General features: G+C 33.2%; 1 protein-coding gene and 1 pseudogene across 1 annotated transcript; both read right to left on the bottom strand.

Annotated features, from left to right (window-relative positions):
* Window positions 1–26,894: 26,894 nt before the first annotated feature.
* On the bottom strand, window positions 26,895–28,651 carry LOC139898394 (pentatricopeptide repeat-containing protein At5g06540-like). Its single transcript, XM_071881122.1, has one exon. The coding sequence runs from the start codon at window positions 28,516–28,518 to the stop codon at window positions 26,926–26,928; it is 1,593 nt and encodes a 530-aa protein (XP_071737223.1). The 5' UTR covers window positions 28,519–28,651; the 3' UTR covers window positions 26,895–26,925.
* On the bottom strand, window positions 28,605–50,944 carry LOC139901953 (2-alkenal reductase (NADP(+)-dependent)-like; annotated as a pseudogene).
* Between the last annotated feature and the right edge of the window lie 21,145 nt (window positions 50,945–72,089).

The raw sequence follows: 72,089 nt of genomic DNA, 5'->3' as shown, positions 1-72,089 counted from the left end.
TCACCAACATTTTTGTTGACGTTTAAAGCATGTTTATTCTCAGGTGAATATTAAGAGCTTCCGCTGTTGCATACTAAAATAAGGACAAGATTTGGAGTCCATGTTTGTATGATATTGTGTAAAAACTGCATTCAAGAAACTGATTTCGATGTAACATATTTGTATTGTAAACCATTATGTAATGGTCGTGTGTAAACAGGATATTTTAGATTATCATTATTTGATAATCTACGTAAAGCTTTTTAAACCTTTATTTATGAAATAAAGGTTATGGTTTGTTTTAAAAATGAATGCAGTCTTTGAAAAACGTCTCATATAGAGGTCAAAACCTCGCAACGAAATCAATTAATATGGAACGTTTTTAATCAATAAGAACGGGACATTTCAGTTTCGGACACTCACGAGCGTATGACCCGGTTGCCCACAATTGTAGCACGTATAAGAAAACCCACCGGTAGTGCCCTTCTTTACACTATTGACACTTTCGGCCCCCCTCTTGCTCTTGCTCTTCTTGCTTGAGGCGTTAGAGTAACTAAAACCTTCAAACTTTCTTTTGGAAAACATGAAATCACTCTTTCTTGGAACCTCCGGCTCAAAACCCCGAGCCAACTCAAACAATTCATCAAAAGTCTTAGCCATACCCCGACTAATCTTCCCCTTGTACTCATCATTCAAAGTACGGTAGAAATCCTTCATGAGCTTATGATCATCACCAACATATTCCGGGCAAAAACGAGTCTTTACCAAGAATGTAGACTTGAGGGTAACCAAATCCATGGAACCTTGTTGCAAATGGTGCAACTCGTCCCGGATTCTATCGAGGTCGGAAGAAGTTCGGTATTCTTTGAAAAACTCTTTCTTGAAGTCTTCCCAAGTCAAACCCATACATTGTTCTTCACTGTAGCAAATCACTGTAGCAAAGTCGTTTTCACTGTAGCACTGTAGTAAAATACGGTTTCACTGTAGCAAAGTCATTTTTACTGTAGCAATTAATGTTTTACTGTAGGAAAGTCATTTTTACTTGTACATCTTATAATATATATATATATATACATATATGTATATTTACATAATATTAAATCATAAAGAGAATTGGTTTAAATTAGTCGAAATTTTTCGGGTCATCACACATACTTCCAATTCTAATTACCTAGCCTTAAGGGCATGAACAAGAGCTGAATAGATGTTGATTTGACATGTATATACCAATAGTAAATACATCTAGAAAATGGGTATGATACCGGTACATATACCCTAGGTATACGTATAGAAATCTTTGTGAAAACGGAACGAGGATTCAAATATAGCTATCTTTTGTAAATATACTTATATTGTTTTATGTATGTAAGCCCTTTAAAAGTGATTAAATACATATCTATATGATGCATGTATAAGTATTATAGATTATAAGTATTTATGTCAAAGAACGTTACGTATAGTTATCGTTTTGAAAACTTAAGTTAGTAGTTTCAAAATATACCTACAACTCATTGTTATTAGTACACAATGAGATGTTAAACATCCTTAGATCATGTTAAATATATATAGATACATATATATACCCAGACGTATAATTATCGTATGTTATATAGTTCGTGATATCATCGGTCAAATTGGACGGTCAAACGTTGTGTAAAACTCTTTTCAAAAACATAAATCTCAACAATTTAGATTGCTTATCATGTTGGTAAGGTTTAATTTATGTAAATATTAATCTTATATGCAATAAACGATCGGAAAAATCCGGGTCGTTACACTTTGGCTTCTCCCTTTAAAGTCCAGGGAAATAACATGAGATATATCTGTTCATCCTCAACTTCTCTTATTTTAAATAGTGTGCAGATCCTATTAAAGGTACGAAGATGTTCATTTGGATCTTCCTTCGGCGCACCACTAAATTGGCATTGATTAGTCACCATGTGTAGAATTTGTCCTTTGATTTCATAATCTGGCGCATTAATGTCAGGATGAGTAATTGCGTGACCTTGGTCGGTGCGTTTAGCTCGCATTCGGTCTTCCATACTTAAAGGTTCCAGATTTTCCAAGATTGAATTTGTTGAATCTGAATCACTAGAGGATTATGATTTAATGGTTCGTTCCTCAACAATCTCTGTTTGAATGATTGGTGGTTCCGGAGGAAAAATTAATGGTTCAGGATTTATGAATCGTCCCTGAATATTCTCCGGATTCTCAATTGTGAGGTTGGGTTCAAAAAATGGATTATCGGAAATTTGAATTGGAGTACTTGGTCGACTGGATGACGATTCTAAAGAAAAATCAACGGCGACAATATTTGCTAGATGTTTTGATCTGGTTACAGGTGGTGAACGTACAAAAGGTGGTGAACGTCTTGCTCGGTGTATTCACTGAATATCCTATTAGTTTTTAAAAGGAAAGAAAAATTATATAAGTTATCCAATTAATAGACTTTTCTGATTTTGCCCACGTTTCGAATAGCCAAAAGATACAGCAGAGGGGCAGGATTCGTTTGGTCTCAATATAATTGAGTACTGTTTGGCTCCAATAACCCGGTCCACGTACAAATCCAACTATTACTACGAACCAGAAATTTTTGATGTCTATCAATTTAACCACTTAAAATAAATTTTCGTAATTTAAAGAAATTTATAGAAGAAATAGAATAAAAATCTATGTCCTAAAACTAGAATGTCGAGAAATAAGAAAGAAAAAGAGCGCGTCGAAAAAGCTCGAAAAAGAAAAGGGTTGAAAAATAAAAGGCGTCGAAAAATAAGAAAGAAAAAGAGTGACTATAAAACTTTAAAACACTCGACTAACCCAACCTTATTATTATTACTAACTTAAAATTAAAATTGCAAATTGAGATTACTAATTGGAGTGATAATTGATACATAGGTAAAAGGCGTCGAAAAATAAAAATAAGAAAGTAGCGCGTTGAAACTTAAAAAGGAACTAAAAACTAAAAAAATAAAAGTTGCGTCTAAAAATATTAAAACTTACAAGTAAAACTATATCCCAAATGGCAATATCTTAAAAAGGTACTAAAATATAAAAATGGCGTCGCAAAATTCTAAAGCACCTAAATCTTAGTTTAAAGAAAAAGCACTTAAGGGATTTTACGGCAAAGCCTAAAAATCTATAAAAATAACTAAGGCAAAAAACTATGACTTAGAACTAAAAAAAAAGAGCGAAAAATACAAATATTACGCTAAAACAATTAAAAGGAACAAAATATAAAAATAAACTAAAAGTTGTAAAAATTACAATTTTTATAAAAATATTATTTTTATATTATTTATTTTATAAAACTATTAAGTTTATATAAATTAAATAACTAATTAAAACTAAATAATACAAAATAATAATAATAACTAAATTAAAAATTAAATTAAAACACTAACCTAATTAGGATTATAATTAAAAAATAATAATAATAATTACTCCGTATTAAATGCAGTTTAGGGTTTCTGTGTGACCTGTCTGGGCGGCTCCGCGAGTCGCGGTGAACCCAGTTCAAAACCCCCTCAAGTCGCGGAGATTGCAGGTTCAACGTGTACCAGGTTCAAATTTGACAGGTTCAGTTTTTATTATATTTTTTTTATATTTTTCTGTTTTATATTTTCTGTTTTAATAATTAAATAAAATATTTATATAAATTAAATAAAAACTTATGTTTTAAAAACTAAAATAAAAATAGAAATACTTTATAATTTTATAAAAATCTTAAAAATAGATTTATATATATATATTTTTTCGGTTTTTTTTTATATTTAAAAAAAATGTATTTTTACAAAAACTAAATAAAACTTAATAATTTTTTTTTTTCGTGTGTGTGGCGTTTCGCTTCGGCGTTCCCCGGCAGCGGCGCCAAAAATACTTGATGTTATGCGAGGTGTATATGAAATAGCTTTATTTTTACAACTAAATACTATTAAATACGATACAATTTTACACAAGATATTTATTTATTTATAGAATGGATATACTTAAACCTTGCTACAACACTTATAGGCAGTGTACCTAATCGTACAATAGTGTAGTTTTTAGTAAGTCCGGTTCGTTTCACAGGGAATCTTTTAAACAAAGCTTAACGCTATATTAGTTTTAATTTATAAAAATACAAATATATATATAAGTAATATTATTATTATAAAGGGGGGGTTTTACCGTTTAATGACCGGTTTGTCGATTTTTAAAACTTTAGTCGCAGTTAAAACCTAATGTAAAATATTAAAAATAAATACAAGACTTAATTTAAAGCGTAAAGTAAATAACGATAATGAAATTGCGATAAATAAAAGTGCGATAAAATAAAATTGCGATAATTAAAAAGTACGATAATTAAAAGTGCAATTAAATACAATAACAATAAATAAAAAGTACGATAATTAGAAGTGCAATTAAATATAAAATAAAGGAAATTAAATATGAAATAAAAGAATTATGCTTATTTAAACTTCCGTAATCATGATGTTTGACGTGTTGATTTTAGTTTTATGCCCATGGCTTAATTGTCTTTTGTCCTGGATTATTTAATATGTCCGTCTGGTTTTTGTCCATAACAGTCCATCAGTCATAAATATAAAGTGCGAGTATCCTCGTCAAATTATCCTTATACCCGAAGTCAAATATTCCAACTAATTGGGGACTTAAACTGTAACAAGATTTTAATACTTTATTTAATAATTACACCAGGTTATCGACTGCGTGTAACCCAAGGTTTTAATACTTTGTTATCAATTATGCCAAGTGTCCTTGTACATAATTTCACCCCTGTTTTAATAATTCTAGTGACTATTAATCCATTCCCGTGTCCGGTTAAATGAACGATTATTCGTACATATAAATTCCCCGCCCATCGTGTCCGATCGAGTGTATATGGTTATTTATAGGGACGTCCAATTGTAAATCTTTATATTAAAATTAACAAACTATCATTTAGTTAAACAAATATAAAGCCCATTAATAGCCCATAGTCTAATTTCCACAAGTGTCGTTCTTTTGTCCAAACCCCAATTATGGTACAAAGCCCAATTATCCAATTTTAGTATTTTTAGCCCAACATCATTATTACTTCAGATTAAATTAGCATAATAATAATTTAGCTACGAGACATTAATGTAAAAAGGTTGAACATAACTTACAATGAGTAAAAATAGCGTAGCGTTACACGGACAGAATTTCGACTTACACTCTTACAACATTCGCTAACATACCCTTATTATTAGAATTTAAAATTAAAATTAAAATTAAAATATAAATATATATATATACGTTTACATATAGATAGAGAGATGGATGGATTTAGGATATATAAAACGTTCAGAATGCGCGAGCTTTTATAGGCATTTTTGTCCAGGACAGCTCCGCGAGTTGCGGCATTTTTGCACTACAAACTCCGCGAGTCGCGGAGTTCGTAAATCCAGCTCACACAAGTTTGGATCCTAGTCTGCCGACGGTTTTAATATATAAATATAATATATATATAATTTATATAATTAATTATATATTATATTATATTATATTATATTTATATACATAGTTAACTTGTAATTTTTAGTCCGTTGAGTCGAGCGTTGAGAGTTGACTCTGGTCCCGGTTCCGGATTTTTGAACGTCCTTGCGTACAAATTAATATCTTGTACTTTGCGTTTTGAATCTTGTACTCTTGTAATTTTGAGACGTTTCTTATCAATAATTGGAACCTCTTTGATTGTATTTTGTACTTTTGAGCTTTTTGGTCGTTTGCGTCTTCAATTCGTCGAATCTATCTTATTGATTTCACCTTTTATTATTTAACCGAATATCACTTGTAAATAGGACAATTGCAAATAAAAGCTTGTCTTTCTTGAGGAATAATGCTATGAAATATATGTTCGTTTTTAGCATTATCACATATATTCATACATTTACACGTAAGCTAATGAGTTATAAACGTACAAATGATTAAGTATGTACCTTTCAATACGTACGGGAAAAACGGGATGTTACAACTCTCCCCCACTTGAATCGGAGCGCGTCCTCGCGTTCCAAGCCGCATGACAAGCCGGAAGATAGACCAAGACAAACTCTTCGGATTCCCATGTAAACTCGGAACCCTTTCGATGTCGCCATTGCACCTTGAAAGTTCTAATTTCCTTGTTTCGCAACATCTTAACCTTCTCATCAAGGATTGCAACCGGTTCTTCCACATACTCTAGCTTGTTATTCAACGTAATCTCATCTAAAGGCACCCAAGTCGAGTCATCCGCAAGACACTTACGAAGATGGGAAACATGAAATGTGTTATGAATTCCCGCAAGTTCTTCGGGTAACTCTAGTCGATAAGCAACCTCACCAACACGTACCAAAACCTTGAAAGGACCAATAAACCGAGGAGCTAACTTTCCTCGCTTTCGAAACCGAATAACACCCTTCCATGGAGAAATCTTAAGCATCACCATGTCACCTTCTTGAAACTCAATCGTTCTCCTACCTTTATCGGCATAAGACTTTTATCTATCTTGTGCCGCTTTAAGTCGAGCCCGAATCATTTCAATCTTACAATTCGTCTCCAAGACCAAATCGGAACTCCCGATCTCTCTTTGACCCACTTCTCCCCAACAAATGGGAGTTCGACACCTACGCCCATAAAGCATCTCATACGGTGGCATTCCAATACTAGTGTGGTAACTATTATTGTACGAGAATTCCACCAATGGCAAGTGCTCATCCCAACTTCCACCAAAATCAATAATACACGCCCTTAACATATCCTCCAACGTTTGGTTCGTACGCTCGGTTTGACCGTCCGTTTGAGGATGATACGCCGTGCTCATTTTCAATTGAGTACCCATATCTTCATGAAACTTGTTCCAAAACCGGGATGTAAAACGAGTATCTCGATCCGAAACAATAGATATAAGAACCCCATGTCTCGATATCACTTCCTTGATAAACAACTTGGATAAAGTCTCCGATGATATCATTTCCCGAATGGGAAGAAACAAAGCACTTTTCGTCAATCGATCAACTATCACCCAAATCGTATCATATTGGGTTCTCGCCGTCTTCGGTAACTTAGTAATGAAGTCCATGGTAATGTGCTCCCATTTCCATTTCGGGACTTCCAAGGGTTGTAATTTACCGTACGGCTTTTGGTGTTCGGCTTTAACTTGCAAACACGTGACGCATTGTTCAACATACTTAACCACATCACGTTTCATACCGGGCCACCAATATTCTTTCTTCAAGTCATAGTACATCTTTGTTGCACCCGGATGAATGGAATACCTTGACTTATGTGCTTCGTCTAGTAGCACTTGTCGGTTACCACCCATCTTAGGTACCCACACTCTTCCTTGAAACGACAACAAACCACGCGAGCCCATAGTAATGAACTCTGTTTGCCCCACAATCCGCTCTTCATGCTTGTTGTGAACATATGCTTCTATTTGAATCTCACCAAGCTTTACAAGGAAATCGTTAGTAATAATAATGCGTAACGATCCTACTCGTATCGCCGGATGTTGACTCTTTCGACTCAACGCATCCGCGACCACGTTCGCCTTTCCCGGATGGTAAAGTATCTCACAATCATAATCCTTTACCACATCCATCCACCTACGTTGACGATAATTCAAATCTCGTTGAGTAAAGAGATGTTTCAAACTCTTATGGTCCGAATAAATCGTACACTTGACACCATACAAGTAGTGGCGCCAAATTTTCAACGCATGAACCACCACCGCCAATTCAAGATCGTGAGTCGGGTATCTCTTTTCGTGTTCCTTTAATTGTCGAGAGGCGTAAGCGATGACTTTACCTCTTTGCATCAAAACACACCCGAGCCCATTTAAAGAAGCATCACAATAAACCGTCATGTCTTCTACCCGTTTCGGCAACACTAACACCGGAGCTTGACACAACTTCTCTTTCAACAATTGAAAAGCAATTTCTTGCTCGTTTTCCCAATTAAACCTTACATTCTTCCTCGTTAACTTCGTTAAAGGAGAAGCAATCTTAGAAAAGTCTTGGATAAACCGACGATAATAACCGGCCAATCCGAGAAAACTTCGGATCTCCGTAGGCGTAGTCGGTTGTCCCCAACTCTTCACCGTTTCTGTCTTCCCCGGATCTACTTGAATACCTTCTTGATTCACAATATGGCCAAGGAATTGGACTTCCCTTAGCCAAAATTCACATTTGGAGAATTTTGCATACAACTTCTCCTTCCGCAATGTCTTCAACACTTCACGCAAATGTTGCTCATGTTCCTTCATACTCTTAGAATAAACAAGTATGTCGTCGATGAACACAATTACCGACTTGTCCAACATAGGTTGGCACACTCGGTTCATAAGATCCATGAATGCCGCCGGTGCATTCGTAAGACCAAAAGGCATAACTACAAACTCAAAATGCCCATAACGCGTTCGAAAAGCCGTTTTCTCTATGTCTTCCTCACGGACCCGCACTTGATGATAGCCAGACTGCAAGTCAGTCTTAGAAAAATACGTTGCACCTTGGAGTTGGTCAAACAAATCGTCGATCCTAGGTAATGGATAACGATTCTTGATCGTCACTTTGTTCAACTCCCGATAATCGATGCATATCCGCATACTTCCATCTTTCTTTTTCACGAACAAGATCGGAGCACCCCATGGCGAGGAGCTCGGTCGAATGAAACCCTTTTCAAGCAACTCTTGGGTTTGATTTAACAACTCTTGCATTTCCATCGGCGCTAAACGATAAGGAGTTTTAGCAATGGGAGTAGCTCCCGGAACCAACTCAATGCGAAATTCTACTTGTCTTTCCGTCGGAACACCCGGTAACTCATCCGGAAAAACGTCTTCAAACTCATTAACCACCGGAATTTTACGAATGGGTGGTGGCTCATCACGAGTATCAACTACATGAGCGAGATAACATACACCACCACTCTTGAGAAAACGTCATGCCCGTGCATAAGTGCATAATGGTACGAGTCTTCTTCGTTTATCACCATGAATAATCAACTCTCCCCCACTTGGGGTCCTCACAAAAATGAACTTATCATGGCATGCAATATCGGCTCTATAACGATAGAGCCAATCCATGCCAACAACAATATCAAACTCACCCAAAGTCATCGGAATGAGATCGATTTTAAACGTTTCGGTACCAAACACAACATTACAATCTTTACACACATCAACCCCTAGCACCGTCTTACCATCCACTATTTCAACTTCTACCAGATGACTTAACTTAGCTAGCGATTTGTTAAGCTTAGACACAAATCGAGGCGATACAAAAGACAAATTAGCACCGCTATCAAATAATATCTTTGCCGGATTAGAGTTAACCATGAAAGTACCTGAGACAACTTCATTGGAATGCCTGGCCTCATCATTGGTCATCAAATAATTTCGCCCCGTAGCCGTGCCCGCCGCCTTCTCGAACCTCTTAACATGATCACCCCGCAAGTCGGGACACTCCGGCCTCTTATGCCCTTCTTTACCGCAATTAAAACAAGTGAGCTTGGTTGTGGTTGATTGTTTCGGGCACTCACGAGCCATGTGCCCCCTTTGCCCACAATTGTAGCAAGCATAAGTAAAATCACCGAAAGCACCCTTCTTAACACTACCAACACTCTCGGAGCCCTTCTTGTGCTTCTTGTTAGAAAAGTTCGAATGACTAATAGCTTCAAACTTCTTTTTGCCGAAGGTAAAGCCACTCTTTCTCAAGATGAGCGACTCAAACCCTTTGGCCATATCAAACAACTCATCAAAACTCTTCACCACGTTCACACTAATCTTTTATTGATAATTATCATTCAAGATTCGGTAAAAGTCTTCCTTCAAAATTTTATCATTCCCGACATACTCCGGGCAAAATTGAGTTTTTGACAAGTAAACGGATTTAAGAGTATTCAAATCCATCGACCCTTGCCTTAAGGAACACAACTCGTCCTTAAGCCTAGTAAGATCGGCCGAAGTTCGGTACTCTTGGAAGAACTCCGTTTTGAATTCATCCCAAGTAAAATCCATGCATTGTTCCTCACCATAAACTTGGATTTTTGCATCCCACCATAGCTTCGCATCACCTCTTAGCATGCTACAACCATACCTTGTCTTTTTATCAATCGGGCATTCACAAGTTCGAAAGGCCCCCTCCATATCGGAGATCCACCGAGCACTCTTTAACGGGTCTCTTTCGCCTAAAAAATAGGTGGTTGAGCATCCTTGAAATTCTTATAGAAAAAGTCACGTCTTCCCACATTATCTTCATGTAGGATGGCCTTAACTTGTTCTCTTACCACACCGACTAATTGTTCGCCGATTGAATCCAAGAACATCTTCTTGATATCCACAAGGTATTCCGCCTTTTGACGTTGAAAAATGGCCTCAACCTTGGCCGTGAATTCGGGGTCCTCACTAGTGCCCCCATTTTCGGTGTCGTGTCCGTTTCTCATCTTCATTCTATAAAACGGAAAAGGTTAAACAACGAACGAAACAAAGGACATAACACGTATGCATATACGTATACCCCACACTACTCCGTCTTACTCAACAATCATCGTACATTACTCGTTTGACACGATTTGCACCCGTAACAATGGTAGCTAATCATTGTTACACGAGCACGTCGCATTAACTTGCTAGTACAACGTCCATCTCGCTTGATGATTGCTAAACACAACACAAATCAATTAGCACGAGGTTAGTTCACATAACCAAAGCACTAACAATTCCCGATTAGAACCAAAGTCCTACAAGTCCCGCATAAAAGCGCATGCACAATAAAGTCTAAGTCTAGGCACCTATCTCAAGTCGCCTAAATCCCTTAGACCATGCTCTGATACCACTTGAAACAACCCAACCCGTATTCCATACGATAATTTTTTTTTTTAAAAATGATACACATTTACGCGCCAATTAAACGTGTAAACCAAATCACAAGTTCCATTTAAACATACAACAATTTAAACGTTTTACAAAGGCACCAAGGCCGTTAACGAATGTGATACAAGTTTGACCAACTACAAATGATAGTTTATAATCCAAACGACCCTTCGAGCATGGTTTGGGACTAAACTACCCAAAACGTAGGCCAACTTCCAAAAGCTTCAACATAACATCAACAAGGACACCTAGTGCCCAACAACCCCCTTGCCCTTGTCCACACCTGCATCTAAAAAGATAAACAACGAGAGGGGTAAGCTAATGCTTAGTGAGTGCAACAATTATACATTTACATATACAACCTACTTACTTGCAATCACTTACGCATTTACCGCATACATGCTAGCATTATAAGTAATCATACCATCACAAGTATAACACTAAACCTTCCACCATGCGAGCTAGCATAACAATAGCATATAGTTTAACAATATAATATGCTATAATCCACACACACACAACCATGGTTAACCAAACGAATGAGGGAACGATGTTTAAAGACCGTCGGAGTTCATAACAACCATTAGTGCACTTAACACTTCGCACACTAACCCCACGGGTGGCATCTTAACACGTCGATACTTCACCCCGGGTGGTGCCTTAACACTTCGACACTTCACCCCGAGTGGTGTCTTAGCACATCGACACTTCACTCGTTACATCTCTCGGAGTGGCATCTTAACACATCGATACTTCACTCCCTAGTGGTGTCTTAACATATCGACACTTCACTCGCCACGTGAGGAGTGGTGTCTTAACACGTTGACACTTCACAACTCAACTACACAAATAAATACATCATATATGCACGCATATAATTATTCCACTCACCTTAACACTTCGGTGATGATTATGCACTTTCGAAACTTCAAGGCAACATACCTAATACATAAGTACACATTTAATTACACAACTAGTGGAACTTACCACACTACATATCACTTGAGCATTTAATGACCCATTTGCATTAAATAGCTCACCTACCTCAAAACCGCCCATAAATGGCCAAGACTCATATTAAATCACTAAAGCTAGTGATTTAAGTCTACTAACATTAACTAACACAAACTTATGGCATTTCATACCCATTTCACCCAATGAAATGTCCCGTTCATATTGATTATAAACGTTCCATATTAACTGATTTCGTTGCGAGGTTTTGACCTCTATATGAGACGTTTTTCAAAGACTGCATTCATTTTTAAAACAACCATAACCTTTATTTTATCAATAAAGGTTTCAAAAGCATTACGTAGATTATCAAATAATGATAATATAAAATATACTGTTTACACACGACCATTACATAATGGTTTACAATAGAAATATATTACATCGACATATGTTTCTTGAATGCAGTTTTTACATAATATCATACAAACATGGACTCCAAATCTTGTCCTTATTTTAGTATGCAACAGCGGAAGCTCTTAATATTCACCTGAGAATAAACATGCTTTAAACGTCAACAAAAATGTTGGTGAGTTATAGGTTTAACCTATATATATCAAATCGTAACAATAGACCACAAGATTTCATATTTCAATATACATCCCATACATAGAGATAAAAATCATTCATATGGTGAACACCTGGTAACCGACATTAACAAGATGCATATATAAGAATATCCCCATCATTCCGGGATCCTCCTTCGGACATGATATAAATTTCGAAGTACTAAAGCACCTGGTACTTTGGATGGGGCTTGTTAGGCCCGATAGATCTATCTTTAGAATTCGCGTCAATTAGGGTGTCTGTTCCCTAATTCTTAGATTACCAGACTTAATAAAAGGGGCATATTCGATTTCGATAATTCAACCATAGAATGTAATTTCACGTACTTGTGTCTATTTTGTAAATCATTTATAAAACCTGCATGTATTCTCATCCCAAAAATATTAGATTTTAAAAGTGGGACTATAACTCAATTTCACAGATTTTTACTTCGTCGGGAAGTAAGACTTGGCCACTGGTCGATTCACGAACCTATAACAAATATGTACATATATATCAAAGTATATTCAAAATATATTTACAACACTTTTAATACATTTTGATGTTTTAAGTTTATTAAGTCAGTTGTCCTCGTTAGTAACCTACAACTAGTTGTCCAACGTTAAATGTACAGAAAAAAAAAATTGATATATATTATCTTGAATCAATCCACTACCCAGTGTATACACGTCTTAGGCTAGATCACAACTCAAAGTATATATATTTTTGGAATCAACCTCAACCCTGTATAGCCAACTCCCTCATTACTGCATATAGAGTGTCTATAGTTGTTCCAAATAATATATACACATGGGTCGATATGATATGTCAAACATTTGCATACGTGTCTATGGTATCCCAAGATTACATAATATATTAGAATATATGTATAATACAATATAAGTTAGCTAGGATATGATTAATATAGATTTGTTACCAATTTTCACGTTGCTACAACAAGAAAAATTATCCAATCTTGTTTTACCCATAACTTCTTCATTTTAAATCCGTTTTAAGTGAATCAAATTGCTATGGTTTCATATTGAACTCTATTTTATGAATCTAAACATAAAAAGTATAGGTTTATAGTCAGAAATATAAGTTACAAGTCATTTTTGTAAAGGTAGTCATTTCAGTCGAAAGAACGACGTCTAGATGACCATTTTAGAAAACATACATCCACTTTGAGTTTAACCATGATTTTTGGATATAGTTTCACGTTCATAAGAAAAATTATTTTCCCAGAAGAACAACTTTTAAATCAAAGTTTATCATAGTTTTTAATTAACTAACCCAAAACAGCCCGCGGTGTTACTACGACGGCGTATGTCCGGTTTTACAGTGTTCTTCGTGTTTTCGGGTTTTAAATCATTAAGTTAGCATATCATATAGATATAGAACATGTGTTTAGTTGATTTTAAAAGTCAAGTTAGAAGGATTAACTTTTGTTTGCGAACAAGTTTAGAATTAACTAAACTATATTCTAGTGATTTCAAGTTTAAACCTTCGAATAAGATAGCTTTATATGTATGAATCGAATGATGTTATGAACATCATTACTACCTCAAGTTTTGTTAATAAACCTACTGGAAAAGAGACAAATGGATCTAGCTTTAAAGGATCTTGGATGGCTTGAAAGTTCTTGAAGTAGAATCATGACACGAAAACAAGTTCAAGTAAGATTTCCACTCGAAATAAGATTGCTATAGTTATAGAAATTGAATTAAAGTTTGAATATGAGTATTACCTTGTATTAGAAAGATATATTACTGTAAATAAGAAAGATTTCTTGACGTTGGATGATCACTCTACAAGATTGGAAGTAAGCTAGCAAACTTGGAAGTATTCTTGATTTTATGAAACTAGAACTTGTAGAATTTATGAAGAACACTTAGAACTTGAAGATAGAACTTGAGAGAGATCAATTATATGAAGAAAATTGAAGAATGAAAGTGTTTGTAGGTGTTTTTGGTCGTTGGTGTATGGATTAGATATAAAGGATATGTAATTTTGTTTTCATGTAAATAAGTCATGAATGATTACTCATATTTTTGTAATTTTATGAGATATTTCATGCTAGTTGCCAAATGATGGTTCCCACATGTGTTAGGTGACTCACTGTAGCGACCCCGACAAATCGTCAAGTGACGGCGTCGGCTACGTGGGTCCCATTACCTGATTATAAGTCTTTAAGATAACGTTTGACCAAAATATGTCGCCTTCATTTCAAAATAAAGATTGTTTCAAAGTTTACAAGAATTGTTCAACCAAAAGTTAAGTTACAACGTTATAAGTACGATTGAAATCTAGGCGACACGGTTTAAAGTAAAGTCAAAAGACGCTCCATGAAATGCATGTATACTCGACATCGGATGCAAGTATCAAATAGTAAGCGGAAGCATGTTTCACATATCGTGCAAGACCTGAGAAAAACATAGAAATCTGTCAATGAAAACGTTGGTGAAATCATAGGTTTAAGTAAGTAAGTACAAGTGAACCACAAGATTTGCATCAAAGAAATAATAGTAATACATTCCAAAAGTTTGTTTCACGAGCACCCAATTATCAAAGCTTAACATTCCATCCATTGTATACCCCATCCATAGTGCTAGAACAAACACTGATTCTCGAAAATATATTTCATCCGTAGACGGTAGCGAACCGTCAGAGATGAGGGTTGTCAACCCATATGGCCATATAACATAAGTTCTCGCTTACACCCGGCAAGTGTAACTAATGATAATCGAATTGAGGATTTTTGTTCTAAACTCGTATGTAGAATGTTTGTTTTCCCGTTCTTGTGTTCACTTAGTTCAAAAGAATCGTTTATGTTTTCTCATCCCAAATATAAGTTCAAAAAGAGTAAAAGTGGGACTATGATCTCACCTTTGATTGCAAGAGTAAGTAAGTACTTCGACAAGTAACGTGTGCAAAGAACAATGCTAGTCTTGACCTAAACATATAGGTTGTATCAATAACGGTACACACAAACGGTCAAAGATGTTCAATTAGTCCTATGGCTCAATACGACTCGATTATGTAGCATGTGCAATCAAATTGTCAAGTTTCATGCAAGGTACAAGTATAGAATCATGTTAGAAAGATTGCATAAGTATTTGGTTAAGTTTGACAAAAAGTCAAACTTGGTCGGGTCAAAGTCAACGAAAAAGTCAACATGTTCGGGTCGGGTCCCGGACTATTTTTCTATGCTAATTATTCATATACAAGTATATTAGAACAAGTTTCATGTGAATCGGAGGTCGGTAACTAGTCAAACATTTCGCGTGAATTGGGACCAAGAGGTCAGAATCTGACCAGGCCAATCCGCGCGCCGCGCGGGGATGGGGCGCGCCGCGCCACCATCTGGGCAGAGAATTCTGGTCAGTTTTTCAAAGTATGCACGAACCAAAACCTTTTCCAACCCAACTCTTGACCCGCAAACACTTATAATGCCTATCATATATCGTTGGAAAGGTATTTTGACGAGGAATACAACTAAGCACTTATGGTCCAACAATAACATCATTTACAATAGCCGAAATCTCATCAAGCGAACAATAAAAGTCCATTTCCTAAGTTTCAAGTTCATCAATTGCATTTGGAGTTTTGGGAAACCAATTCACACATATGATATGCCGTTTTGAAGGTAATGAAGCATACATTACTACTAAACACTAACAATTAACATTCCATGGCATTCAAGCATCCAAAAATTCATGTCAAGAACTATCAAACCCTAGTCAAACATCTCAAAATCAATAATCATGTTTTTGGAGTTTCCTTAATCAACCTATACATCAAAACGAAGCTAATGATACTAGTAACACAATTAAAACATGAACTTTAACAATCAAACAACGTTTAATCTTCCAAAATGCAAGATTAAGCAAACCCATTTCAAATGTTCAAACTAGTTACTCAAAACAACAAATCGAGCAAGTAAATCATATATTCATGCTAGACACGAGCCATAGACACTAACTAACACCATTTCAAATCAAAAACACGAATTTAGAGAAATCTAGAGTTTTAGAAATGTTACCCAAACGAGATGAAGTTGGTATCAAATTGTAGAGGATGAAGAGAGGATTCCAAATATGTAATTTGTTTTGTTGTAAGCCTCCTAGATCGAATTTAGATGATGAATGATTGAATTGGGTGTTTGTGTGTGTGTTCTTGCTAGAGAGAAAGAGAGAGAGATGGAGGTGATTGAATGGTGGTGATTGGGGTGGACTAGTTGACCTAGTCAACTAGTTTGCCCCGTGTCAATTTTAGTCCCTCGAGTTTAGAAGCGGGTGCGGGATTTAACCGATCGAATATTTTTAAAACGCAAGTTAACGAGAGGTGTTATAATTAAATGACGGAATTATTATGAACGTTAGTCAGCGGAAACTACGAATTTAAATAACGAAAGGTATTATTTAAAAAAAAAAGACGGGCGTTAAAATAATTTAACAGAAAAATGCGGGATGTTACATTATCCACACCTCAAAAGAAATTTCGTCCCGAAATTTAGTTGGAAGTAGTAGTCGATATCTCTTACTCGAGACTTAGAGTAGTAACTCTACGAATGAGTGAAGGTACTTTCTTGGACATTCCACGAATCCGGATAGTCGGGGTGTTACGTTGTATTGAGGTTCGATTTCACGATCCATGATTTCAACCAGTTTTCCCATGAAGAGGAGTTTGTCATCAATAGTTGGTGCATCTAGAAGGATTGCACATTCCTGTTCCGCATGGCACGTTTCTAAGTTTGTTACACGAAATGTAGGATAAACGGAAACTTAATTGAGTCGGAAGTTCTAAACGGTAGAAAGCGGTTCCAATACGCCCCAAGGTTTCAAAAGGTTCAATATTGCGGTTATAACCTTCCTCGATTTCCCAAAATGGATTACACCTTTCCAAGGTGCGGGTTCTCAATATTACGCGGTTACACACTGGGATTTTGTGAGGTTTTCATCTAAGTTTGGTATAACTCTTCTGGCGACTACGGGTCATCTTGAGTGAACGATCTTAAATGTTGTTTCTTGATGGAGTTCAGATTCGGTGATTTGCTTTGGTTAAATGAACAGGGGTATGACATTTGCGGTTATATAGGGTTTCGGAAAGTGCGCGTGAACACACAAGTGGTAACTACTGTTGTAAGAGTGATCTACTAAAGGTGACAATACGAGTTTGTGACATGTCTTTCCAAGACGTAAATCGTTCGTTTGCTCGGTTCATCAGTTTGTGGGTGGTACGCGGTACTCATGTCTAAGCGGGTTCCCAAGGTTCCTTGTAAAACTAGAAGTGAAACGAGTATTTCGATACGGAATAATTGACAAAGATACACCGTGTTGGAATAGAATCTCTTAAGATACGTTTGAACAAGTTAGTTAGGGTTCGAAAAATGTTCGTTAGGACTATTCACCCTCGTGGCGAATACTAATGTAATATAAGGAGTTTCTCTATCCATGGAGAAATGTTACAAGGAGTTTCCTTAAATGGAAATGCGAGCGATAAAGATAGGAGTGAAATGAGGACCTAGAATAGGATGAGCTTACATCTCGAGGTTGCCATAACGTGCCTCTAGTTGTCAAAAGTTGAAGTCTGAAAGAGAAACGAGGTAGTACACGTAGTTGTTTAGTTCGGGGTTGAACAATAGTTGACCGATTATCAGAAACACAAGGGCGTTAGTCAAAGAAGAGTGAAGTATCGTTGGATTGTGTGTTATCTTAAATTCCAGTAATATCAGACGGTAACGGTGAAATAACAGAGGTATGTAGTGTGGTACGTGATGACGAGAATATTGATCGGATCCACAATTTAGTATTCGAATTCTTCGTGCAAAATAACGAATTTTAGTTACGTTGATTTTTGAGTCGAGAGAGTATGCCTTTCGGCGTTCAAGTAGAAATATTTTCATGTTTGAGTTCCATCTGTTGCTATACGATTTTAACTAGAAATGTTGGTGTGAAGAATCACGCTCAAGGTTCGAACACGGAGAGGTTTAAAGTTTTCCCTTAGTGAGTTAACGAGTTTAAAAGTCGGGTAACACGAGAAAAGTCAGAAATGAATCTTCGGTGATAACAGGCGAGATCTAAGATTTTACGAATACAAGTCTGAGTTGAGAGAGTTTCATGATTACGTGTGGCTTGATTTCGAGATTGATTGTAATGCCTTGACCATTAACATCATGGTCTAGAAAATTTGACTTCGTTTAACAGAAATTCTCACTCGGAGAATTTGGTATAGAGTTGCTCTTTTCTCAAAGTTCGAGCGTAAGATGATGATGTTGTTCGTTTGCCTTCTTTACTTGAATAAGTTAAGATGTCATCTATAAATATGATAACAGATTTGTCTAGATAAGTTGCATACGTGGTTTAGGAGGTTCATGAATACGGACGGAGTCCTAAATAAATCAAACGGTACTAAGAGGGATTTACAACTAACGTTGCGAGCTCGGAAAATGGCTTAGGAGACATCGTCTCCCTTAACCCCCAATTGATGATAACCGGAACGGAGGTCGATTTGGAACATACGGGATTCGTGCAATTAATCATGAGGTCATGGATGCGAGGGAGAGGGTTTCGGTTTCCAACCGAAAATTTCTTAGTTCACAATAATCTATACATAAATGTAGGGCAACAATTTCTCCTTAATGAATAGGTTTTGAGTTCCTTAGTTCTATAGGTGTCGAGTCCAATTCTTAACGCATATCCTCCGATAAAATTTATAGGCACACAATATTTTCCGTCGGTCACTTAAATCGTCTAAGTAGTATCTGGGGGGAAAGAGGTGGAATATAAAGAGCACGAGTCAAATCCTTGGTTATAAAACGTCTAACGGTACTCGAATCGAATAAGTATGAAATATACGGTTTGTTGTGAAGAAACGTACCCGTGACTAGTCCATCATCGTCTCGGGCATCCTAGGTGTCGATGTTGTAAGTTCAATGGCGTGCGTTGGGGTTGATTTTCTTATTTGGGCACACATTCCTAAAATGACCCAGTTGGCCACATTCGAAGCAAGCACCCGTTCTGTGTGCGTTGGGCATCTTTCGAGCAACGGGTCCTTGGCGCCGGTGGCGAAACCTGCCACATCCTTCAAAGTGATGCTTGTGGCATTCGTTACAAAAAGGTAGTTTTCCGGTATAGCCTTTCTTGTCGTTGGAGGTAAAAGGCTTCTTGGCGGGGTTGTTGTTATTGTTGTGGTTGCTTGATTGAGAGGCTTCCCATGTTCTTTTGTTGTTACTCGGGTGGTTCTCGACCATTGGTGCCGGTGCTTCCATTTCATTCACCGTTTCTAAGGCTTGGCGGGCCATTGTTAAAGTCTCTTGTAGGTTAGTGGGTTGAGATGTCATTACCTTGTGTTGAATGCTCTTAGGGAGGCCATCCATGTAAAGTTCGACTCTTAGGGATTCGGGAGTCATGAGATTTGGACACATCGAGACTAGTTCGGTAAACCGTTGATTATAAGCTTCGAGGTCATTTCCGACCGTTTTTAAATTCCTTAGACCCTGTTCGAGCCTTCGAGTTTCGTCGCGCGGGAAGTATTCGGTGATCATTCTTTCTCTTAATTCGGTCCAAGAGAGTGTGTGGGCTTCATCGCTTCCCACCAATTGTACATACGTGTTCCACCACGAGAGAGCAATGCCGGTGAAAGTGAGGGTGGAAAACTTGACCTTATCTTGGTCCTGACAACCGCTTATGCTAAAAACGGATTCTGTTTGTTCAAACCATCGGGTGAGAGTAACCGGTCCCCCGGTTCCATCGAAAGTGGGAGGATTGTACTTCATGAAGTTCTTGTAGGAGCAACCTTCGATTGAATTACCGGCTCCATGATTGTTGTTGTTAGAAAAGTGATTGGCCACGGCCGTACCCACGGCGGTGGTTATCATTCGTTGAAGAGCTTGTTCTAGAGTTTCGAGAGGAGTGTTGTGTTGACCTTGGTGAGCCATTGTTCCTTCATGAGACAAGAATATCGTTGGTTAGTATTTTCAACAATACTAACCGTGGCATGGAATAAGGATAGAGAGAAAATTTTCCTTGACTCGCCTTAAATTCTCTATGTCATAATGTCGGAACGTCCATGTGAATCACCGTAATATAATCCCGGAAATTATATTACCCTGATTCTCATGTGCATTTAACATTACTTCATAAAGTCAAGGTGGCGCATCAACAAAATTTATCAACGTAAGATCAAGATCGAATACGAGTTAGATATGATAGAAGAGTTCGAGTATAAATGCACAATTAGTCAAATAATTCCTACTTCAGTCTATATGCCGGTTGTAGTCTAGATTCACCTATGTACCCTATGACTCGGGGTGGACACAAATGAACTCTAAATCCCTACAACCAAGGCTCTGATACCACTTGTAGCGACCCCGACAAATCGTCAAGTGACGGCGTCGGCTACGTGGGTCCCATTACCTGATTATAAGTCTTTAAGATAACGTTTGACCAAAATATGTCGCTTTCATTTCAAAATAAAGATTGTTTCAAAGTTTACAAGAATTGTTCAACCAAAAGTTAAGTTACAACGTTATAAGTACGATTGAAATCTAGGCGACACGGTTTAAAGTAAAGTCAAAAGACGCTCCATGAAATGCATGTATACTCGACATCGGATGCAAGTATCAAATAGTAAGCGGAAGCATGTTTCACATATCGTGCAAGACCTGAGAAAAACATAGAAATCTGTCAACGAAAACGTTGGTGAAATCATAGGTTTAAGTAAGTAAGTACAAGTGAACCACAAGATTTGCATCAAAGAAATAATAGTAATACATTCCAAAAGTTTGTTTCACGAGCACCCAATTATCAAAGCTTAACATTCCATCCATTGTATACCCCATCCATAGTGCTAGAACAAACACTGATTCTCGAAAATATATTTCATCCGTAGACGGTAGCGAACCGTCAGAGATGAGGGTTGTCAACCCATATGGCCATATAACATAAGTTCTCGCTTACACCCGGCAAGTGTAACTAATGATAATCGAATTGAGGATTTTTGTTCTAAACTCGTATGTAGAATGTTTGTTTTCCCGTTCTTGTGTTCACTTAGTTCAAAAGAATCGTTTATGTTTTCTCATCCCAAATATAAGTTCAAAAAGAGTAAAAGTGGGACTATGATCTCACCTTTGATTGCAAGAGTAAGTAAGTACTTCGACAAGTAACGTGTGCAAAGAACAATGCTAGTCTTGACCTAAACATATAGGTTGTATCAATAACGGTACACACAAACGGTCAAAGATGTTCAATTAGTCCTATGGCTCAATACGACTCGATTATGTAGCATGTGCAATCAAATTGTCAAGTTTCATGCAAGGTACAAGTATAGAATCATGTTAGAAAGATTGCATAAGTATTTGGTTAAGTTTGACAAAAAGTCAAACTTGGTCGGGTCAAAGTCAACGAAAAAGTCAACATGTTCGGGTCGGGTCCCGGACTATTTTTCTATGCTAATTATTCATATACAAGTATATTAGAACAAGTTTCATGTGAATCGGAGGTCGGTAACTAGTCAAACATTTCGCGTGAATTGGGACCAAGAGGTCAGAATCTGACCAGGCCAATCCGCGCGCCGCGCGGGGATGGGGCGCGCCGCGCCACCATCTGGGCAGAGAATTCTGGTCAGTTTTTCAAAGTATGCATGAACCAAAACCTTTTCCAACCCAACTCTTGACCCGCAAACACTTATAATGCCTATCATATATCGTTGGAAAGGTATTTTGACGAGGAATACAACTAAGCACTTATGGTCCAACAATAACATCATTTACAATAGCCGAAATCTCATCAAGCGAACAATAAAAGTCCATTTCCTAAGTTTCAAGTTCATCAATTGCATTTGGAGTTTCGGGAAACCAATTCACACATATGATATGCCGTTTTGAAGGTAATGAAGCATACATTACTACTAAACACTAACAATTAACATTCCATGGCATTCAAGCATCCAAAAATTCATGTCAAGAACTATCAAACCCTAGTCAAACATCTCAAAATCAATAATCATGTTTTTGGAGTTTCCTTAATCAACCTATACATCAAAACGAAGCTAATGATACTAGTAACACAATTAAAACATGAACTTTAACAATCAAACAACATTTAATCTTCCAAAATGCAAGATTAAGCAAACCCATTTCAAATGTTCAAACTAGTTACTCAAAACAACAAATCGAGCAAGTAAATCATATATTCATGCTAGACACGAGCCATAGACACTAACTAACACCATTTCAAATCAAAAACACGAATTTAGAGAAATCTAGAGTTTTAGAAATGTTACCCAAACGAGATGAAGTTGGTATCAAATTGTAGAGGATGAAGAGAGGATTCCAAATATGTAATTTGTTTTGTTGTAAGCCTCCTAGATCGAATTTAGATGATGAATGATTGAATTGGGTGTTTGTGTGTGTGTTCTTGCTAGAGAGAAAGAGAGAGAGATGGAGGTGATTGAATGGTGGTGATTGGGGTGGACTAGTTGACCTAGTCAACTAGTTTGCCCCGTGTCAATTTTAGTCCCTCGAGTTTAGAAGCGGGTGCGGGATTTAACCGATCGAATATTTTTAAAACGCAAGTTAACGAGAGGTGTTATAATTAAATGACGGAATTATTATGAACGTTAGTCAGCGGAAACTACGAATTTAAATAACGAAAGGTATTATTTAAAAAAAAAAAGACGGGCGTTAAAATAATTTAACGGAAAAATGCGGGATGTTACACTCACATGGGCTGCTAAGAGCTGATCATTGGAGTGTATATACCAATAGTACATACATCTAAAAGCTGTGTATTGTACGAGTACGAATACGGGTGCATACGAGTAGAATTGTTGATGAAACTGAACGAGGATGTAATTGTAAGCATTTTTGTTAAGTAGAAGTATTTTGATAAGTGTCTTGAAGTATTTCAAAAGTGTATGAATACATATTAAAACACTACATGTATATACATTTTAACTGAGTCGTTAAGTCATCGTTAGTCGTTACATGTAAGTGTTGTTTTGAAATCTTTAGGTTAACGATCTTGTTAAATATTGTTAACCCAATATTTATAATATCAAATGAGATTTTAAATTATTATATTATCTTGATAATATGATGTATTAATATCTATTAATATGATATATATACATTAAATGTCGTTACAACGATAATCGTTACATATATGTCTCGTTTCAAAATCATTAAGTTAGTAGTCTTGCTTTTACATATGTAGTTCATTGTTAATATACTTAATGATATGTTTACTTATCATAATATCATGTTAACTATATATATATCCATATATATGTCATCATATAGTTTTTACAAGTTTTAACGTTCGTGAATCACCGGTCAACTTGGGTGGTCAATTGTCTATATGAAACCTATTTCAATTAATCAAGTCTTAACAAGTTTGATTGCTTAACATGTTAGAAACACTTAATCATGTAAATAACAATTTCATTTAATATATATATAAACATGGAAAAGTTCGGGTCACTACACCCAATTAGGTCAACTAGTACATTTTTGACCCATTTTAATTACTTAGACTCACAATCAAGTCAAACTCACCCATTAACACTTCTTTCATTAATCTAAAAGTGTATTAATGACTAACAACACCATTTGACACTTACAACCTCACATCACAAGACCAAAACCCTAGATTGTGGCTAGTAGGGTTTCATTACAACAACATAACCCAAATTCACCCATTTTACCCTCAAATGGGTCATAAAAGTCTTTAGTAACCAAAACCCTAGCCATTAACCAATTAAAACTTAAAACATAAAGTTAGAACTTACCAAGACTATCAACGGGTAGCTAGAGACAAAAGGAAAAACTTTAATTCTTGCTTCAAAGATCAACCCTCAATCCTTCACTCTCAAATCTCACTTTTAATTCAATTGGATTTTAAGTTTTGGGAGAGAAAATAGAAAGAAAAGGGAAAAGAAATTGAATTAAATGAACAAGTGGATGAGATTTAATGCTCCTATCAGATTTATACGCCAAATTACCAATTTGCCCCTTAAATTCATTTAATTTGAGCTAAAACCGGATTCTGTCCAGCAGGACTGCCGCGGCGCGGCATAATTCGTCGCGGCGCGACATACAACGGGAAAATCAACCCTCCTTAACTCACTTTCTGATCCAGATTTGCTTGCTATGCTGCGGCGCGGACCCATTTGTCGCGGCGCGGCCTAAGGCTGCATCTGAACAGTTCGACCATCTTAAACAAGTTTTGACTTAATTTAATTTGTACATTCCAAACCCGCTTCCTATTTTCACCTAGCCTTCAACAATAGTCTCACAAGACTTAACGCTAACAAAATCCACATATAGACTTGCTTATGCACACATTATCAAGTATACATTTATATATATCTATACATATATTCATACATTTACGCGTAAGGTAACGAGTTATAAACGTACAAATGATTAAGTATGTACCTTTCAATACGTATGGGAAAAACGGGATGTTACACATATGTTCCATATGCTAGTGCTGTGGGTAGCATCATGTATGCCATGGTATGTACTAGCCCTGATATTGCACAGGCGGTAAGCTTGGTGAGTAGATATATGGATTGTCCAGGGAAAGCTCATTGGAAAGCGGGGCAATGGATTCTTCGGTACCTCAGAGGGACAGCTGATATTGGCTTAGTATTTGATAGCGATGGTAATACTAATGTTATCGGATACGTTGATTCAGACTATGCTGGTGATTTGGATCGGAGAAGGTCTCATACCGGGTATGTTTTTACTCTCGGAAGATGTGCTATTAGTTGGAAAGCAACATTACAATCGACTGTTGCTTTGTCGACAACTGAAGCCGAATACATGGCTATGACTGAGGGTGTGAAAGAAGCAAAGTGGCTGAGGGGTTTGGTTGGTGATCTGGATTTGCAACAGGATGAAACTGTGGTGCATTGTGATAGTCAGAGTGCCATACATTTGACTAAAAATCAAATGTATCATGAGAGAACCAAACACATTGATGTACGGTATCACTTTTTTCATGAAGTCATATCAAAAGGAGTTATAATTGTCAAGAAGATTGGCACGCGAGATAATCCAGCAGATATGTTGACTAAGCCAGTTACTACAAACAAGTTCGAACATTGTTTGGACTTGGTTGGCGTTCGAAGAAAGTGATGAGCCCGAGAGGGCTGACAGGAAGCAGAGATTGATAACGAATAGCAAATGAATGAAATGTTCGCCAAGGTGGAGATTTGTTGAACGGTGGCATAATAGCCACATGTTTGGTGGCTCAATTCTTGTTCAAACTACCAATTGTCAAATAATGCAGAAAGTAAATAGCATGACACTATTTGCTTGAAGACTTTTATCACATGCTATAGTGTGGCTTAAATTCCAATTTGGTTGTCAATATCTCAAGTATACGGCAGCCTACAATGTGGTTGATTTCATGCATTCAACACATGGGAATAACACAAAGGTGGCCATGTAAAAGTCTACTTATTCACACAAGTCTCACCAACCATTTTCTACTATAAAAGGAGAAGGGAAGCTGTTGTATTCTTCATCCCATGTAGAGTGAAAGAGTTCAATAATAACTCTTGTACTTAAATATAGAGAAAAGAGTGGTATAGAATTATTAATCAAAATTCTATACGAGTGAGTTACGAGGGAAGTGTAATAATCTAGTGAGTGGTCCAAATACTTTGTTAGTATTTTCGGAGCCTAGATTAGAGTGATACATTGTAACCTCGGGTTGCCATATTTGCTAGTAAAATTCATCTCTGCTTCCGCCCGTGGACTAGGCCTCACGCCGAACCACGTAAAATCTTGTGTCTTTATTTATTGTTTAATTGTTCTATTAATTTCTCGGGTCTTGAAAGTGCGCAAATCACAACATTATGGTTGTTAGTATTTAGTGGTTGGTTAGTGATGGGAAGAAGGCGTTGATGTGGCGCTGATGTGGCACTCCGTGATGCCATGACATTGCGTCATGGTTAAGAGTGGTCTAACACATAGTGTTCAGTCTGTGAGCCGAAGCAGAGCAGGTACATATGTTAGGCGCATTCGCATTCCAGTCTGTAGAGTTCTCTGGTTCTCTCCCACCGGGATCCTCACCCTACGTTTTCGTTATCATTTTTTGGTTATAATGACACAGACCATAGTTTTAATATTATTCTAATAAATAGTTTAAATCATATACATATTTGATTACGTCTGCTGGAGAACTAATGAACTATTCAACATTTTGAAGATTAATAATTCAAGACTAGTAAAAAATTTTGTAATAAAGATTCAGTTTGCTAGAACAGTCTTTACTCTTTAATTAGTATGTTGTATCAATTGGTTTAAACAAACGGGTCCATATCATCACCTGTAATTCTAAGTAAATTATAGTGTCAAACAAATGGGTTAACATTATCACCTCTATTTATCATCATCAAATACACAAATTCATATATTTACTATCGAATCGACACCATAAGACCATCAATCAAGAAAGATAACAAGAATCAAGCATTTTATATATTTAGTACCAAACGATCTGTGAATTCAGTTAGACAAGACGAGCCACATTAAACAACGAATCGAGCATTTTATGTATCTCCAGTCCCTGAGGATGATTAATATCACCCGAAACAAATTCTTTAACGACACCATTAACCTCTACCACACTACAACCTGGCGTTTTCTTCCTTCCAAATTCCGCAATCATGTTTCTAACCTCTTCCGCCTCCCGTTTCCAACCAGCTTCTTTATACATGTTATACGACACAACACAAATCCCATAATCATTAACTTTCATATCAACCAGTTTTAGCCATACCCTGTTTCCAACCTTAACGTTTCCATAAGTCCTACACGCACCAAGAAGAGCACCCCACACGTTAGCGTCTAATTCACCAACGTCCCCCAACTTCTTCTCTACAAACTCCATAGCTTCTTTTAACAACCCGGCTCGTGCAAAAAGATCAACAACACACGCATAATGCTCGATCTGCGGTTTAACCCCGTAAAGTCTATCCATTTTCTCAAATAACTCGAGCCCTTCTTTGACCAACTTGGTATGTGTACAAGCTGTAAGTATAGCTACAAATGTAGCAGCACTTGGTTGAATATTTAGTGAGGCCATTTCGTTTAATAATTCTAGTGAACTTTTTGCTTTTCCGTTCATCGCCAAGCCTGAAATGATAGCGTTCCAAGCCCCTGTATCTTTTACATAGATAGAGTTGAAAACAGATAATGCTAAATCAGGACAACCACATTTCGAATACATGTCAACCAATGCAGTAGCAAGAATTGGATTCGAAATAAGATTACAACTTTTGGCATACGAATGCACCCACAACCCTTGTGCAAGTGCGCCAAGATGAGCACAGGCTGTAAGAACAGTTACAAGAACAGATTCGTTGGGTTTTATCCCCAACTCCTGCATCTTCTTAAACAACGAAACAACCTTCTCAAAGTCACTAATTCGTGAATAAGCAGCCATTATCACACTCCAAGAAATCACACTTCTTTCAGGCATTTCATCGAACAACAACTGTGCATTCTCAACATCCTTATTCTTACCATACCCATCGATTAAACTAGTCCATAAAACCACATCCTTAACAGGCATTTCATCAAACACCTTTTGTGCACTCCCAATTTCAAAATTCGCAGAATAAAACTCAATCAACGAAGTCCCCACAAATTGATCACCTTCAAACCCTAATTGCAAAACATGGCCGTGAATCGAACAACCAACTAACTTTAAATTCACAATACTCGAACACAAACAACACGCTTTAATCAATGGCGGAAATGTATAATTATTAGCTGCAAGACCAAACCTTAACATATCTATATAACTTATAACCGCAAAAACTTGATTATCGTTCTGAACGTAACCGCGGATCATGGTATTGTACATGAAAGTGTTTCGAAAACGAAGGTTTTGGAAGATGGAGCGAGCGTACGAAAAGAAAGATGGATCTTTGGAAGTTGCAGCTGCAGATAGAAGTGGTCCAATGGCGATCGGGTTGTCCGGCAGGTGACATTTGATTAATTGAGCGTGAATTTGTTTGAATTGAGTTAGGGTTTTGCATTTTTCCGTTAGGGTTTTTAGTGCAGCGTTAGAACAGGTTTCAACGGTGTTCATAATCATCTGAAAGTAGCGGGAATTTGGATAACAAATATTTTAAATACATATATAAATTTCCATATTATTCATTTTATTCATGTAATTATAATTTATAATAATCTGATAAAAAAAAAAGTGTGTGTGAAAATAAATGCCTTTTCACTAACATAAAACTAGAAAAGACTTCAGGTAATCCAAGCTTTTCTTTAAACCTTTGTTTGGCTTCCAGCACAACCCACAACATAACATCCTAAAACCTTAGCATATTGACCAACCAAATTTTCAACAGATCCAGCAGCAGCAGAAACAAACACTTTTTCACCTCTTTTGGGCTTACATATCTCAAAGAATCCGGCATAAGCAGTCAACCCACTAAACCCTGTACCATACCAACCAATAACAGAATACAATGAATCACAAGTATGTATTAGTATACATGAATAGTATATATGACCTATAAAATATTGTTTTTAAGATTTAAGACCATTAAAAGCGTTGTACAGCGAGGTTCACCCGTAATGACGCTGGACTACCCACGATGACTCTGAACTACCCAAAAACATGTGGTCGCTCTAGAATTAGTTGGTTCATAAAGTCTATTAGATACACATGTTAAAAAAAAAAAAAAAAAAAAAAAAAAAACATTGTACAATGAGGTTCTTGAAAATGAGACTTACCTAGAATCCCAACGTGGTAAGACAATGGTAGGCCCATTGGGTCCAACTTATTTAGATTGAGCCCTTGTGATATGCTATACTCTCCCCAACTTATAAGGCCCACAACATAATCACCCTCTTCAAAATCAGGATGTCCTGATGCAACTACTTTTCCAACACCATAAGCATCAATTACCTAATTTATCAACCAACCATAATATACAGTAGTTCAGAGGTTGTCAAAAAATAACTTTTTCCGACGAGTTCTTAACTGATGCTCAGTTTCCTCAAAACTAAAGCCCCATAATATTGAGTGTTAGTTGCATCAAAATGTGGCCACGTCAATCTGACGCCTCCATTCCACGATGTAGTTTTTTTTTTTTTTTTTTTTTTCCGAAAGACAAGGCCTTAAAGTGAGGTTGTAAGGATTGAACATAGGTCTCCTTTGAAGTGGCCACACAACCAACCACTCAACCAACCCTTTGGGGTTCATTCCACGATGTAGTGAGTGGTCTAATTGAATAATAAAATTCTTGTGAATATGTTTGACATGATAAAGGTCTTTTATAAAGACAATTTTTTTAGATGTTAACTACACAGATCTAGTGTGCAACAAAAGTAAGATAGAGTGTCAAATGTGATTTTTTTTTTTTTTTTTTTTTTTTTTTTTTTTTTTACTTTTGGATGGTTAGAAAACAATTCTTTTGAAATAGTTGAAACTAGATTAAGAACGGCCGCGCGATGCTGTGGCTAGTAGGATACATTGTTTTGTTATGTAGGAAGGCATATTTACGTTGAATAAATAGTTCTAGTCATACGAAAGTAGTAGTGGGGCTTTGATATGTAGCATGACATATTTATGCTGAGAAAATAGTTAAAACAGTTGCAATATTCGGCTTGGTCGTTGAAACAAAATGGAAGTTTTTGTCGCGATGGTGCTATTTCCTTTTTTCGTATCTTTGATATCTTTACCTGCGTTGATGTACTTACGCATATGTTATTTGAGTATAAATGGAAAAAGTTTGAATCGTGCGTTGCGGCGATTGCATTTGGATATACGTTGTTTGATACCCGTTTGTAGTATCAGACGATATTTATGTAAAAAATGTCTACGTATGTTTACTACTTATTACATACATACAAAATGTTGTACATTCGAAAATTTTCAAAACACGATATTTATAAAAGTAACGTTCTTTTTACTAAATATTTCACTTCTTTATTTCTATCAAAACCAACTATTGGCACCAGCATGCATTATAGTGTTTGTTTTAACTCTTTCAAAAGAAAATAAAACATTTTAACGTCTTTTATGAAACTAATACTGAGCAAAAACTGAGAAAAAAATTGCGGAAACAAAAGAAAAAAAAAGGGCGGGGCAGGAGGACTTGAACCAAGGTCTTTTCTCTTACAAACTCATGAATTTACCATTTACTCTAGCAATTTATTTGAACTGATTATATAGAAGGTTGAAAAAGATGCGAGACGGTAAAGACCTTAAAACGTCGCAACGGAAAAAATGGGGTCGAGACCGATGTTGACCAACGTTGACTTTTTATATATATTTTAAACATAAACATTTCAAACATAAATATTTCAAACTAAACATAGAAATTTGCCTTTAATTTGAAATATTTGTGTTAGAAATGTTTATGTCTAAAATTTATTTATAAAGTCAACGTTGGTTAACATCCATCCGAACCTCGTCTCTACCGTCTCTACCATTTTATTTACCGTCATGGCCGTTGTTGACCATTGTTGGCCGTGTTTTTAGCGTTGTTGACCTTTTTAACCGTTTCTAGGTCCGTTGCAACAGTAGCATGGTAAAACCATTGTGACGCCCGTTGCGACACCCGTTTCGTCCGTTTTTTACAACACTAATTATATATACTAACTTATCTAAAATGTTTCTCTTTAGAATAAAAAAAGCTCCGTTTCGAACATAGTTAGTTGCGTTTTGTCCGTAAAATTATTTCGAGTTGAACGGTGATGATGGAGAAACCTAACTCGCGGCGAAAAAAAGGATAAATCCCGCCAAAATATTGGGTGGATTTTATTTATTTATTATTATAAAAAGTTAGGAATTCACATTCTAGCCCCCAAGCTACAAATTTTACCCCACTTTGACCCTTGAAAACTTACATGTTTTACCCTTTGAATATAGGTTGTTTGACAAAAATCTTCCTCGACAAAAACTACATTGATCAATACATAATATGACCAAATTTTTTGCAAATTTTTTGTGACGTTTAGTATATATGAAAATGAAAATGGGCAAACATTTTCATGAAACGGATATTAATGTTTCATCATTTAGAACTAACTAGTAAAATGACCCGTGAAATCACGGGTTTGTTTATACGAAACAATTTAATAACATTTTTTAGTTATTAAGTGAATGTAAATGCTGAAGTCATTTATTTTAATGACCCGTTTGACTAAGAAACTTGTCGTTGTTTTTATAAATATAGAGACATGTATTTTCGAGTACATATGTAACGTAATTAATTTCGTAAAAAGAATTCATATTTGAATATTAATAATTTAATAATTATAATTATAATTATTATATTAAAAGTAAATAATAATTATATTTTTAATAACAATAATAATTATTAGTAATAATAAATGTCTTTTAAATTTTTTTAGAAAATTAAAATTATAACTAGTGAAATAACCCGTGGAATCACGGGTTCGTTTAAACGAAACAGTTTAATGATATGTTTTAGGCATTAAGTGAACATAAATGCTAAAGTCATTTAGTTTAATGACCCGTAGAACCACAGAGTCCGACTAAGAAACTCGTCAGGTGAACATTTTATCAAACACCTAAAATGCATATTAAATAATCCACATCCAATCATTTTGTTAAATTTAAAAACCCGTTTGAAAAATATTTACGGGGATTCATGAACAGATAAAACCTTTGCACAGAAAACTCATGTCAAGGATTAGACAAAAATCGCAAGCTAAGAAATAGACAAAAAGATTAACAATTATAATATTAAGCATTAAGCATGTTGTATTTCCACAAACCAATTGACAAATGATTTATTGAACTGATAAAATCTCTGCAAAAAAAAAACGTCATAGATAATTTAAAATGACCAAACAATGATTACATAGATTGAAAATGTACGAACCTATTTTTTGGTAGACGAATAGTTACATTATTAAAATGAGACGGTACCAGAGAATTGATTCCCTTGAAGGATGATAATGACTTGAGCATGAAGAACTGCAACGAAAACGAATAAACACAACTTTCAGGAGAATTACTTGTGTATGTTTGAGAGAATTTTGATATAACGAAAAAGTAGAAAATTTTTACCTCAAACTAATCTAAGTTGTTGAAGATTTATTTATTTTTCCTTTTCTTTCTCCCTGTGATAAATGGATTGTATTAAGCAATGAGTTAGGAGTTAGGACCATATTGATTATAAGAGCATGAACTAAAATCGAATGCAGCCTACAACATACTTGAGCTGGGGAACAGATTCTTTTATAACCTGCAGTAACAAAGATCAACATAATTGAATGCAGCCTAAAACATATATCGATGCACTTAAGCATAATACATTAGGCTGTTATATCTCTACGTAACGTTCTTGATATTGAAAAAATAGACAAATTAAATGATGAGATTGATGGGTCTACGATCTGTTTACATAACTTGACAAAGCATACAAACTGTATTCCAAATTAAAAAATAAATACATATGAATTTGAGCATGTGATACAAGTAAACAATGGCTAAAAAAATTTATGGGTATGTACTCCCACTATATACAAAACCATAAAACTTACATACGAAATGAGGTGGCCGAAGAGACTTGATGTCCTTGTGCTTGTACTAACTATCTGCAAGGTATTAAATTAGACTTAATGAAATCAGCTGACCCAAGTCGTATGATTAGCATAATAATACATGATTCCAATATCTGCAAACACATGGATATATGTTAGCATCATAGAGAACATCCTAAAGAAAATGTCAAAATAAGTGTCTTATAAAGAGGCAGCCCACTCACAAAACAGCATGATCTTTACATAAACAAATAAACAATAACAAAAACCTTTTCACCAGAAGCACATTTAATAACATGAATATCAACTATGGTTTACTATGCCCACATTATTTTCAAAGCTATAAAAAAGGCTCACACTTTGGCCCCAATTAAGGCCTTGTGTCTTTCTGCACCAAGACTTCATCACCACACAATTAATGTTGTTTTTCTACAGAATTAACTACACGAAAAACCAATCAACGAAGCTAAATGAAATCACTAAACCATTCAAGTAGAAGTGATTTTTACATTAACAACCTAAAAGTTGATTTTGGGCAACTTATAACCCATTTCATTTTTTTTAACCCACATCGCCTTAAAAAGTAGTTTGCTTCATGTACCTAATATAACATGAAGTGAAGTTGTATTACCCTCCACAATCTGACACCTTTCCTTGGCAAAGATAACTACAGAGTCAAATGCATTAAAGTTTATTTTGGATTCCCCGTAAGATCTCACTAAGTAACCAATTCAAACAATTACTACAAACAGAAAATAACTCTAATAGAACTTCATAGCATTGAACAATATAATAGTGTAAAAAGATTGAACCTTAGTTATCATAGCACTATCAAGTGTATTATAACATATTTAATGAAGTATTTGTTAAACAATAAATAATTTAGTTTTCAATCAGAAAGGTATGGTTTGTGGACTACATACCTAGACCAGTATGTAAAACTGCATAAAGAGCTTCAGATGTAGTTCATCATCACGGGTTTCTTTGTAAGTAAGCATTGATCTCTATAACTTGCAATGACTGAGAAGTTATAACTTTCAATTGTAGTTCGAGTACAATTAGAATTTCAAAGCAAAAGGGATTGTAATTTTAAAGCACATACCCTGATCACGTATGTACATTTGTACATCAGAACAATAAGAACAAACTAAAGAAAGATATTAATCAATACATACATATAAAAAAAGGTGCTTGCCTGTAGTCAGCTTCCCCTTTACCCTGAGTTTATTGTCTTCCAATCGTAAGTTCCTAATAAGAAGGTTCAGTAAATAACACATACCAACCTGGGTTCTCGATTTAGGTAGTATTTCAGCATCAAAATCATTCTTCAGCATCCTGTAAAAATGCAAGAACATAACTTAAAAAACATAGAAGAGTCATCAGAAATCGATTGCTAACCTATATACAAAAATTACTAACCTATATACAGAAATTGGTTGCTAACCTTTATACTTCAAAATTACTAAATGATTTCAGATTCATATACAAAAATTGATTGCTAACCTGATGTCGATATTAACCGATTACCAAACTGATGCGGATATTACCCTAAATATAAATGATATATCGTCGAACCTTAGAAATTGATTACTTTTGCGCGTATTGCATGTATATCTGAACCTTAGATGAATTTAGCCTGATTTTAAAGCACATACCCTGATCACGTATGTACATCTCCATCGTTTATGTAGACGATGATTTAGGGAGAAATAAGAGGAGAGTTATTTATTTTATTTTTTTTGCGAGATTTTTGTAACCCTAACAGCTGAATTCTACCTCATCACATAGTCCGTATAATATAATTATTAATATTAATATTAATTTATTTTAATTGTAAAATAAATAGATTTATGACATCAGCTTAGGGGTTTAGATTTTTTTCTTTTTATTTTTTAATTTTTTCTTAACAAAGGAATTAGCCTATTAATGACATCATCATTTTAGCATTTTAATAGAAACTATAGATTTAGGAGATATTAGTATTTCCTTTTATAAAAGATTTTCTATTATTTTTAATTAAATTAATATATAATTATGACATCATCATTATGAAAATTAAAAGATAATTAGCTTAATGATGACATCATCATTTTAGAACTTTATATGACTATATAGATATCGGCTATAACCAACACACTTTTATTTCCATCCTAATCAACCTCTTGAATTACTAAGAGGTTTGTGTTCAACTTTTTCAAAATAAATAAAAAAACTGAATAAGATACATTATGCAGTTAAGAACTAACCTCGCCAGGAACGATAGCTAAAGCAAAATCTGAAGTTACTAGCTTTAATAGCCCGTGCGTTGCACGGTGACTTAAAAAGTTAGTATAGTAATACGTTAGTATTCGTAAATACATTTTGACGTAAATCTGCAATCAACACATTTTGATCACTTGTGTAGTTCTTTAAGTACAACAAATTGGACAAATGGAATGAAAAAGGTTAGCTTTATGTATTTGATGTGAAACATGGTAGATAAGTCAAAAAATGACAGCTTCAGGTCATTTGTTTTTGTAAGATTTTTTGGTCAAACTGGTAAGTCACACAATCACACTGCAATATGCCATTACAAATGAACAAAGCCATTACAAATTACCAAAGTCAGCATAATTTGTAAACAAATATATGCCATTACAAATGACCAAAGTCAGTATAAAATTAGTATATCATGTGTTTCATTGGTGAAGTGGAAACATTGGTGAAGCTAACCGAACCTACACCTCCTAACAAAGCCTCACTTTGTTGATTCTGTAACCGCTTCCTTGTTAAATACAGTTGTCTCATATCTTCATCGTCATCAAGAAGATGTTCAAGTTCATTCGTCACTTGAAACCATATAGACAATTAGGTCAAAAATATAAATACAAGTACAAATATTATACTTTTATCTATAAATGACTGGGACGGGTCAAAACTCAAATGCTAGGTTAGATGCTACACAGATGGTATGCTACAAATTAAAACATAGATGCCACCACGACAACTACTTTTTAGTACGGGTAGAATAAAAAATCTAAAAGAGAACTACCGAGGTCAAAAATTAGTATATCAAATACGCACTATGATTGAACCCAATGTAGTAAATATTTAGACAAATGAACAAACAAATATGATACAACTAATATTATACTATAAACTATGTGAATCAAACCAAAAAATATTGTATGGATTTTTCTAGTACTCCAAATCAAACAGTATCAAATATATAAAGGTGCAAGCATATCCTTATTTTATATACTGAAAACCATATAAAAGGTATAAATATTTACCTTCTTCGAACCACAACACCTTGATTATGTAAGATCACCAATTGGTTGGACTTCAATTGATGAATACTACTATGACGATTAAAAGAATGACTATTGTTGTTGAAAATTTGGACCTGCATCAACACCGGTCGTATTTATTTATTCAAGATTGAAGAAAGAATCAAAACTTGCAATTGCAATGCTTAAAACAAAAATATGTCATATCGAAAAACATAAAAGTGAATACCTAATATTGCGATAATAACCAATCTGATCTTAGTAGTGTATCTTTTCTATTTTTTGTTTTGTGACAGAATGTTCCATCATTGTTTGCCTGATGTTGTCGTAAGTGTTAAAATCAAAATACTGTTGTGGGAACCCACCTGGATGTATGTTCTAAAAAGGTTGTAGCTCTGCATCCATCTCCTTCTAGGTTCAATGTAGAAATTCGAGATTATGTATGTGTAGTGTATATGCAAGATACTCTTGAAGTAATTCAACCATTCGGAGACGCTCCCCACCTAAAAATAATCACAATTTAAATGATTAAAAAGTATTTCTAGGGTACTACGACATAGAGGACGCCTATATATGCATTTGCTACCGCATTCGCATATTACAGTCGTCATAAAATAAGCGAAATGAGCTGCTTGATATCGCCCCGACATTTGAGTTCCAACTGGACACAATAGGACCATACCACAAAACATATATATATATATATATATATATATATATATATATATATATATATATATATATATATATATATATATATATATAAAGCTTCAAATTGGGAACCAAAATTGAACTTTGACTGCTAATAATAGCATAGAACAAAGCTTTGAAAATCAAATATAAATTAAATTGATTAAGCAAGTAAAGTGAAAAGGATGCAAATATAAAGTCAGTTGGTGTGCTTAGCACCTTCGGAAGTCATATACATGTATACTCACGGATAAAACATCGCACACGTGCAACGGTTTATATAAAACAGCAGCAAAGGCAAACGCACCAGGACTCCTATGTGATCGACCATAAAAGGCGGTATTCATATTTCATACAGGTAGCCGGTAACGACAGGCACACTTTGAAAGAAGATGTTAGTAACGGAAAGAATTGCATTGCTTAATCATAATTTGACAAAATATTGTTCATAACGAACAACAAAGGCAACAAAAATTATTAAAAAAAAAACATAAAGTTAAAAAGGAATTAGGCTGAGATGTATGTACGAACAACCGACCCAATCGACCCGGGTCTTGACCCAACCCGACCCTGGTCACGACCTAACCCCTTCGACCCATTTTAGTTCTGACCCATTTCGACCCATGACTCGTTTCGACCCGTTTCGACCCATGACCCATTCCGACCCTAACCCATTTGATCGTTGACCCAACCCGACCCATCTCGACCCATTTGCTAGGTATAATTCAAACCATTTCGTTTGATCCTTATTTGACGGGTTAGGGCAGGTACAAACGTCCGAAAAGGCATGTCATCGCCTTGAAGTTCTAGTAATTACAGGTGATCATAAAAAATACACATAAACATCTATACCTATTATAAGGTAGGTAAATAGATACCTTGATCGAATATGGTTTTTTCAGAATCATTTGCATTAAGTAAAACCACTGTACAAGTACAGTCGGAACTTACAGTTAAATCTACCTGAAAGAAGCAAAAGAAATGTGTCTTATAAACTCAGATAAGTTAAGAGTCTAATAATCAGTTGAATTTATCCCGTGAACGTAAAACATACCTAGGTACCAGGTTTGTTTTGAGATGTGTGGTAGATTCATATATATCCTAAAAATTAAAGGTTATGGAGACACTAACTAAAACTGTATCATCTATACATATATTACATATGTACAATGTATACATAATTAGGTATATATTATATATATGATCATACTCATTTGTATAATAGAGAAGTACCGACGTCAATAAACGGTTATTGTAGGAGATCCACCAGGTGAAATTTAGAGCCCGTAGATGAAGTAAAGTTGGGAACGCGATGGCAGGATTTTTGGCATATCTTCAATATCAAAAGCACCATTATTCCCAATAACAGAATAACTATTGTTGCAGTAAACTTAGTTCAATTAATTCTTCATCAAATCCAACTCCTAAACAAAACTCTCATCTTCATATTCACAATCGTCATTGTTCGATCATTTTGTCTTTATAACCATCGGCTACAGAACAATTATAAATGAATGATTAACTCGATGAAACAAGTAATCAGTCAATTTAAAAAATCATTAAAGATGCAAACAATTTTTCAAAAGTCATAAAAATAAATTTTACAACTACAACATTCAAGTAACTACTTTAATCAATCAATGTCACAAAATTTTCATCCAAGAGCTACTAAAAGTGAAACCTTATGCTTAATATATACAAAACCTTAGTCTTGAGCAGGAGCAAAAGACTGACCATTGGAGTTAACATAAAACTGAGTCTTCTTAATATAGAACACATTTTCCAGCACAGCTCAACCAAAGTTCACAGGGTATGAACATCATGATTTCTACAACAGTTTCAATTCTTAATAGCATCTCAATTGTTAGTACTGTGTATGAGCATATACTTTTCATCGCATTATCATACATGGTTATATATTCATTTTTAACTAAATCAAACTAAAGACCACCCATAAGCACCGTAAATTGTATTGGAGAAACTCTTTTTAGTTCAAAAACAATTCTGCTATAAAGCATCATGTAACAATGAAACACAACTACACAACAGCAACAATAACTAATTAAAATTGAATCTGAAGAAATAAACATAGTGCAATAGTCAACATAGCCAAATGGTTAACAAAATCAAACAAATCAGGAAACAAAAAAAGGGAAAATTAACAGTTATCGTTAAGGAGATCGACGACGGCTTAGAAGTGAATCCAGAAGGTTAAGACCCCAATCAAACCAAAAACCCATATGGTACGCTGGGTACCATATGGGTTTGCATAAGAGAACAGCAACCAAATTCAGGTGGTTGCTTTAGAGGATGTGGTAGATAATCAGAAACAGAAAATACTCATATACACATAAACATTACTATTTAGTAGACCGTTCAAATGCTACAAATCCAAAGAATACAAAACTACTAATTAACCACTCACCTCAAATTGAAAGTTTTCACTCGCAACACTAATTTTCTACTGCAACTTCTTTGTCATAATCCAAACCGCCACTGCCTGCAGCCTTTTCAAGTTTATGAACCACCACTGCAAATTACCTAAATCTCAACATCAATAAAAATAATATTCTAAAACCAATTAATAAATATTATCAATAAAAAATGAAGAACTGAAAAAACCAAATCTCATAAAGTTAATAAATCGAATAATATCTCTATTCATCCAAATCTCATAGAGTCAATAAATAAATAAAAAACATTGTCATTCGAAGAGAACGTCCCCAACTGAAACCATGTGTGTTTGTAAAAGTATGGATTTAGAAATCAAATAAACGTTTTACACATACCGTTACTGAATCGTCTTACAATCGGTCTGAATTGAGCCTTTCTGAGATCATCGGTTCCGTATGAACCCTAAAAGCACAGTTGTAATCAATGGTTGGTTTAATTGAATGATCGTTCGATCATGGTGGTTTAATTGATGAAAACTTGGTTGAATATATTAGGATCAATTTATCGACTAATGGTTATGATTTAGTGGGCTATATGAAATTTAAATTTGGTAACCCTAATTTGGGAGTTTAGGAATAAGAGATAACGGATGAAAATGGATGCAGCTTGTAATTGATCGCCAGTCGTTTTGCATATATCTCAAAACAACTCAGACTGCTTTATGTATGTTTTTTTATAATTTGTGAAGAAATTAGGAACCCTAATTGAGTAGTAGAGTGAAACGTATATACGAATGAAAGAGAAAAGAAAGATAAAGAGAAAAGAAAGAGAAGAAACTTACGGTTTGATTTTGGGTTTTCAATAATAAGCGAATTGCAATTGGACAGATGTCAAGTTTTTAATAAAAAATTTAGAATAGGTTGTAGGTTATCCACGTGGCGTATGCATTCGAATTATTATAGGTTATAGATTTTAGAAGAGCTAACACCCTTCATTCGGTTAATCTTAAATGGATCAACTGATAAATAAATATTTTTGATGATAATATCTTGAAATTCAGGTTTAACTGAAAGCGAAAAAGATTCACTCTTAAGCTCGAAATCGCATTCTTTGGGTGTACCCTCTATTTGATCCTTTATGACTACATACTTGTTTGTAACCTTTATTCGAAACTGGGTGTCGAATGATCAAGAATCGATATATTTAACTTGAAAGTTGCATAAGAAGATGAACTATGAATGGTTGGCATGTAGGACAAAATATATGATACCAAATCAATCTTAACCTTTTTAATTACAACATGAGATAAACAAGTTGACAATTAGTTGTTTTATGGAGTGTTATAAAAAACCCGATTACTCGCCAATTAATCTCCGATTAATCATTTTTAAGAGTAATCCATTCCGTTTTCCAAAAATCCGTTTAATTAAATGACCAACGTCAATTGATGGGTTAAAATCGAATTTGGTAACCAAAATCGGTCAAAGTAAAAAATGGTTACCATTTTAACATTAATATAATCTAGAACTTTATAGTTTTGGAGCAAAATAAACAATTTTAGGCAATTATGTTAAAATTTATTTTTATATTTATGATTTTTTCTAATATTTACACATATAATTTTTAAATTTTAATATTTTAATGTGTACAGTACAATCTGATTAATCTCCGATTAATCCCCGAATTGCCGATTAATCTTTTCAAAGTCCCGACCAATTAATCCCCGAATAGCGAATTTTGCAACCTTGGTTTTATGCATTAATAAGTATATCATCTATGAAAGCCGCCGGTTAAAAGAGACTAAAATGACTACGTTAGTCAAAGTGAACAGTAGGACTATTACTATTACTATACTATCTATTAGACAAAATTTATGAATAGTATTGAGGGCGTTTTCGTTTTTTCACTTTTTTTCCCTTTCAAAAAAACTCCTCACACTTTGTTCAAAAATTGAAATCGACCCCCCAAACAGGGGATAGAGTATCAAATCAACATTTTCATAAAATAAAAAAAACTTAAATAAACTCCACTCAAATATTCAACGGGTCATATCTTCTCGCCCGCAACGAGTTAAATTTTTCCGACACCATCGTTAAGCTCAAAATAATTTTACGAACACAATGTCACTAACTATACGCAAAACGGACGCTTTTTAAAAAACGCTAAATATTTGAGTCCACCTTTCATACACGTTGATTTTTTCCTCACGGGCTCCGTAACCATTTTCATCTATTAACAACATATACATATGGGTCTTATTATATTTTAAAAAAATTATTTAGTAATTTTTTTGATATTACTCAGTAAATATTATATTATTAAATCATACGGAGAGTTAATATAAGCTATCGAGTTAATTGCGTTAAATTTTAAAAAGTCAACAACTCCATAGCGAAACGCGAAAATACACATATTTTGTTAATTTAAGATTACATCTAAATCTTTAACGGGTTATACATTTTCGTTCGACTCGAGTTGCGCTTCAACGACATCGTCGTTAGCCACGAAATAATTTTGCAAAATAAACATAATAAAATACATTGAAAACCGAACCCCGGCGCGAAACAAGGGTTAAAAAACTAGTTATATATATATATATATATATATATATATATATATATATATATATATATATATATATATATATATATATATACACACACACACTAGTGAAATGACCCATGGAACCACGAGTTTGTTTAAACGAAACAGTTTAATGATATGTTTTAGGTATTAAGTGAACGTAAATGCTAAAGTCATTTAGTTTAATGACCCGTGGAATCACATAGTCCGACTAAGAAACTCGTCAGCTGAACATTTCATCAAACACCTAAAATGCATATCAAACAATCCATATTCAATCATAAGAGATAATATTGGTTGTTATTTTATTTTAAAAGTGTAAATTAAAATATAAATTTAGAATTGGTTTTCTTTTGCCTAGCTTTTATACCTTCTCATACTAAATTCAAAATAATTAATTAAAATAATTCAAAATTATTTAATTTTAATAATTAAAATAACTATTAATAAGATTTAATAATAATAATAATTAATTAATAAGATTTAATTTTAATTTAAAATTATTTAGATTAATGACATCACCCACCATGATTACATTTTTTTTTTCTTTTTGATTTTTTGTTAACAAAGAAATTAGCTTAATAATGACATCATCATTGTAGGATTTTAATATTAACTATAGATATATATGTGTGTGTGTGTATTATATATATATATATATATATATATATATATATATATATATATATATATATATATATATATATATATATATATTACTCCGTATAAAGCATGTGCTATAAATTTTACGTGTAATTTTCTCAAAACTGTGACGACCCGGAAATTTTCCGACCAAATTTAAACTTAATCTTTATATGATTTCGATACGATAAGCAAAGTATGTAATGTTGAGTCTAGAAAATTTTTAAACGATGTTCATATATTCAATTGACCTTCGACTGCTCTCGACGATTTACGAACAATTAATTGTTAATAGATATATGTGTGTATGTATATATAAATAATAATTCAAAATATAATTTGAAGTATTATATGTTGTTGTTATTAAAAATTAATAAAATAAAAATAGGATATTATAATAATTATTATTTAAAATATATCTTTATATATAAATAAAGTATATAAAAAAAATAGTAAATGATTGTAATACTCGTTTGATGTTTCGATTGATATTAAGCAAGTTAAATTCAAACTTATGTAATTTTAAAATAAACGGTGATACGAAAATGAGCTCTATAAATTTTAGGCTTATTAAAAATGTATTTAGGAACTTTTTTTTTAATTTTAAAACTTTTTATATTTTACTTGGGGTGGGGAGTGAATAATTAATGTAACTTTTATTTAATAGTTAATGACTGAAATTTTTACCATAATGACCAAAATAAATAAATATAGTTAATTTAAAATTTTGGGATTTTTTCGAAGACTTTTATCCGCCACTGATTAACAACGGACTACGAAATATTATCCTATTTAAAACTGTCGGTAATGGATTACTGTGCTTGCTAGTGTGTTTGTTACCTTTCATTTTCACTTATAGGATTATACATATATTTATATCAATACTTTTAATAAAGCAGAGCAAATTTTCAAATCAACTTTTAATATAGTTTGTTTGGTTATGGAACAAAGATGCCTACAATTATGAACACGTTTTTTTAGTAAGAATGATTAAACTTTTTAAGGTCTACCTAGTATATATATATACACTTGCATTTGTATATTACTTCAAACAACCAAACCCACTTGAACTCTCAATCACCTGCACCTCACATATAGATTTATCATTTACATATACATACACTTCATAAACAAACACTTATGCGATCAACCATCGACACCATGAACAAACATCTTCTTTCTTATGAACTCTTCTCAAAACCTCCGCCACCTATACTACGTACAACCGCTCTCCATCACCAAGGTAAATCACCACATCTTCATCTTCATATATATATATATATATATATATATATATATATATATATATATATATATATATATATATATATATACATATACATTTGGATGCATAGAACCACCATCTATCTCCTTACTTTAATAACCCATCACCATCCTCCAACACCATTGACTACCTTTGAAACCAATCATCTCTCTCATTCTCTCTCTTAATTGAAACTGAGACCACCATCAACCACCCTAACACCCCATCGTGAACCCACCAACACTAGACCACCTTCCATCAACACCACTTATGCCACTGTAGTGTCTTCCGTTTAGATTTGAAGTAAAACCACACATCACCCTTGAGTTAAACAACCCACCACTTCTCTTAACCCATCACAAACCCACAATCATATTCATGATCAATCACACCTTTCACAAATCACCATAAGTCACTACCCTCACTGCTATACTTGTTCTCTAATAACTTGTTTCCGTTTCAGCGTAAAACTGCAGCCTTTGCTGCAACTATCACTCGCTAGGTTTTCTTTCTTTCAATTCTCGAAACCTCCATCACACAACCCATGTAACCATCGAAACCATTCCATCAAACACCTTCTATTTTCTATTACTGATTAACATCATACCCAACGGCTAATTATAGTCTCCTGTTTAGGCTACTATACGATCGTTTAACTGCTACTAGTACACTTCTGTTTATAGTTTAATGTTGCAGCCGTAATTAGCATCACATAATCACCACCACAGCTCATTCATCGACACCTAATCTGCTACTGCAGTTCATGCCAACTACTCATGTCTTCTACTACTACACTCGTGTTATTATTCGAAAACACAACTAGCAAAGATGCACAAACTATATGAATCGATGGGTTATTCCTTTCTGGCTATACTGTTAATCGACAATACATACCTGCTGCATAATTCTCTTTTGAATGAGCCAACCACCAAAACTAAACCCAATATCACACTCAACCGATTATGATGATGATAAGATAATTAATGATAACGGTATTGTGATGTGAGAATACAATGATAATAAGTAATATGAAGATTTTTATAAAGAGGATAGGACCCATGATGAAATAGAAAACCAATTTGAGGAATGTGGCAGACCAATAGAAAAGGAATTCGGTGATAATTGCTACTACTATATTTTTTTATTTTTGCGGGGACAGACGAATCCAGATACACACATATTCTATTTTATTGGTTACCAGATCCTATATTACGATAAATGGGCTACTTAGATTTGCATATTGGGCCTGAAGTATTAGTTTATAATGAGAGGGCATGTTACGAATTGTTTTGTGTTTTATATGATGATAGAACGATTTAAGATGATGGTGATGTTAAGATCATGATTATGATGATAGAATATTAATTTTATGATATAGGATGGTTAGCATGATGAGTAGATGATCAGAAATGAAGATGAATTACGATATAGATAATGATAATGATGATTAATATAATAGAAGAAGAAGAATAAACAGAATATTGGGTTAATAGATTTTAGGTCCGACTTATTTCAGAAAGAAACAGTTGGAAGAATGGTTTGGAAGGAAGTGTTTTAAACAAGAGGTCTCGGGTTCGAGCCCAGGCTTTTGCATTTTATTTTTTTTTAAAGAAGAGGAAGAAGTAGAAACAGAAAAACAGGTTTAATAAATCTAAATCCTAGTTATAATCAGAAAAAGTATGATCAGAGGAGTTGTTAAGGATGTCATCAAGTTAGCGGGAGGTCGCGGGTTCAAACCCGGACTTGGGCATTTTTTTAGGGTTACTCCTTTGAGGTAGTTTACTTATTACTCATTTATTATTATTATCATTTTTAATGTAAGTGATATTATTATTTAAACTTTTTTTTTTATAAAAATTTCCATTTTTATTATTAGAACTATCATTATTATTATTATTAGAATTATCATTATTTTTATCATTATTATTTTTATTATCATTTTTATCATTTCTAACACTAATATTATTATTTTTATCATTATTATTATAAGTATTATTAATATATCAAATAAAGATTTTCTATATAAAAATATATTATTTACATAAAACATGTCTATATTAATATGTTTGTAATAAATATTAATTATCTATTTAATGTATATAAAAATAAATATAATTAATTTAGTTATTAATAAAACGTACAAGTTACTAAAATAACAATTAATAATAATACCTAAATTTGTTCGATTACCATTATATATGTTAATATACATATAAATGATATAGATTGTTCAATGTCATCATATGTATTTTTACTACAAAATACATTATGTGAGTTTCATTTGCTCCCTTTTTAAATACTTTTGCAATATTTATTTTTGGGACTGAGAATACATCCGCTATTTTTATAACTGTTTTACGAAATAGACACAAGTAATTGAAACTACATTATATGGTTGAATGGATCGAAGTCGAATATGCCCCTTTTAGCTTGGTAGCCTAAGAATTAGAGAACAGACCCCCTAATTGACGCGAATCCTAAAGATAGATCTATCGGGCCCAACAAGCCCTATTCTGGAATTTGAAATGCTTTAGTACTTCGAAATTATCATGTCTGATGGGTGTTCCGGTATGATGGGGATATTCTATATGCATCTTGTTAATGTCGGTTACCAGGTGTTCACCATATGAATGATTTTTATCTCTATGCAGTTTGCGAAATGCCTGATACGAGAATGATGTTTATGAAAATGAAATCTTGTGGTCTATTATACTATCTGAAATGATTATTTATGATAAACTAATGAACTCACCAACCTTTTGGTTGACACTTTAAAGCATGTTTATTCTCAGGTATGAAAGTATTTGCTTATATTAGAGATATTACTTGGAGTCATTCATGACATATTTCAAAAGACGTTGCATTCGAGTCGTTGAGTTCATCAAGATTATTACTAAGTCAATTATAGTTGGATATATTAGGAAATGGTATGCATGCCGTCAACTTTCGATGTAATGAAAGTTTGTCTTTTAAAATATATCATATAGAGGTCAAGTACCTCGCGATGTAACCAAATGTAATGTATTCGTCCGAATGGATTAGGACGGGTCATTAGAAAAACTGAATTAAATAATCTTACGTGTCATTTTTTCATTAATAACGGGTACATGCCACTGTCTCATACATATATAATTAAAAAAAAACGTTAGAATATTATAGATAGTATTACCAATTATGATATGATATTTATATTATATTTATCATATTTATATTCATATTCATTAATATATTACTGTATTATACGGAATAATTATATTATTTTTATATTATTGTTATACGAAGTATATATATATTCATCATTTTTTATTTTACTACCCTTGAACTATATATAGATTATTACAAATAAATCATTCGGGCATGATTTATACTCATATTATATTAATTAAAGTAATTACTATTACTAATTATTAATTACTACAAATTACTTACTAATAATATATACTTTATGTTTATATGATGTTTAAGCTACAACTTATGTTTTTACTGTGAATATGTTTTTCCAGTATTAGTTAATGTTTGTTCTGTGATGGTTATCAGTTATTATTATAAACGATCGGTTTCAAAACAAAATTTTGCGGGCTCATGTTTGGTGTTTTATCGATTAATTGTAAATTGAAGCTATAATGGTTTCAACATATGAGCTCATAATCTATGCGTTAGTATTCAATACTATGCTTTCGATATAAATACTATCACTAATAAATAGTTTTTTTATTGTAATTGTATTATAGATGGGTATTAATCCTCAACATACTAAAAGACGTGGCATTTTAGTCGTTTTAGCCTCCTTAGGCTTTCCAAACGACACCAACAACAAATTTATAAACTCACCCCTCAAACAATGTTAAATTTGTCAATTTTTTAGCGGTAACAAATGTAGCTTTATTATTTTATTAAAAAATTAAACAAATTCCACCAAAATTTTTAAGGGCACATATCTTTTCGCTCGCCACACGTTACATTTTTTCGACATCACCGTTCAACTCGAAATAATTTTACGAATACAATGCAACAAACTATACGCGAAATGGACATTTTTTAAAACCGCTAAATATTTCGAGCTATCTTTCATACATATACATGCGCGTAAAATAAACAACCCAAATTACGAGATTTTCCTGGCGTTAAAAACGCACACGCCATTAGGTATACTAGATACTAATCCCATATTTTCACACACATCCGCCGCAACGCATTTTTAATTTTACAAATACAGACCGCTACAGTAAATATGAATATTCAACCCGGAAGGCCCCGCCGCATCGGGCGGGCCGTTTCGGATCCATACTAACCTTAACGAATACTAATTAATACAAGTGTCATACAAGGTACAAACTCAAAAATTTTCTACTTAAATTATGTCACATGTCACTTTAAAAACTTTCATTATTTTTATTTTTAAAATAATTCCATATTCTCTTCTTACAAATTGTTTACATTAATATTAACTATTACTTACAATTAATACCAAATTCACAATCATTTATATTTGTAACTGATCCCATTTAATTTTCATGTATTCTATTAATTAGCAAAATAATAATGTAGTTACAAAATTTCAAACATACAAAATTTGAAAATACCTTCTTCGAATTGATTATTTAGAATTGATTACGTAAGTAACTAGAGAGTGGGTGAATAGTTACTTAATAAGCCTTTAAAGCTTTTTTGATGATTATCAAGATTTAATCAACTTTGATCAACTTAATCAACTCAAACTAGATGTGTATAGTGTTTGTGTTTAAAGTAATACGGAAAATAAAGTAAAGAATATAAACACGAGGATTTATAGTGGTTCAGGTAGATGTTAACTAATCCACCTTAATTCACTTCCCGATTTACTAATTGGGAGTTTTCTTCACTAAGCCTTCTACAAAATCGGTGGAGATCCATTTTACAAATCTTGTACTTCTTGTAGACAACAAACGTAATCTTTATATCTCTTCGAAAGATTACCTCTAACTTAGATCAACTTGTCTTCACCTTTTCTTATTTGACAGCGATTGGGATCTCCCGAGGGGGACTAAACCACCCGTTACGATCATCTCCCGTTTCGATTATGCCGATGCAGCGATAACAACCCGGCCCCCATCGCTGTCTGGGAGGAAACCTTGAAACCGATCCAAGGGCACGGCTAAGTAAAACTCCCCTCCCCTTTACCCCCCAAACGATATGGTAAAGGTTCCATGGATGGATACTTCATGGCAGGGATAAAATTGTGTTTTTTAATATGTAGCCAACGGGGGTCGAACTCCTGACCTCTCCTAAAGGAGGAAGGCCACCAACCGCTGGACCACATCACAACTTCAACTTGTCTTCACCTTGGACAAGTATTAATCCCCAATGGAATTAATCAACTTTCTAGTTACAAAGTACAAGACTCACCCTTTTAGTGATGAAAATCCTAAGACAATTCAAAGGATAATACAACACTAAGTAAACTCACAAAAATAGTAATTTAATAGTAAGTTTACAACACTTCTACAATCTATGAGATCATAGAACTTCTCTTGCTAATCACAAACATATAAGAATTAAGATCTTGTGATTCTCCGATGAATTAGAGTTGAAGCATGCAAGAGGGTCAAATCTTCAAAGCTCTCAAAGTCTTGCTATTTATAGAGAGAGACAAAAAAAACTAGCCGTTGCTGCAGCTCAGACAACGGTCGATCGTGGGTCATTTTCACCTAACCGTTGTTTAATACCTGCAAAAAATACCCAACATCCTATACAAATACTATATGCATTAAGTTCATGATTCTCATTGGTTGTGCTCTTTTGATAGTGACTTATCATGACCAAAGAGGTAAGTCTAACATTCTTGGATACAAGTCTTGATAACCAATTGAAGTAATCTCAGATTTGTCATAATCTTTTATTTGTTTTTAACACACTTGCTTAAGTTCTATTGGTTGGTCAACATGTCATTGATGAGAATAACCTAATTAATCACTAAGCATGTTATTAATTGTCTTTAAGCTTGCACATGGATTAATTAGATGCATTTTTGATGTCTTACCTAGTGAAACAAATAAGTTCAATTAAGCATGTTTTAAGACATTATGTTAATCAAGACTAAACCATTCTCATAAACCAAAGTACATGAGTCCCACGGTCTGACCTGCGGTCGACTATGGACCCAAACCGTGTGACACTTGAGTTTTGTATTCTTTTTGTTTTTCCTAATGTTTTCACTCTAAGCTTCATATGGTTTGGTCTTTTGCTAGAGTAAGTGTGGATTAATGAACTTGTATATTTATGTCAAGATGTCTATCATCACTTTTGGTCATGTGCGTATGTCATCATCAAAACACTTATTATCGTTGGTTAAGATTAATATTATCATTAAGCATAAACCAATATTCTCCCCTAACATTCTCCCCCTTTCTGATGATGACAAACATATAAGTGATGGTGAAAATTTATCTATAAATACGCACAAGTATTAACATCACTCATAACCATAACTTTCTCCCCCTTTTGTCGAAGCAAAAAAGGTAGCTCTCCCTGAAGCTAAATGCGCTCTAAGAATAATGCTCCCCCTTGAATCGTACATGGTGGAAATTTACACCCACAAAACACAAAACACACAAATCTTAAGATAGGATCGTGCATTCACAGTATCTCACTAGAAATTTGCATGGTGGTGGCATAGACCTAAGTGTTGTGATGAGAGAAGCGACGACCACCCTTGATGATGTTTTCAAGCTTGGTTAAGAATCATCAAATTCTCAGAGTGTTTCTATGAATCACTTTTCATTTTTCTCGAGGAGAGAGAAAGTTAAAATTTGGTGGATCATCCAATTCTGATTCATTGAGTGGTCTCGTCGAGGCTCTGCTGATTGGGCACAAGGAGATCTGAGTAGCATAATAAAAGGAGGTGTTCAGTCCAACATAAGCAAATAGTTCATTTAGGTGAAGACCATAAGCAGATGAGAGTTTTGAGCAGCATTTTGCATTCTTGAAGCCATAAGATATGCAATGTTTACTTCAAAAGATCTTGAGAGACACCATAGAAGAGTAATTTCATTGTTGTTTAGTCTCGATATTTGTTCTCCCTTTCTGTAGACATTCATGGTAATGACTTGCTGCCAAAGATCATATGTTAAAGAGAGATGAAGCCATAAAAGTCCATCATTGTCCATCATTGTTGATGAAGTAATCCATCACACAATGTTTCCTAGGACACTTTCTCTTTCCATCCAATCAGGGAACTCATCAAAAGAGTTTGGAATTAGAAAGAACTTTAGTCCTTTATTTGGAATTTTCATGATGTTTTCAAATTCTTGAAGTGATAGAGAGAAGCTTTTTCCATAGAGAGAAAATAGTATTTTCTCATCATGTGAAAAGAAAAAGTTTGCATAGAATTCTCGGACGTGGAGAGAGTACAATGGTCCCTTCAGGTTGATAAAGGCATCCCATTTTATTGCGAAGAAGTTAGCAAGAAGGTATGTCGAGAATTGATGGGAGAATACTTCTCGTCCTTATGCTATGAGTCTCATCCTTCGATTATGATTTGGCTGGTGGATTTGGTTGCTTAAAGAGGTGATTCTTATAAGCATTCTGGACAACACCAAAGATAGCATACTTCAATGCTTTCTTTCCAGTTTGACGTAATTGAGTCTTTTGTTGTGCAAAGTCATATCGAGAGATGAGAGATTATGTTATGTGAATTAACTTCTTTCTGACTTCTGAAAATATTTTAATTGATGTTTGGAATTTTGTGATGGACAAGGATTTAACAGATTGTCCACGGTTCTTTCTACGGTCGACCGTGGTATTGACCGCACAAAGTCTCTTTAATTTTTGTGTTTTAGACTTATTGATCTTTTTGTTACTTAAGCATGCTAATTTATTTTAAATACATAGTTATCTTCATTAACTAACATTTGTTCAAACACATACTTAAGCATAAGTCTTACAAATAGAAATTTAAACACAATTCTTCTCTTCCTTCTACACTTATTTGCATGAAAGTGCCTTCATCATATCTTTCATGACCTTCTTGGTTTGGGAGTTGTTCTTTCTGAGCTTCACTTTATTATCAAGAATTTTGTCAACCCTTGCATTCATGTTCATGTTCAAGAATTCTTGATAATTTTCCTCAATGTTGTACTCCTCGCTTTCAGAAGCAATTTTCCTTTCTTCGTATGCCTCACCAGGGTCCTATTTGTCGATATCTTCTGAATCGCTACACGAACTTGCGTGTCTCTTGAGAGATGTTCGTGATTGATGGCTGCTTTTGATAGCAGTGAGTTTGTTGATTGGTTCAAGTGAGGGGCCATGCGAGACGTGATGCATGATCTTGAGATGTGCAAATAGCAAGTTGAGATGTAGACCATAGGGAAGTGCTCTAGTTGATTCAGTGAGCATTTTGTTCATTCGTGAGGCCATAAGGAAAGCTACATTGATGGTCTTATCAAATTCAATAACCCATATGACAAATATCTGAGTGACATGAACATTTGCATGATTCCCCCATTTGCAATAGATGTTGTGATCTATTATCTTGTTCCGGATATTAAACGTAGGTAGTAGATCCCTTCCCATCAATCCCCTAGAAAGAATCTCTGAGTGATCAGCATTTGGTTTGTAGAACTGGCTTAGGACATCGGTTGGTTTTATGAACTCGGGAAAATTTTCTAGCTTGTGTTTCCTACTGTAGAAACAAAGCCCTTCAGAAGGAACGCACAAAATCGTGTCGAATTCCTCTAGAGAGAGTTCATGCCATCGATTTCTGAGATGAAGTTCTACTTTGTCATTTTTGAAACTGAAGTTGGCATAGAACTCCTTCACGAGTTCATGATATACCAGTCCTTCCAAGAAAATGAATGCGGTTAGTCCCAGATGAGCAAATTTATCAACTGCTTCCGGAAATGCACTATAGTTTACCGTTCTTCCTTCTATAAATTTTCTCGAACTGATCCATCTCTTGTTATAAGCAATTCATGCTTTTGCACCTTTGGGTGGATCATAAATGCCTTTATCTCTTGATTCCGCATCATTGGTCCTTGCCATTTACTATACAATAACACTTTAACTTAATTTAAAGTGTACGTATAAATGACTCAATTGTGTAATCAATGTTTTGTAAACTTAGTTAACATTACTGCATGAGAGCGTTGATGTTAACTTTCTTTACATTCTCACCTTTAGTTAGTGACAATGTGTTTGCAATTGTATGAACACTTATTCTCATAACGTTCATATGTATCAATGATTGGTAAACTTGGTTATCATCAATACATAGTGTTTTGATGTTAACATTCTTCACATTCTCACCCTCTTTTGATGATAATGTGTTTGCACTTAGATTAATATCGATTTTCCTAATGTTCACATGTGTTAACGTTTTTCAAACTTGATTTTCATCAATACATGAGTGTTTTGATGTTACCATTATCTACATTATCACTCTTTTTAGTGATAATGTACTTGCAACATATGAACAATGATTTTATGAAAACCTAATCTAGTTGTATGATGAACCCTAGAATTCATAACTTGAATTGATGCATTACTAATCATGAACCCTAGAGACCGTCTGTAACACCCGGATTTTTTTATCGCAGCGGAAATATATACGTAATTACCAAAATAACCCTAGTTAATGTTTACAAACCATAGTTAAGAAAACCAACTTAGTTAACATTAATCACAACATTACAAAATTGAAAGGACCCGTCCTAATCCATCTGGACGAAGTCCATATCGATTATAAATGATTCACAACAGTTGATTACATCGCGAGGTACTTGACCTCTATATGATACATTTTACAAACATTGCATTCGTTTTTAAAAAGACAATCTTTCATTACATCGAAAGTTGACGACATGCATACCATTTCATAATATATCTAACTATAATTGACTTAATAATAATCTTGATGAACTCAACAACTCGAATGCAACGTCTTTTGAAATATGTCATGAATGACTCCAAGTAATATCTCTAATACGAGCAAATGCACAGCGGAAGATTTCTTTCGTACCTGAGAATAAACATGCTTTAAAGTGTCAACCAAAAGGTTGGTGAGTTTATTAGTTTAACATAAATAATCATTTCTATCATTTTAATAGACCACAAGATTTTCATTTTCAGTTCTCATAAATATACGTCCCATGCATAGAGATAAAAATATCATTCATATGGATTGAACACCTGGTAACCGACATTAACAAGATGCATATAAGAATATCCCCTATCATTTCGGGAAATCCTTCGGATATGATATAAAACAACATCGAAGTACTAAAGCATCCGGTACATTGGATGGGGTTCGTCGGGTCCATATATCTATCTTTAGGATTCGCGTCAATTAGTAGATCGGTTTACTAATTCTTAGGTTACCAAGCAAAAGGGCCATATTCGGCTTCGATCATTCAACCATATAATGTAGTTTCAATTACTTGTGTGTATTTCGTAAAACAGTTATAAAAACAGCGCATGTATTCTCAGTCCCAAAAATATATATTGCAAAAGCATTTAAAAAGGGAGTAATGAAACTCACCTAATGTATTTTGTAGTAAAAATACATATGACTATATTGAACAATGCAGGGTTGGCCTCGAATTCACGAACCTATATCATTTGTATATTTATTAATATACATAGTTGTAATCGAACAAATATATATATAAATTTATTAGTTATATCCTTTTTATTTTAATAATATATATATATATGTTTCTTTTATTGATTTTGTTATATAATAATATTAATCTTTGTTATGATATATGTATTAAATATATTTTTAATATATATATATATATATATATATATATATATATATATATATATATATATATATATATATATATATATATATATATATATATATATATATATATATATATATATATATATATATATATATATATATATATATATATATATATGTATATCATTTGTATTTTATTTATAATAATAGTCAAAGTAATATTAATAGTGGTAAAATGATAATAATTATAATGCTTAATATTACTAATAAGATGATATTGTTAATAATTCCATTAATGATAATAATAATGACATTAATAATTATAAATGTGAAAATATTAATTTTACTGTTAATGATAATTATGATAATGATTTTTAGTAACTACAAGATAATACTAATAACAATACTATTGATATTTTTAGTAATATCAAAATAACAATTTTTGTAAAAATGATAATAATAATAATAATAATAATAATAATAATAATAATAATAATAATAATAACAGTAGTAATTTTTTTCGATAATAGCAATACTAATAATTGTAATCATATTAATAATAATGATAATATTTATAATAATACACATGTTAATAATAATAATAACTATAATAGTTATATAATGATACTAATACTAATGTTTATGAAAATAATAATAATTCGTGTTATTTTCATAGTGATAATAATAATAAACCTTTTCATCATAATGATAATAATATTAAAGTTTTAAAATTAATAATAATATCATAAGTAATACCCATAGTAATGATAATAGATATAATACTTATATTTATGATAATAGTAATAATAACAATTATGATACTTATAATAATACTAATACTAAAAATAACAATAATAATCATAATAATAACAATAATAATTATGAGCATAAAAATGTCACTTATAATAATAATCATATCATAATAATAATAATAAAAATAATAATAAGAAGAATAATAATAATTTAGATAACAACCTTTGAAGAAAAAAAAACAAGTCCCAAATAAAATACGCTGCTGCTGGGACTCGAACCCACGACCTCCTGCACACCCGCACAACACCCTAACCATCCAGTCTAGCTCGTTTTTCTGATTAATATCCAATACTAAATATATTTAACCGTATAGTTAACTTATTCTTCTTCATCATCTTCATAATCAAATCGACAGAAAGCTCGACAGTTTCTAGCAGCGAGTATTATTTTTGTGTTTTTGGACTTGTAAACGAAATAACATCAATATATATTGATTTCTAAGTTAATTAAAAAGCAAAAAAAATATATATAAAAAAAGAAAACAGCATCGCTGCTGTGCAGCTCACGGTTAAAAAAAATATGATTTAGAGTTTGAAAATGTTTTAGCTAACAATCACAACATGAAATAAGTTGTAAAACTTTTCTAAAATCTTTCTCAATCCCCAATTTCCCTTAAATCGTAACAGATATCACGAATTCAATTGAAGAACAATATTTGACTTTTTTTAAATAATAGTTTGACTTAGAAATTCTTACTCGATAAATCAAATTGGACCCTGAGATTTTACATATAGTTTGAACACCAGATTCCTAACAATTTGACGTTAATAGATTTTGAAATACGATACAAGATCGTAACTTGACCAAAAAGTTGAAGAACTGGGTGTCGTGGTCTGCTAAAAAGAAATTTTAATAACTTTAACTGATTTAATAGAATCTGATTGTGGTAATTGATATAGACACTGGAAGGAAAATTTGAATACTTGGAAATCTACCTGAATTGATTGAAATAGATGATAGAGAGATGTCGACCCTATATCACGGGTGAGAACAAAAAGGCAGGAGAATAAAGAAATCAGATAGAGAAGATAATGAATTAGATAATGGAATAATTTCGCGTATAAACCTGTGTTTATACAAATATCAATATCTGTAACTATGTTTGTATATATAAAGCTGTATCTATTTATATGTATATGTATAAAATCGTATTTTTATATGTATATCTGATTTATGTGACATATTTAATTTAATATTAAAATTTCATAATTACTAATATATTACGATAATGCTATTATTATTTATAATACTAATAATATTGATAATATTAATTATTAATAATAATATTAATAATACATAAAATAATAATTATTAATGATAATACTTATTAATTTTATTGTTAATAATTACATTAAATATAATGAATACAATGTTTACTAGTAATAATAGGAATACTATAACAATTTATATATATCAAACTTTATATGTTATATATTGAAAATTAATACTATTAAAATACTGATGTTAATATTAATAATAATAACAATGAAAGTACTACTAATTTTAATATAACACTTATATTTCTAACTTATAATTACAGTTAATATATTAAAATTATATATCATAATTATACAATATATATTATATGATAACATATGCTGAATATTTAATATTTAAACATTTTAATATAAATACTTTATATAATATGTGTTTGCATATGAAAAGATAATATATAAGTATTATATATATATTTTTAACTTTTATATATATTCTAATATATATATATATGTTAATAATTAATATAGAAATCATATATAACTATTCATAGCTTTATATTAGTAATAATTTTCTTATCTTGTATATTATTTTACATATTTACTTCTAATGTTTACATTATATTTTATAAATTCAAATTATTATATATATTTACAGTTATATTTATTTATTTATTTATTTAAATACATATCCAGTTACATCCAATTGTTCGTGAATCGTCAGAAATAGTCAAGGTCAAATGCATTCATGAAAAAAATAGTTCCAACATTTTGCGACTCGGTTTAATAGGCTTTGCTTATCGTATCGAAATCATATAAAGATTAAGATTAAATTTTGATCGGAAATTCCCGGGTCGTCACAGTACCTACCCGTTAAAGAAATTTAGTCCCGAAATTTGAGTGAGGTAGTCATGGCTAACAATAAAAATGTTTTCATGACGAATATGAGTTGATAAATAGAGTTTTATCATCATTGAGTAATACAGATAAAATGAATCGATTAATCAAATCGTATGAATGAAGCTATCACAAAAGATCGAGATGAAGAAATGGAGATTTTCCATAACTTTTGACGTAGTCGCGATTGAATTCCGGAATTCAAGGGATTTAAAGAAAATCTTCGAAATCTAAAAGATTTGATTCTTCGGCGAGTAAGGAAATTAAGATCTCTATAATTAAATATGGTGTTCTGCCTCGATTACTCTGTCTGATATTTCCATTATAAATTAAGCTCTTCCGTTCCATTATTCTCACCATTCATATACATTCTTTCTTAGTTCATATATCCAAAAGATTGTGAAAATGCTTAATCCAATTCTAATCCTTGATATTTTTTTTTTCCAAATTATCATTTATGTCATTCTTCCTTTCAACCTTCCACCAGAAAATCTGTTTACTTTCACTATTACCTTGGGGTGATACTATTCTTAATTCTACCGTGTCTTTATATTGCTATTCGTATTAATATCCACTGTTTGTAATTTTTGTGTTGTTGTCGGACTTTATATTTTCCCTTATATGTCAGAGCTCCCTGCTTTTGTTTCTTCCTCCCGACTTCAAATCAAGCGAGTAATGGTCCAGAATTCATAAGTATGGAGTTTCAAATGAACTTAATGTTCTAAACAAGAAGGAACGTAATGGCACGATTTGATTTGTCAACTTACCAGAATCACTGAGAATAGAACTATCAAGAATATATTTTCTTGATATGTTCAGAAGTTAATCAGAATGAAAGAGTTAAGTAACATGACATATGATGACGTTATAATCTGTGAATCATCATGTTCCATTTAGAAACTCAGCATGAATTACTGTAATATAATCACGTTGATCAAGTGTCATTATATTATACTAACTCATGCATCAATTCCCAACGTTACTTCAATAACATTCATATTTCAAACTCAAATTTTAAGGAAAATTTAGAAACTAAAGTAGTTTCCTTTATGATGGAATATAGATAGCACGAAAAGATAAATAATTTCGAACGAGAATATTTATGAAAATATCTTCAGAAATATCGAAGATATTTATAATGATATTTTGGTATTTCTAAATTTGATGGTTGATGAAGAAAGATTTTTCGCAAGATTTTAACATGAGTACGAAGCAAGATATTCGTTGAATGTTTCATCGGATCCAGAATTACTTGGATTCTTTGAATATATGGTATGATCCTTGTATTTGGCCTTGGTCCCCTTCATGGTTTGCTCAATCTGTTTTTCAGTTCCAACTTTTCTGAGCTTTTCCAACATACTATTCTTTATCATCAAACTTCTGATGATTAAGGTTGTTTACGGTTGTCTACGGCTTCTGCTGCTTCATTCAGCCTTTTCAACATTTAGGGTATTGATTCGCAGACTGGTTGCTTTTCAGAATTTCAGAATGAGAGATCATAATTTTAAGAAATAAATGTTATATGTATGCATATAACTATTGATGTAGAAACGCTGCGAGATTCAATATATGATTGCTAATTCTCAGTAATTGGTATTGCAATTCTCATTACCAGATGCGGATGAGTATATGATAGGGTTTTAATGAACAAATATAATGGTTTTTCGGAGAGACTTAAACCAATGAGTAATGAAGTTGCTGGTAAGTTTACTGCTAATGTGGTGGAATATAAAAAGGTTCTTCGGTAACGATAAAAGAGCACGCATATATATCATAGTTATAATAAGGTTGTTTCAAACGAAAAATTGAAGTTGACTTGCTGGAGCTGTGACAAAATTTGCTACTTTGAAAAGGGATTGTAAAGTTATTTTGGATAATAATAACACTAAAGGAGCTAGCACAGATACATGTTAAACGTTTACTCAGGTTCCGAGAGTTTTTCATGTTCATAACTATATGCATAAATCTTTCTTCTCGTAGATGAAGTGTGGTTGGCTCATCCTCTCGATTGAGGTGTTTTCAAGAATCATTAAAGGTTTGGACGTAGATTGTAATCATCAAGATACAAATGAGGTTTAAGATGAAATCATGTGGCAAACTTGAAGAAATGTTTAGTTTCATATGTTATAATCAATATTTTAATTCATTTTAATTGTCCAATATTATTAGTCCACAGTCGATAGTCCACAGTTAACAGTCCATTAATTCATATATAGTTTAATATATAATATTCGAATTAATTAATACGTATCGCGACCCGTGTACATGTCTCAGACTCGATCACAACTCAAACTATATATATTATTGTAGAATCAACCTCAACCCTGTATAGCTAACTCCAGCATTACTGCATATAGAGTGTCTATGGTTATTCCAAATAATATATATAGATGCGTCGATATGATATGTCAAAACCTTGTATACGTGTCCCGATATTTAAAGTGCGTAAAATAAATAACAGAAATTAAATGACGATAAATAAAGTGCGTAAAGTAAATAACAGAAATTAAATGACGATAAATAAAATTGCGAGAATTAAAATTGCGATAAAATAAATTGCAATAATTAAATTGCGATAAATAAATTGCGATAATTAAAATGTAATACGAAATTAACAGTTAGCTACGAACAGTTAGCTAGGATTTCATTAGCGTGGATTCTTAACAAAATTTCTCATAGTTAATTTGTTTGTTTCTAACAAAATTTTATTTTGTCCAATGTTTTCTTCATTATGCCACTTGTTGGATTCTGATAAATCAAAATCCAAATATGAAATTGGATGAAAATAGTTATTCTGCGGTGAACGGATTCATATATCTGTGGATGTAGGTAGGATAGTAAATGACTATAGAATCAGATTCGAAGAATGTACAGTGTAACTTATTAATGTGAAATCTAAATATTTCTAGGGTATTACCTACCCGTTAAAATATTTTCACCATTAACAGTTTGTACAAAAGAAAATTTAATTACAATCTTTATAAAAACATATCTACATATATATATTTTCTTTAGATGTAATCAGGGATTTAATGAGTTAATATAATATTAATCTCATTTGCTTTTCGGTTTGAGCTAGAATACATAATCTCTAAAACATTAGAGATTACATAATCGCCATGAAGAACGAAGATAATTGATGTAGGTCGATACGTAGAACGATGATTATACTCGAGGTACAGAATGAGATATTGAGGCATGGATTGTTGATGGTGCTGGTGCTGTTAGTGATGGTACTGCTGGTGTCGGTGATGTTGTTGAAGCTGGTAAATTTTTCACCATATTCTCCAAATTGATTACTCGAGTGCGAAGTTCGTTGACTTCTTCTATTATTCCGGAATGATTGTCGATCGGAACGAGCGGATGAATAAGGTTTAGAATTGTAGATAGAATATAATCATGGCGAGATATTCGGGCAATGAGAGTGAAAATGGTGTTTCGAACAGGTTCGCCGGTAAGTGTTTCAGGTTCATCGTCAAGAGGGAAATTTGGTTGATGGAAAGTATCGCCTTCTTCTCGTCTCCATTGATTAAGTCGACTACGAACTCATCAGATAAATTGGGGATGAATGATTGGTTGATTCATTCTAGTGACGCATGCTTTTGGAGCTCAAGTGGATATCCATATAGGAATAGCTTGTCAGAATCCGAGGAATTCAAACTGGTTGAAGGATCCATATCGTACGATCAAATGAAGGATTTTCGATAAGAAATAGGTTATAGGATGTAGATTAGTACTCTGCAATACTTAATTTACATATGCATATATAATACTAAAATCCCATAAATTACGGAGGAATCTACGGAAGCTGTCAGGCAAAATCTCCAGTAACAGATATGCTAAGATATGGATTAGCAGATACGCTAAGATACGAATTTTGTCTATACACTATTCATGCAATCATTGCAGTAAGATGTGTCTAGACTAAGAATGATAAGCAGGTAATTTCCTAAGGATGGTAAGCAGATGATTTCCGACTAGAAATGATAAGCAAAACTTTTGACATGCAGACACGGTCGATGTCCAGACTCACTAATGCATCTAAACAACTATCAGTTAGACACACTAATGCAAGACCTGGTTCGCTAAGACCACCACTCTGATACCAACTGAAAGGACCCGTCCTAATCCATCCGGACGAAGTCCATATCGATTATAAACGATTCACAACAGTTGATTACATCGCGAGGTACTTGACCTCTATATGATACATTTTACAAACATTGCATTCGTTTTTAAAAAGACAATCTTTCATTACATCGAAAGTTGACGACATGCATACCATTTCATAATATATCTAACTATAATTGACTTAATAATAATCTTGATGAGCTCGACGACTCGAATGCAACGTCTTTTGAAATATGTCATGAATGACTCCAAGTAATATCTCTAATACGAGCAAATGCATAGCGGAAGATTTCTTTCATACCTGAGAATAAACATGCTTTAAAGTGTCAACCAAAAGGTTGGTGAGTTCATTAGTTTAACATAAATAATCATTTTCATCATTTTAATAGACCACAAGATTTTCATTTTCAGTTCTCATAAATATACGTCCCATGCATAGAGACAAAAATATCACTCATATGGATTGAACACCTGGTAACCGACATTAACAAGATGCATATAAGAATATCACCTATCATTCCGGGAAATCCTTCGGACATGATATAAAACAACATCGAAGTACTAAAGCATCCAGTACTTTGGATGGGGTTCGTCGGGCCCATAGATCTATCTTTAGGATTCGCGTCAATTAGTAGATCGGTTTACTAATTCTTAGGTTACCAAGCAAAAGGGGTATATTCGGCTTCGATCATTTAACCATATAATGTAGTTTCAATTACTTGTGTCTATTTCGTAAAACATTTATAAAAACAGCGCATGTATTCTCAGTCCCAAAAATATATATTGCAAAAGCATTTAAAAAGGGAGTAATGAAACTCACTTAATGTATTTTGTAGTAAAAATACATATGACTATATTGAACAATGCAGGGTTGGCCTCGAATTCACGAACCTATATCATTTATATATTTATTAATATATATAATTGTAATCGAACAAATATATATATATATATATATATATATATATATATATATATATATATATATATATATATATAAATTTATTAGTTATATCCTTTTTATTTTAATAATATATATATGTTTCTTTTATTCATTTTGTTATATAATAATATTAATCTTTGTTATGATATATGTATTAAATATATTTTTAATATATATATATATATATATATATATATATATATATATATATATATATATATATCATTTGTATTTTATTTATAATAATAGTCAAAGTAATATTAATAGTGGTAAAATGATAATAATTATAATACTTAATATTACTAATAAGATGATATTGTTAATAATTCCATTAATGATAATAATAATGACATTAATAATTATAACTGTGAAAATATTAATTTTACTGTTAATGATAATTATGATAATGATTTTTAGTAACTACAAGATAATACTAATAACAATACTATTGATATTTTTAGTAATATCAAAATAACAATTTTTGTAAAAATGATAATAATAATAATAATAATAATAATAATAATAATAATAATAATAATAATAATAATAATAATAATAATAATAATAATTTTTTTTGATAATAACAATACTAATAATTGTAATCATATTAATAATAATGATAATATTTATAATAATACACATGTTAATAATAATAATAACTATAATAGTTATATAATGATACTAATACTAATGTTTATGAAAATAATAATAATTCGTGTTATTTTCATAGTGATAATAATAATAAACCTTTTCATCATAATGATAATAATATTAAAGTTTTAAAATTAATAATAATATCATAAGTAATACCCATAGTAATGATAATAGATATAATACTTATATTTATGGTAATAGTAATAATAACAATTATGATACTTATAATAATACTAATACTAAAAATAACAATAATAATCATAATAATGACAATCATAATAATAACAATAATAATTATGAGCATAACAATGTCACTTATAATAATAATCATATCATAATAATAATAATAAAAATAATAATAAGAAGAATAATAATAATTTAGATAACAACCTTTGAAGAAGAAAAAAACAAGTCCCAAATAAAATACGCTGCTGCTGGGACTCGAACCCACGACCTCCTGCACACCCCTACAACACCCTAACCATCCAGTCTAGCTCATTTTTCTGATTAATATCCAATACTAAATATATTTAACTGTATAGTTAACTTATTCTTCTTCATCATCTTCATAATCAAATCGACAGAAAGCTCGACAGTTTCTAGCAGCGAGTATTATTTTTGTGTTTTTGGACTTGTAAACGAAATAACATCAATATATATTGATTTCTAAGTTAATTAAAAAGCAAAAAAATATATATATATAAAAAAAAGAAAACAGCATCGCTGCTGTGCAGCTCACGGTTAAAAAAAAATATGATTTAGAGTTTGAAAATGTTTTAGCTAACAATCACAACATGAAATAAGTTGTAAAACTTTTCTAAAATCTTTCTCAATCCACAATTTCCCTTAAATCGTAACAGATATCACGAATTCAATTGAAGAACAATATTTGACTTTTTTTTAAATAATAGTTTGACTTGGAAATTCTTACTCGATAAATCAAATTGGACCCTGAGATTTTACATATAGTTTGAACACCAGATTCCTAACAATTTGGCGTTAATAGATTTTGAAATATGATACAAGATCGTAACTTGACCAAAAAGTTGAAGAACTGGGTGTCGTGGTCTGCTAAAAAGAAATTTTAATAATTTTAACTGATTTAATAGAATTTGATTGTGGTAATTGATATTGACACTGGAAGGAAAATTCGAATACGTAGAAATCTACCTGAATTGATTGAAATAGATGATAGAGAGATGTCGACCCTATATCACGGGTGAGAACAAAAAGGCAGGAGAATAAAGAAATCAGATAGAGAAGATAATGAATTAGATAATTAAATAATTTCGCGTGTAAACCTGTGTTTATATAAATATCAATATCTGTAACTATGTTTCTATATATAAAGCTGTATCTATTTATATGTATATGTATAAAATCGTATTTTTATATGTATATCTGATTTATGTGACATATTTAATTTAATATTAAAATTTCATAATTACTAATATATTACGATAATGCTATTATTATTTATAATACTAATAATAATGATAAAATTAATTATTAATAATAATAATATTAATAATACATATAATAAAAATTATTAATGATAATACTTATTAATTTTATTGTTAATAATTACATTAAATATAATGAATACAATGTTTACTAGTAATAATAGGAATACTATAACAATTTATATATATCAAACTTTATATGTTATATATTGAAAATTAATACTATTAAAATACTGATGTTAATATTAATAATAATAATAATGAAAGTACTACTAATTTTAATATAACACTTATATTTCTAACTTATAATTACACTTAATATATTAACATTATATATCATAATTATACAATATATATTATATGATAACATATGCTGAATATTTAATATTTAAACATTTTAATATAAATACTTTATATAATATGTGTTTGCATATGAAAAGATAATATATAAGTATTATATATATATTTTTAACTTTTATATATATTCTAATATATATATGTTAATAATTAATATAGAAATCATATATAACTATTCATAGCTTTATATTAGTAATAATTTTCTTATCTTGTATATTATTTTACATATTTACTTCTAATGTTTACATTATATTTTATAAATTCAAATTATTATATATATTTACAGTTATATTTATTTATTTATTTAAATACATATTCAGTTACATCCAATTGTTTGTGAATCGTCGGAAATAGTCAAGGTCAAATGCATTCATGAAAAAAAATAGTTCCAACATTTTGCGACTCGGTTTAATAGGCTTAGCTTATCGTATCGAAATCATATAAAGATTAAGATTAAATTTTGATCGGAAATTCCCGGGTCGTCACAAAAATGACGGTGTTACATGAAAACAGTACAAAGTGAGAAAATATCAGAGTTAAGCTCATAGTCAAACATGTCTTCAACCCGCCCGTATCACCCTTCTAACCAGCAGTACCTAAACCTGCAATGGGTGAAAATGTGGGGGACTTAGCACAACTGCTAAGTGAATGGATACTATCTAACAGACCAAGCATATGCAACTGAACATGCAAGGGGTTACAATTATGCTAACGTCCTGAACTAGCATACAACAACAACTGACAATATGAGGATCGGCAGCTTGTACGAGCACACGACTTAGATGATCAGGCTACAGTCTACCGATAGTCGGCTTTACTGAATCCACTGCATAACTGTCCAGACGCACCACATGCGTCCTTCTATGCTATACTGAACAATCAGTAACATCATGACCCTACCAGGCTAGCACGGTCGACCTTGTACAAACCCTACCTTGCCACCTCGGTGGGTTCCCAACCTTGCTGCCTCGGTTGGTGTCCAACTAACAGTATGCACATAAGATCACAGATAATCAGTCATGCAATCGTCCTAACTAGCATGACAGTATCTAACTACACATGGCAATCATACTGGATATAAATATAAGAGTAAAGAGTCTGAACAAGTAGCGTGTCAACTACTTAATACTCTATCCGAAGATAGACCCACTCACCGAATACCAGCAATTAACTCAGATAATCTATCACTGAGCGGCTTCCTTATCCTTATCACCTGAACATAAGGCAAATCAAATTAGTTTATGTCCATTAGCACAAAAAAGAACAGTACAGTAAATCAGTATCAAAAAGCACTGCTAAAAAGTCTATTTAACACTTATGCATTTTCAGAATTTACATCCTGATTATTATAAGTCACGCGAACAACATAACGGCTAGAAAACAGCTAAATTAAACGACAACTACTGTTCTGATCTACATCCGTGAAATGACCCACCCCTACCGCGATAAGCTGGGACGACATAAACCTTCACAAAACGCGATGGTTGACCTGATCAACCCAATTTCTAACATTTTAACCTTTTACAATTGACCACGGTTACAGTTAAACGTTCGAAAGATTAAATATGCACCTTGGAACATGTGCAAGGAAAAACGGGATGTTACAATCCGTACGGTTGCACATGCATCCGTACGGTTGCAAGTCCATCCGTATGGTTGCATCGTGCACCCGGTACGGTTGCACACTCACTGCCTGGTTGCATCAACACCATTGCATTCGTATGGTTGCACATGCACCCGTACGGTTGCACAGTGTACCCGTGCGATTGCAAGCTGCAACCGTACGGTTGTGTTCATCAAGCAGCAGCATCAGAAATGACGGATTTTCGAACCAAAATCATTCAATCTCATTTTCTGACATGTTTTTGACCCAAAATCCACACACAACATGTTAGGAAAACATTTAGGGATATAAACCCTCTATTTTTAAGCATCAACAACACCAATTTAGCTAATTTTGACTCAAAATCCATCTTTGACAAAACCTAACTTCAAACCACAAGAATCCATCAATTTAAAACTGAAATTCATGGATTTATACCTTGAAATGATCACGAAAACAGTAGTAACAAGCTTAACAACACAATTGATACTCCAAAAACGAGATTAAGAATTTAGGGTTTCAAGTAGAAGAGAAAATAGGTACGGGGTGTTTTAGAAGATTCAAGAAAATGTGAGAAAATGCTGGTGACATGCTTATATACTAGTGTTAAATACAATACCCCATCACACACGAGTATTTACCAGTTATCTAATATCTTACGTACTTAATTTGACTGCCCCAACGGAGTCCAAATTAAATAAACGGACCTGTTTTGTGACCCTTGTCAAAAAATGGTCTTAACCAAATAATAAAATAACACTAAACATGTAAATAAAATAAAGGCATAAATAACCACACAATTATGCCTAAGGGCAAAAAGGTCATCTTACATCTAGGTCCGATCTGAGGATGTTACACCGTCACATCAGTGTCACATCCGTCTTTGTCCATTTCCTCCTCATTTCATCCCCATTACATACCCATATCACACACCACTATCAACCATGACATACTTCATCCCTATCACATTGCCCCACCTTATTATTATTATTATTATTATTATTATTATTATTATTATTATTATTATTATTATTATTATTATTATTATTATTATTATTATTATTATTATTATTACTATTATTATTAATTTTATTTAATTTATAAACTATTAAATTGAACAAAAATCAAACATATAATTAAAATAGCATTACAATGAATTTAAAAAGTACACTAAATTTTAAACAATACATTAACTTAAACATAAATTAAAAACAATAAACTATGTGTCATCTTCGTCTTCGGTTTCGTCTTCTTCATCATGTTTGACTATGTTAGAAGGTCCCACTTGTGGAGCGTGTCTAACACGAAATTTTTCCAGAAGATTTCAAATGTGTTAGACGAGCTTTTGTAGTATTAGATGATGAATGGTTGAATATAGCAATTCTTTGTTAGTGCAAATGTGCCTTGCAACCCTTTCCTCGATTGATCTTCTTTGGTGACAAGTTCGGCCTATGATTCTCCTCAAGTCCACGCATTGCACGTCTGTTGTCTTCGGTGACATATTATGCAATATAACATAAGTGAACATAATTCTTCGGATTTTTTTTCCATATAGAATTGTCATCATGAGTTTTTGATTATTTGACAACGATCTTGAAGCACTTTGAATGTGCATTCGATATCGTTCCGAGAAGATTTCTTGATACTTTTTATATTTTGCTGCTTGCTGGTCGGGTGCTGTAACGACCCGTCAAAATCGCTATTGACGCGGCACGTTAATCATTGATTCCACAGTGAGGTTTTGACCTCTATATGATACGTTTTGATAAAATATTGCATTCATTAAAATAAGTGACTTTCTAAATATAGAAAGTTATTAACATGTGGGCGAGTGCTTAGGTATAAGCAAAACCCCGAAATACATAAGTCTTTAATTTACAGGTTGACATCACAGTCCAATTATTTATTACACAACGCAGTTTTATTTTGAATGCAATAAATTTTGTACAAAGCATGAGAGACTCCATGCAGGCAACAAGCACATCATAGCGGAAGCATTCTAAGGACCTGAGAATAAAACATGCTAAAAAGTCAACACGAATGTTGGTGAGTTATAGGTTTAATTGCTCGAGTCATAAACATATATAAAGATAGACCACAAGATTTCATCAAAAGTTTATCAATAGATTCTACGTAACAGAGCACCCTGGTAACTAAACTTAACGTTATAGTGATAATTACCCCATTCGTTTTAATACACGTAAACCAACGTGTCTTAAACTCAAATAACATACGTCCGTTAAAAGGCTAGCGCTCTAGCTCGGACGGGGATGTCAAGTCCTATGGATCCATATACAATTATTCGCGCCCACCAGTCCATATCCTATGTACTGGCAGCTACTAGTTACCAAAGTTAAGGGATTTTCGGTTTAACTCAGTGTAGAATTTAGTATGTACTTGTGTCTTATCGCGTTTAAAATAAATTGCATGTATTCTCAGCCCAAAAATATTTAAAGTATTTAAAAAGGGAGACTATAAACTCACTGTTCAATATTGAGACTCAATATTGTAGGCAAATTGCGTAGACGTAATGATGGTAGACGACTGTATGGTTGGCCTTGGATTCAAGAACATTACCCCAAACAATACCCAATACTTCCTTAGCTTAAAGCGGTTTGAAACCCGAATTAAAAACACCCTTGTATATACCTTATTATTATTAAACTTAAATTTAAAATTATAATTATAATATAAATATAAATATTGATTAAAGAAAAAAAATGTAATTAATAAGTCGAGTAAACTGGCCTTTTATAGGCATGTTTCCTGATTTTGGTCCCCATGCGATCGCATGGGTTTTCAGTGCTTTTTCCATGCGATCGTATGGCCGCCTGAACCCCTTTTGTTTGCTAGTTTGTCGACATCAAATAGTGTTTACTGTAGCCCATGCGATCGCATGGGTTTTCAGTGTTTTTGCCATACGATCGCATGGCCGTCTTTTCCGTTTTTGTTTGCTAGTTCGTCGACATCAAATAGTGTTTACTGTAGCAAATAGTGTTACTGTAGCAAATAGTGTTACTGTAGCAAATAGTGTTTACTGTAGCAAATAGTGTTTTACTGTAGCAAATCACTGTAGTAAAGTCGTTTTCACTGTAGCACTGTAGCAAAATACGGTTTCACTGTAGCAAATAGTGTTTTACTGTAGCAAAGTCATTTTTACTGTAGCAAATAGTGTTTTACTGTAGGAAAGTCGTTTTTACTTGTACATCTTATAATATATATATATATATATATATATATATATATATATATATATATATATATATATACATACATATATGTATATTTACATAATATTAAATCATATAGAGAATTGGTTTAAATTAGTCGAAATTTTTCGGGTCATCATAGTACCTCCCCGTTAAAGAAAATTTCGTCCCGAAATTTTGAGTAGTACCTGTTTCATGAGCGATATCAGTGAACAAATGTGGATACTTTTGCTTCATTTGATCTTCACGTTCCCAAGTAAACTCGGGTCCTCGTCTTGCGTTCCAACGAACTCTAACTATTGGTATTTTGCTTTGTTTTAATTGTTTGACCTCACGGTCCATGATTTCAACAGGTTCTTCGATAAAATAGAGTTTATCATCGATTCGTATTTCATCAAGAGGAATTATGACATCCTCTTCAGCTAAACATTTCTTTAAATTTGATACGTGAAATGTGTCATGAAGACTACTAAGTTCTTGTGGTAGCTTTAATCGATAAGCAACTGCTCCAATTCTTTCGGTGATTTCAAAAGGTCCTACATACCTAGGACTTAGCTTTCCTCGTTTACCGAATCGTACAACACCTTTCCAGGGTGACACTTTCAACATGACTTTGTCGCCTACTTGAAATTCTAGTGGTTTTCTTTTTACATCAGCATAACTCTTTTGGCGACTCATGGCCGTTTTCAATCGCTGTTGTATTTGAATGATCTTTTCGGTGGTTTCGTGAATAATTTCTGGTCCAGTAAGTTGTCTTTCTCCTACTTCACTCCAACAGATAGGAGATCTGCACTTTCTACCGTAAAGTGCTTCAAATGGCGCTGCGTTGATACTCGTATGATAGCTGTTATTGTATGAAAATTCTGCCAACGGTAAGTGTCGATCCCAATTGGTTCCAAAGTCAATCACGCATGCCCGTAACATGTCTTCCAATGTTTGTATTGTTCTTTCACTTTGACCATCTGTCTGTGGGTGATAAGCAGTGCTCATATCTAATCGAGTTCCCAATGCTTTTTGTAATGACTGCCAGAAACGTGATGTGAATCGGGTGTCGCGATCAGATATGATGGAGATAGGTACACCATGCCTGGAAACTACTTCCTTCAAATATAGGCGTGCTAATTTCTCCATACTGTCTATCTCCTTTATTGGTAGAAAGTGAGCTGATTTAGTTAGACGATCAACTATCACCCAAATAGTATCATGATTACTTGTAGTCCTTGGCAATTTCTTAATGAAATCCATGGTTATTCTTTCCCATTTCCACTGCGGAATTTCCGGTTGTTGCAGTAATCCTGACGGCTTTTGGTGCTCAGCTTTGACCTTTGCACACGTCAAACATTTGCTTACATAAGTAGCAATTTCTGTCTTCATATTAGGCCACCAATAAAACTTTTTGAGATCGTGGTACATTTTTCCGTTTCCTGGGTGAATTGAGTACCTCATTTTATGTGCTTCATCCAGTACTAGTTGCCTTAGGTTACCATGTTTTGGTACCCATATCCTACCAGCAAAATACAGGGTTCCATCGGCTTTTACTTCAAGTTGTTTTTCTAACCCTTTTCTCATTTTGCCTTTTTCGTTTTCTTCTTTTAAAGCTTCTAACTGTGCTGCTTGAATTTGCTTTGTGAGATCAGTACGAATTGTAATATTCAAAGCTCGGACCCTAAGAGGTTTTACTCTTTCTTTTCGACTTAAGGCATCAGCTACAACATTAGCCTTTCCGGGGTGGTAACGGATTTCACAATCGTAATCGTTTAACAACTCTACCCAGCGACGTTGCCTCATATTGAGTTGTGTTTGATCAAAAATATGCTGAAGACTCTTATGGTCAGTGTACACTGTACACTTGGTGCCATATAGATAGTGTCTCCATATTTTGAGTACAAAAACTACTGCTCCAAGTTCTAAATCATGCGTCGTATAGTTCTTTTCATGAATTTTTAGTTGTCGTGAGGCATATGCGATAACTTTTGTGCGTTGCATTAATACACATCCTAAACCTTGGCGCAAAGCGTCACAATAGATCACGAAATCATCATTTCCTTTTGGTAATGACAAAATGGGTGCAGACGTTAACTTCTTCTTTAATAACTGGAATGAGGATTCCTGTTCCGTGGACCAATCATACTTCTTTCCCTTTTGAGTCAATGCAGTTAAGGGTTTGGCGATTCTAGAGAAATCTTGAATGAATCTTCGGTAGTAACCAGCAAGACCTAAGAATTGGCGGATTTGCGTTGGAGTCTTCGGTGTTTCCCATTTACTAATGGCTTCGATCTTGGC

The sequence above is a fragment of the Rutidosis leptorrhynchoides genome, chromosome 3 (assembly GCF_046630445.1).
Source record: "Rutidosis leptorrhynchoides isolate AG116_Rl617_1_P2 chromosome 3, CSIRO_AGI_Rlap_v1, whole genome shotgun sequence".
Classification (NCBI taxonomy): domain Eukaryota; kingdom Viridiplantae; phylum Streptophyta; class Magnoliopsida; order Asterales; family Asteraceae; genus Rutidosis; species Rutidosis leptorrhynchoides.
This window is presented reverse-complemented; position numbering and strand designations above follow the sequence as displayed.

Coding starts and splice junctions, on each gene's coding strand:
- LOC139898394 (XM_071881122.1), bottom strand. CDS start 28,518: ATGATTATGAACACCGTTGAAACCTGTTCTAACGCTGCACTAAAAACC.